The sequence below is a fragment of the Temnothorax nylanderi genome, unplaced genomic scaffold (assembly GCF_030848795.1).
Source record: "Temnothorax nylanderi isolate EJ_2023f unplaced genomic scaffold, tnyl_v1.0 TNYL_tig0505_pilon, whole genome shotgun sequence".
NCBI lineage: Eukaryota > Metazoa > Arthropoda > Insecta > Hymenoptera > Formicidae > Temnothorax > Temnothorax nylanderi.
This window is the reverse complement of record NW_027249567.1, coordinates 54,447-126,535: the sequence shown is the minus strand read 5'-3', so window position 1 is coordinate 126,535 and position 72,089 is coordinate 54,447. Positions and strand designations below refer to the sequence as shown.

The window sequence follows — 72,089 nt, the reverse complement described above, 5'->3', positions numbered from 1 at the left end:
ACCTACATGCTCCCATTCACACTTTTCGTGTAACCCGCCCGTCGGCGCCTTGGCTGACCGATGCTCTCACTTGCAGAATTCGGCATCGCAACCGTCTTTATAGCATCGCGCGAAGGTCTTGCAACATCCTCGATTTTCAGATTTATAGGCTATTCAGGAGTGAACTCACGCTCGACTTGAGAAGAGCCAGAGAGCACTTCAATACGGAAAGATTGAGTTCGGTTTCTGATCCTTTCAAAATTTGGCGCGAGCTTGCCAATCTTGGTTTAATTGACTCTCCTCTCTCTTCACCACTCAACATCTTCTCTCGCGACCTTCTGAACGCCCATTATGCCTCTATTTCTAATCGTTATCCTTCTTGTTCGGAATCGCAATTATCTGATATCATTTTGTCTTTGGAGCCTAATGAACCACTTTTTAGTTTCTCTCAAATAACACACGAAGATCTATGCTCCTTAATGGCTTCCTCTTCCGTTTCTCTCGCCTCAGGTTGTGATCAAATACCACTGCATACCGTTGCCTTGGCGTTGCCCCATATTGGCAATCTCCTAACATCATTTTTTAATTGTTGTCTCAAACTTGCCTATTTTCCAACGCTGTGGAAACGTGCCATTTTGTGCCCACTGTCTAAGGTAAAAACACCTACCTCCCCTTCGGACACCAGGCCTATAGCCAATCTGTGCGAACTCTCGAAGTTATACGAGAAAATTTTACACAGCCAAATCGTAGAATTTATCAATGCTCATCGTATTCTTGATGAACGACAATCCGGATACCGTAAGGGTTATTCTACCCAGTCCGCACTTTTAAGAATAACTCATGACATCTTGAGTGGCCTTGACGTAGGCGAGGTTTTAATTCTCGTCCTTTTTGATTTTAGTAAAGCCTTCGACACGGTCTCTCATCTTTTGTTGCTAACCAAACTTAGGAGACTGGGGTTTTCCGACTTGGCCTTAAAATTAATTTTTTCGTACCTTACGGGTCGCTCTCAAGCGGTTGTTGATCTTGAAGGCATCTTCTCGGATTAGCTGTTTGTCACTTCTGGTGTTCCGCAGGGATCCGTTTTAGGTCCCCTTCTTTTCTCTCTTTTTATTAATGACATTGGCGCTTTTCTCAGATTCACTGAGCACATGATTTTTGCCGATGATACACAGATATATTGTAGGTACATCTTTAGCCAATTGAATACCGCCTTGCAGCTAGTGGCATATGATGTTGGTGTCATTCTTGAATTTGCTGCAGCTAACGGGTTGTCTCTTAATCTTAGCAAATCTAAGGTTTTGATTCTAGGCAGCAGGCGTTACGTACGGCAGTTAAATCTCAGGGATCTACCCCTCATTTCCGTCAATGGCACCCCCATTCCGTTCGTCGATGAAGCGCGAAACTTGGGTGTTATCATGAGCTCCGACCTTTCCTGGGATAGCCATGTCTCTCATATATCCAGGAGGGTTCACTTCGTGCTCTACAAGCTTAAATTTCATAAAAATTCTCTATCGCTTCGACTGCGGGTAAGACTGGTGACCGCTTTGATTTGGCCTCTATTGGATTACTGTTGTCTCGTTTACAACGACGTTACTGATGAGCTCAACACCAAACTGCAACGACTTATTAATTGCACAATTCGGTTTATTTTTAACCTGAGACGTGATGAGCATATTACACCATACAGACATCGACTTGGGTGGTTGTCTGTAAAAAATAGACGCCTGTATTTTCTTGGTATTGAAATGTTCAAAATATTCCATAATATTTCTCCTAGTTATCTCTCCGAAATATTTACCAAACCAGATCCCTCTATTAGACAGTCGTCACGGTTAGCTCAGCCGCACCTTTTTCACCTTCCTAACCATAGAACAGAGTCATATCACAGGTCCTTCCATCTCGCAGGAGTTTACTTGTGGAACTCGCTCCCTAATGAAGTAGTGTCGTCATCGTCGATCACCGCATTTAAGAGCAAGCTCCACAACCATTTTTTCTCGCTCGAGCTGTCCATTCATCGCACGGTTCAAGCATAATTGTCTTAGGGGTGTCATGTTACTGCATTAATGATTAATATTTATAATAGTTATGTTACGGCACATATATAGTTGTTGTCTCCAGAAGTTAAGAGAGTCTCTCTCTCTCTCTCTCTCTCTCTCTCTCTCTCTCTCTCTCTCTCTCTCTCTCTCTCTCTCTCTCTCTCTCTCTCTCTCTCTCTCTCTCTCGACTTGAGAAAAGCCAGAGAGCACTTTAATATGGAAATATTGAGTACAATTTCTGATCCTTCCAAAATATGGCGTGAGCTTGCAAATCTTCGTTTAATTGAATCACCTTTTTCTTCATCACTTAACTTCTTTTCTTATGACCGTCTGAACGCCCATTATGCCTCTATCTCCAATCGTTATCCTTCTTGTTCTCAATCACAATTTTCCGATATCATTTTGTCTATAGAGCCTAATGAACCACTTTTCAGTTTCTCTCAAATAACACATGAAAATTTACGCTCCTTAATGGTTTCCTCTTCCGTTTCTCTTGCCTCGGGTTGTGATCAAATACCACTGCATGCCATCGCCTTGGCCTTGCCCCATATTGGCAATCTCCTAACATCATTTTTTAACTGTTGTCTCAAACTAGCTTACTTTCCAACGCTGTGGAAACGTGCCATATTGCGCCCACTGTCTAAAGTGAAAACACCTACCTCTCCTTCGGACACTAGGCCTATAGCCAATCTGTGTGAACTCTCCAAGTTATTTGAAAAAATTTTACACAGCTAAATCGTGGAATTTATTAATACCCATCATATTCTCGATAATCGACAATCTGGATACCGTAAGGGTTATTCCACCCAGTCTGCCCTTCTTCGATTATTTCATAATATCAAGAGTGGCGTTGACGTAGGTGAGGTATTGATTCTTGTCCTATTTGATTTCAGCAAAGCTTTTGACACTGTCTGTCATCTTCTACTGCTGACTAAATTAAGGAAATTGGGGTTTTTTGATCTGGCCCTCAGATTAATTTATTCGTACCTCACGGGTCGCTCTCAAGCTGTTGTTGATCTGGACGGAGAGTTCTCCGATTGGCTGCATGTCACTTCGGGTGTTCCGCAGGGATCCGTTTTGGGACCGCTCCTTTTCTCCCTATTCATTAATGATATTGGTGCCTTCCTCAGGTTTACCGAGCGTATGATATTTGCCGACGATACGCAGATTTATCGCAGATGTCTCCTTAGTCAACTGAATACTGCCTTGCAGCTGGTGGCGTATGATGTGGGAGTTATTTCTGAATTTGCTGCAACCAATGGATTGTCTCTCAATCTCAGCAAATCTAAGGTTTTGATACTTGGTAGCAGGCGTAACGTTCGGCAAATAAATCTTAATGACCTACCTCTCATTTCCGTCAATGGCACTTCCATTCCATTTGTTACTGAAACGCGAAACCTAGGAGTTATCATGAGCTCCGATTTATCTTGGCAAAGCCATGTCTCACATATTTCCAAGAGGGTACACTTCACGCTGCACAAACTAAAATTTCATAAGAACTCCTTATCATTTAATCTACGTGTAAAACTTGTGACCTCTCTGATTTGGCCCTTGTTGGACTACTGTTCCCTTGTTTACAACGACGTCACGGGCGAGCTTAATACCAAACTTCAGAGACTTATCAATTGTGCGATTCGTTTCATTTTCAATTTACGGCGTGATGAACACATCACGCCCTACCGACATCGACTGGGGTGGCTGTCGGTTGAAAATAGACGCTCATACTTTCTCGGGATAGAGATGTTCAAGATTTTTTATGATATGTCTCCTAGCTATCTCTCCGAAATTTTCATCTCTCCCGATCCCTCAATCAGAAGGTCGTCACGTCTAGCACAACCACACACTTTTCATGTTCCTATCCACAGAACCGAGACGTGCCGCAGGTCCTTCCACCTCGCAGGCATTTACTTGTGGAACTCGCTTCCTATCGACGTGGTGTCGTCATCGTCCGTTATTGAATTTAAGAGTAAGCTCCACAACCATCTTTTCTCGCTTGAGCTGAGTTTTGTTCAGCGTTTTACAGTGGGCCCTACTGTTCAAGCATAGTTTGGTTGAAGGGTGTCATGTCAATGTATACATAGTTGTTGACTTTAAAAAGTTTAAACTAGTCTTAAGTTCTTATGTTATAATTTTTGCGATTTGTTTCTGTTTGCGAATTTACTAATTGGTTATATCTATGGCTTCTTCGTGGCATCCCTCGTGGAGGAGGAGTAGCATGCTCTAATCTTGTATATTTTACTCTTTCCTTTCTACATATCTGCTTCGTCCTTCGCCGGGGGTGTATCACCAGCTTTCATTATTATTATTACTAGTTTGATCTATTGTTTGCCGTGTAGCATCCTTTGCGGAGATGTGGGCTGTATCCGTTATCCTTTCTCTGCATTTTCAATCTTATGCTTATGCCGCGTCCTCCGCCAGGGGTGTGTCACTTGCTCGCCTTATTTTATTTTATTTTATTTTATTATATTTTATTTTTATTTACTGCCGCGACGGCTGCCACATAGTTTTCCTTATTTTTGTCTGTATTTCGTTTATATATTTACACATATCTGTTAATTCATGATTTGTCTAAAATCTGTGATTATGGCATAATAAATATCAATCAATCAATAAATCAATCTCTCCCCCCCTGATAATCATAATTATAAAGATGTTTAAGAAATATAAGTGAAATGGAAGAATAAGAAAAAGTAAAATATAGTAGAATTATGTAGTATCTTACATTCTCTTACCCTTAACTTCTGCAAGCTTTTGCCTTTTCAAACGTTTTGCTTTATATTGGCTAGTTTGGGGTTTTGTCGGATGGGAAGATGGAGATGAAAAAGACAGCACGGTTTCATTTTCCTTTGTGTTAGATAAATGTGAGAGATGGCTGATCGAATCAAAAGCACCAGTTGCAGAGGTACATGATACATTTGCAGAGGATTTAGCATTGAGTACGATGGTTTTCTGGCCAGAAGAATGATTGGATGCATGTGTATTAAATGATGCAGAGGTACGTGGTATATTTATAGAGGGTTGAGTATTGAGTGGGATAGTTTTCTGGCCAGAGGAATGATTGGATGCATGTGTGTTAAGTGATGCAGAGGTACGTAGTATATTTGTAAAGGATTGAGTATTGAGTGGGATAGTTTTCTGGCCAGAGGAATGATTGGATGCATGTGTGTTAAGTGATGCAGAGGTACGTAGTATATTTGTAGAGAATTGAGTATTGAGCGGAATAGTTTTCTGGCCAGAGGAATAATTGGATGCATGTGTGTTAAGTGATGCAGAGGTACGTAGTATATTTGTAGAGGATTGAGTATTGAGTGGGATAGTTTTTTGGCCAGAGGAATGATTGGATACATGTGTGTTAAGTGATGCAGAGGTACACGGTACAGCAATAGAAGATTGAGCAGTTAGCAGGATATCCCTGGATTGAGTAGTTAGCACATCACTGGATGAATGTGAGTCAGCTAATGTAGATGGGAACGTGGTCAATTCATCCGGAGGCAAGGACTCATTATTTAGTGTTATTGCAGGTTCAGTGGAATTAGTCCAATTTTGTGACTACATGCAAAATAGAAGCAATAATGAAAAATTAAAATAAAGGAAAAATAAAATTAAAAGTAGAAATAATAGACAATTAGAATAAAAAACCAAAAAAAAATTAAAAATATAAGAATTACGTATTTTTAAAATTTATTAATAAATACTACAAATAGTCATATATACTATTAACCTCTGCAGGATCTATAACATTTGGATGACCATCTATTGCTTCTATACCCATCAAAGATATCAATCTTTCCTCTATTTCATTTAAAAGAGTTGGAAATGGGCCACCTCCTCCTGGGGATTGTCCCGATTGCGCACATTACAAATCGGACACGACAATATTTCCCGATCGGACACATTCCCGATCGGACACGGTAACGATCGGACACGGTGTCGATCGGACACGGTGCCGATCGGACACGGTGTCGATCGGACACGGTGCCGATCGGACACGGTGTCGATCGGACACGGTGCCGATCGGACACGGTGCCGATCGGACACGGTGCCGATCGGACACATTTAGTTGCATTCGGACACGGTGTCGATTGCACACGGTGCCGATCGGACACGGTAACGATTGCACACGGTGCCGATTGCACACGGTAACGATTGCACACGGTAACGATTGCACACGGTAACGATTGCACACGGTAACGATTGCACACGGTGTCGATTGCACACGGTAACGATTGCACACGGTAACGATTGCACACGGTGTCGATCGGAACACGGTAACGATTGCACACGGTAACGATTGCACACGGTAACGATTGCACACGGTAACGATCGGACACGGTACGATTGCACACGGTAACGATTGCACACGGTAACGTTTGCACACGGTAACGATTGCACACGGTAACGATTGCACACGGTGTCGATCGGACACGGTAACGATTGCACACGGTAACGATTGCACACGGTAACGATTGCACACGGTAACGATTGCACACGGTAACGATTGCACACGGTAACGATCGGACACGGTAACGATCGGACACGGTAACGATTGCACACGGTAACGATTGCACACGGTAACGATTGCACACGGTGTCGATCGGACACGTTAACGATTGCACACGGTAACGATTGCACACGGTGTCGATCGGACACGGTAACGATTGCACACGGTAACGATTGCACACGGTGTCGATCGGACACGGTAACGATTGCACACGGTAACGATTGCACACGGTGTCGATCGGACACGGTGTCGATTGCACACGGTAACGATTGCACACGGTGTCGATCGGACACGGTAACGATCGGACACGGTCCCGTTTGGAAATAAAATACGAAAGTTTATATATATATATGTTTGAGATTGTAAAACAATATAAACTAAAAAACTGTAGCGAGGTTAAAAAATCTGTGATCGTATTATGTATTTATATTAATTATTTACAGATAGCACATTAAGCGGTAGGCAGGTTAAAAATCTATATAAGGATACGTATTATACTCTAATGTCGTATACTTCAAGTATGAAGTCGATTGACATATTTCCTAACCTCAAGCCGTCCTCTCATTAGAGTGCTTCATTATATTGCTTTTACAGTCTCGAACAGTACATAAAATTTCGAAATATTTGTGGGCACGCGCTCCGCCTAACCGAGTAAGTAAGGAAACGATGAAAGTAGTGGTATTTCACCGGCGATGTTGCCATCTCCCACTTATGCTACACCTCTCATGTCTCCTTACAGTGCCAGACTAGAGTCAAGCTCAACAGGGTCTTCTTTCCCCGCTAATTTTTCCAAGCCCGTTCCCTTGGCAGTGGTTTCGCTAGATAGTAGATAGGGACAGTGGGAATCTCGTTAATCCATTCATGCGCGTCACTAATTCGTGGGAAATATTGTCGTGTCCGATTTGTAATGTGCGCAATCGAGACTCACTCCATGTACACATATATACATGCCTTTGCATGGATATATCAGCGAGAAGAATCCAAACATTGGAAAATATTTATAGTGTTGATATAAACAACTTCTGTTGTTGCTGCATTATGTTACCGTATAAAAATTTTTATATATAAATTGTATCATTATACAATGAGATGTACACGTCGTACGATTATGTGATCCGATATAAAAATTTTTATAAAAATATAATGCGAAATATATATAGTTGTTGCGGATATGGTCGTTACATTGGAAGAATCGATAAAAATAATACCGTGTGTAGTTCATTTTTTAGCCGATACGTGTTACAATTATGATTACGACTACGGATGAAAATGACGAATATGATTAACCCGAGCGATTACATTAATTATAAAATAATAACGCTGAATGAAAAGAATTACTCTTTTTACATCGAGAAAACATCTTGAGAAACTATATTTTGAGAAAGCAACGTATTAACGTAAATATTAGAAATGTAATATATGAATTAATATTGTTTCTATGCTTCTAATCTCTTTCCTTTTTCTCTATATATATATATATATATATATATATATATATATATATATATAAGCTGTCTTGTCGGTTCGTTATCTATTCTTCGTCTTTAAATTTTGGGTAATGACAGGATAATGATTCTACAGATTAGTATGACGTTATACAAAAACATAATATGAGTTGTATATATAAAATTGATAATTCGTTTGACTGCAGCAAAACATATGATATCGATAGAATGTATACGCGATTTTGTAATCGATTAAGTTGATGTGGAAACGGAAAACCGGTTTTGACAGTATTTTTACAGGAATTCTTATACTTTCTCAAGACCGGACGCTGCAATTCGCACAATGAACAATTTGTAATCCGTCGCGTTAAACTACTTAATATCCTGTAGTCACCAAGGAGTTTTGAGAATCCTGCGAGTGTTCTCTGGTTACTTGAACGAATGTGTTCGTGATCGCGATAATTTGCGCACTCCGATAATCAATAATTTCTCATGGGCATGGACGTAGTGTACGCCTCGAACCGTTCGTACGATTGTGCTGTTCCGGGTGCGGTTAGTCCCATAGATTGCATCGGTCCGCTCTGATATGTCGGCGGGATCGGATGCCGCAATGTATTTCCCATGCTACTCGAGTTGCTCCATCTGCAACAAGAGCCGGTTTAGTGTTGCCAGTGGATGAATATCTAATGATGTTTTGTCGAGCAATTTGGCGATCGTATCGTGAACAAAGGACAAAGTGTAAGAAAGTCAACACGAGCTGAAAGTTACCGCTTGTGAATTAAATAGCGTACCTGTTAACATACCATCGGACGATCTAGAACTCCAGCTGGAAGGTTCGTTACGGGGGTCGCGAGAGACCCGCTGCTCGTCACGGAGTTGAAAGATTTTGAGGATGTAGGTCCCGAATGTCAACTCCGCTGGGTGTACGATTGCTTTCCACATAACGACTTTCATCTGCATATAACAATAGCATGCAAGAATGAATGAAGACGGTACTTTTATTAATTTATCAGAATTGCAACATGTATATTTCTCTCTCCTTTGTACAGGATATATAAAAATTATTAAAACGTTTGCCAGCGAGAATAAAGTTCATATTCAAATGTAATTCAGAATTTCATTATATTAAACTGTGCATTTGTATTGTGCTTGGTATGCTTTATAATAAAAAGAGTATATTAATCATGTTTGCACCGATATGGCCGACACACAACTGGCGTGTTCGCATTGAGTGTATTCGCGCAATATTTATTAGACAAATCAGACAAGTTTTTGTATAATACTGCTTTCCGTACCTTATTATTCCATTGTCTAAATCAGTTACGATGACGTTGACAGAAACACCCTCCGGCGCGTTGCTGTAACGAAGTGTCGTTACGCGTCTTTTGGATAAAATGGTATCCAAACGGCCCTCGCCGTTTACAGTGTGCACCGTTAATTGGGATTGATTGTTGGTCGCGTTGTCCTCTGATCCAGGAATGTCATAAATAACGGCTACATCTCCGAGTGTCTCGCTAATACACCGGAGACGTACAGCGTATCCTTGGTCACGGACTATTGATCTCACATACGTTAAGCTGTTTCAAAATAAAAATATACAGATGTGAGACTCATATAAATTGCAAATATAATTCTTTATCTCTCCACACATGCTTAAATATGTAAGGTTCATTTATGTACCTGTTCAAGTCTCAAATAGCAATGATACCGCTGCCATCGCCGGAACACAGGTAACGCCAAATGTACGTGATATACATATCACTGTCACCCGACTTTTGTGAGCCAGGAGTACCGTCGCAGATGTTTTGAACTGAATTCGATTTTACCCGTAGTTCCTACGGTATATGCATGTACTGTGATTCGGTCTGATGAATGCCCATTTCTAAAGTTGCTCACAATCACAACGAGTAGATGTAAACGTCGTGATCTAAAAACAAAACATAAAAAAATCAATTGAGCATTATATATATATATAATATTTCATCTGAAAAGAAATATTTTTAATAATTCTATAAGTGCGAGAAATTGTTTTCTTTTTTTATTATTATTTAATTTTTGGTGGCGTATTATTTATTGCGATATCTGTGTTGAGATACAGTCTGACACTTACCAATACATTTTCATCGACAGTGGTGGTTGTTGCTGCTGCTGTTGCTGCTGCTGCTGCTGCTGCTGTTGCTGCGATACTCTGTGTTCTGGGATTGAAAACAAATAAACATAAAATAAAATTCAAATAAAATTCAAATAAAATTCAAATAAAATCGAAAATTATCTTTTAAATTTATCCTTTTCGTGACGTCTATTTATTAAAAAAATTAAAAATTACGTACCGTAAGACCATATCCGCAACACGTTCGGGTTTTGCTCGCTGAGAAAAAATAATTATTCTGATCTTATTCGCGCGTTTCGCCGCAATGTCTCTTGCTGGCGATACTTTCTTCGATATCCGTGGTGCGTTTTTTATTATATAGTGGGCCGTTGAAATTGTGTATTTGTATTCGAGCTTCGATAGCCTCTTTCGTGCAATCCAATATGTCTTTTGGCCAAAATAAATCCATTGAGTTAATGCACACGATCTTTGGGAGGCCGGCCGGCACTCGCACCGATGAATACTTGACGTTTTGCGTGTATGCAGTTTCTCTTTCCATCATATGGATTATCTTTTCTGGACGCCATCCTCCGAAGCCTATGTCGTCCAATACTACACCGTCTGTGTGATTCTGCTTGAATCGCTTCCAATCTTCTCTTCCCCTTATTAAAAGAGGGTTCTGAAAATGTGCTAATGCAAATTGTGTCTTGCCGATGCGAGTCTGTAACAAAAAAAAAGACAACATTATATACACGTGTATATATACATATATACATATACATATATATATGTATATGTATATGTAGATTTATTTGAAATTTTCAGTAATGCAAAATAATAAAAAAATAAAAAAATCAACGACTTACGGGTCCGACGAAAATTAGTGTTTTGTTCGACGAAAATTCTATTAATGGAATTCTGAATTCCTCTGGTCTGTACAATGCACTGTCGCTATCGGCGAAATAATTGCTGTAATATGCGCTAAGCTTTTTATCGTTGAACACGTATAACGACAGGTTTTCCGATTCGATCAGGTCCATCGCCGCTTGGTAGGTATTGCACGACTGTGCTTTGTGTAACAGTTCGTTGATATCGTCCATCTTTTTACGATAAAACGCCGGCATCTCTCCGAATTGATGCAACGTGCCGTCTCTTTTGGCGGGGTCGGTGCAGTATTTTACCATCGTCCTGGCATCCTTCGTAATTTCTATCATGTTGCCGTCGGGTAATTTTTTTTGTAACGACGTGAGGTATCTCTGATTTTTGAATCCAAACACGAGTTGTATGCGTTTCGTTCCATCGGCTTCGGGTTCGTCTTGGCCAATTAGCCACGTGGCGTTTTCTCGGTATACGGCCAATTTTATCATTCGCTCCTCCTCACTGGAGCCTCTAAGGCATGTGTTAAATACACGAGCGCGCAACATTTTTACGATCACCACAGCACCGGTAGCACGTTTGGAATTGCACGTTTGGCAATGCACGTTTGGAATTGTAGCGTGAGATAGTTGTTCGGAGTTCTCTCGGCAATTGCGTCGCAATAAATTCGCTGAGTGGTGAGCGACCGGCACACGTAATTTCGTGGGCGCAGATGCGAGGATCGAGTGGGCGTGGTGGGCGCGCGCGCGCGCGCTCGCGAGAAGCACCGCGCGATTCGTTTTTCGGCGGGTTGAGGGCCTGGAGGGGGTCCACAAAATCTAGATAATTAAAAATATCGTCCTGAATTTTTGTCAGGGTGTTCCGCGTTACATTTTGTGTAGTTTCGAGAAGGGGGTTAATACATTCTCCCCCAAATTCATCGTGCTATTTGTCCTGCGAGACAAATTAATGGGAATTGGGAAAAAGTGTTGAAAACATAACTGGTGTTTTGATACCAAAATGTGTTAAAAATACGGAGATTTTGACGAAACGTTCGCGAACGAGTAAAATTTAACATACCGACGTAGCTGCGGGTGATTTATTCTCACAGCTCGCTTTTCGTTATCAAATGGATCGAAAAGGATATCTTGCTATATCGCTTATTACGTTAGTATTTCTCGAACGCGGTAAAAGCATCTGCCGCAAAACCATTTAATGGGATGTTATTTTTAATTTAGCGATCATGCGTTTAAAGAATGAAAGATTAAAATATCGCTCATAAATCGTTACGTTGTTATAGAGTTAAACACCGCGGTCTGGCATTTTCTATACTTTCCGCTTATTCTCGAGTCATTTTTGTTCTCGCGCTCTCTTCTTTCGCTACTTTGTTTGATTTACGTGACTGCGTAACCACGTTTTCAATCTTTTTTGTAAGTTAGTTTGTCCATTTTACACATGGTCATGCGTAGATATACGCGTACGCAAAATAATGAAAGACTAGAGCGAGAGAAAATGTCGTAAGAAGCAGGAGGTGGAGAAGAGCATAGTACGTGGACATGGCCGTGAAAAGAACTTACGTTGGATCGTTGCGTGGGAAATGCGTTTCCGAGAACGGATTCGACCTCGTTGCGCTAAATGCTTCTTTGGCTTTATTCGATGCGGATCTCTTGGGTCTTCAAATCCCTTTTAAAGCGAAGGTCCCGATTGCATCTGCTTTTATTTCATTCGTCTCACTTAGTATTCTTAGTTGTCGTTTCGTATCTATTTTTTTTTTACAACACATATATACAAAAATGTCATTATATATAATTCCGATAAGAAAATTCGTTTCAAATAAAGTATACGCAATATATACGCACTCTATATCTTCGATCTCGGCTATAAATTGTAGACTAGTATCAGGTACAAGATTGACGTCTCTCGTAGCAAGTGCAGAGTCATAAAGCGCAATGTCATCGCTCATCTGACGCTGTTTTTCCCCCGGTAAATGAGTGATCTTTGCCTTTGCTTGAAAAAATTCCTAACTGAGTATCTTGCAATTTTTTCGTTAGCTCATTTTATTGGTACCTGTTTTTATTATGTTGCTGCTTTAATATTGCTGTTCCTCTTGCCGTACACAGTCCTTCGCGAGCTCTTGCCTCTCTTGAAGTTTAGCTCTTCTTCTTGACCCTTCTCAGCATAGAATTTTTTTCTTCAGCTTTTTGTTGACGGAGTTTTTCGACCCCCTGAGAAGTGATAAAATTGATTTATAAAGATTTGTATATTTGCTTATCTCCCTCCGGTTTTTTTTTTTACGTAAATTTAAAGTAACAATAATATTATCCGGTACATTATTATCCGGTATGATTGTATAAGGTTGCTATTATTTTTTGTATAATTGATAAAGTCAAAATATTTAGAGATAGACGATTTGATTTTATATATTTGATATTACATTATTTGATTTTGCTACAGTTATGTAATACATCACGGAAAAGAGTGTAATAGAAAAAGTATATAATTCATGTTAGAAAAGCATCAATAATGTATTAGTGTAGTAAATCTTATATTTGTCAAAAATTTGGAAAAAGCTTTGCAAAGATATTCGTTTAGTTACGAGTAAATTCAGTACCTTTTCTCTTCTTTGCGATCCCTGGTTTTTTGATCGCAAATGCTATTTCTAGCGTACTGTACGCAAGATTAAAATTTTATACATTTATATAAAAATAATTGGTCGATGTGAATTGCGATATATATATATATATATATATATATATATATATATTATACAAATATTATCAATACTTGTTTCTCACGGCACACCATATAATACGCTTACCGAGTAAAGATATGATCTTTCTGGTCCTTTCTCGCGTACAAAAGCAATTTTTGTTTGAAACTTCTCTTGGGTCTAATCAATTACACTTGTTGTTAAATCTTTCGTATAATCCACGTTTCTCGTGGCATTCAGAGAAAACGGGGGCGGGTCGCTTCCGATCGTGATATACTTTTCAGAGTTTTATCGATGGTATTAACAACGATAGGAGAGAGAGAGAGAGAGAGTCTTGTGCGAAATGAGAATGAGCCACCTGTGAGTAAAAATGTATTGTCAGGTTTGTAAATACAATGCGTGATATCTATCGGTGGATATATCGCATATTTAGTTTACATAACTATACGTACTTTGTCATCTTATCCGAACGAGACAAACCGCGCTCGTGGGAATTCCTCTTTCTGGTTTGGTTAGGCAAAGGATCTCTGCGATATGATAATCTCCACCAGGCAAATGAGGATCCTGTACTTGTTCTTCTTTCACACATTTCGCTCCTGTCCTATATATATTTTTACGATATGATTCTACGATTACATGTTGATTGGTATCTTCATCGACCCGGACGATACGTCTGATCTTGGATGGAGTTGGGCCATCGTTATTCGTGGTTTCTGGTTTAGGGAAAATGGAACATAACCACTCCGCACGGTGTTTGACTATGACAAAAGTGACATGATACCTTACTGTTTAATTTCATGATATTTTTTGGATTTCTCTAGAGGCCGCGCGCAAGAATATAAGTTAAATGTTTCTGTGGAGAGTGACTTTTCTGGAAAATTCTCAATAATAGCGCACCTCGTGATACTCGGTTGTCCACCGTTGTCTCGTTGATTCTTGAAAGGCGGCAGGGGTTGTTCGTTTCGTCGATGTTCGCTACGATATCCAATTTTGATCGCCTAACAAAAGTACAGTCCGTCGTTATCGTCGTCGTCGTCGTCGTCGTCGTCGTCGTCGTCGTCGTCGTCGTCGTCGTCGTCGTCGTCGTCGTCGTCGTCGTCGTCGTCGTCGTCGTCGTCGTCGTCGTCGTCGTCGTCGTCGTCGTCGTCGTCGTCGTCGTCGTCGTCGTCGTCGTCGTCGTCGTCGTCGTCGTCGTCGTCGTCGTCGTCGTCGTCGTCGTCGTCGTCGTCGTCGTCGTCGTCGTCGTCGTCGTCGTCGTCGTCGTCGTCGTCGTCGTCGTCGTCGTCGTCGTCGTCGTCGTCGTCGTCGTCGTCGTCGTCGTCGTCGTCGTCGTCGTCGTCGTCGTCGTCGTCGTCGTCGTCGTCGTCGTCGTCGTCGTCGTCGTCGTCGTCGTCGTCGTCGTCGTCGTCGTCGTCGTCGTCGTCGTCGTCGTCGTCGTCGTCGTCGTCGTCGTCGTCGTCGTCGTCGTCGTCGTCGTCGTCGTCGTCGTCGTCGTCGCGTCGTCGTCGTCGTCGTCGTCGTCGTCGTCGTCGTCGTCGTCGTCGTCGTCGTCGTCGTCGTCGTCGTCGTCGTCGTCGTCGTCGTCGTCGTCGTCGTCGTCGTCGTCGTCGTCGTCGTCGTCGTCGTCGTCGTCGTCGTCGTCGTCGTCGTCGTCGTCGTCGTCGTCGTCGTCGTCGTCGTCGTCGTCGTCGTCGTCGTCGTCGTCGTCGTCGTCGTCGTCGTCGTCGTCGTCGTCGTCGTCGTCGTCGTCGTCGTCGTCGGTCGTCGTCGTCGTCGTCGTCGTCGTCGTCGTCGTCGTCGTCGTCGTCGTCGTCGTCGTCGTCGTCGTCGTCGTCGTCGTCGTCGTCGTCGTCGTCGTCGTCGTCGTCGTCGTCGTCGTCGTCGTCGTCGTCGTCGTCGTCGTCGTCGTCGTCGTCGTCGTCGTCGTCGTCGTCGTCGTCGTCGTCGTCGTCGTCGTCGTCGTCGTCGTCGTCTCGTCGTCGTCGTCGTCGTCGTCGTCGTCGTCGTCGTCGTCGTCGTCGTCGTCGTCGTCGTCGTCGTCGTCGTCGTCGTCGTCGTCGTCGTCGTCGTCGTCCGTCGTCGTCGTCGTCGTCGTCGTCGTCGTCGTCGTCGTCGTCGTCGTCGTCGTCGTCGTCGTCGTCGTCGTCGTCGTCGTCGTCGTCGTCGTCGTCGTCGTCGTCGTCGTCGTCGTCGTCGTCGGTCGTCGTCGTCGTCGTCGTCGTCGTCGTCGTCGTCGTCGTCGTCGTCGTCGTCGTCCGTCGTCGTCGTCGTCGTCGTCGTCGTCGTCGTCGTCGTCGTCGTCGTCGTCGTCGTCGTCGTCGTCGTCGTCGTCGTCGTCGTCGTCGTCGTCGTCGTCGTCGTCGTCGTCGTCGTCGTCGTCGTCGTCGTCGTCGTCGTCGTCGTCGTCGTCGTCGTCGTCGTCGTCGTCGTCGTCGTCGTCGTCGTCGTCGTCGTGTCGTCGTCGTCGTCGTCGTCGTCGTCGTCGTCGTCGTCGTCGTCGTCGTCGTCGTCGTCGTCGTCGTCGTCGTCGTCGTCGTCGTCGTCGTCGTCGTCGTCGTCGTCGTCCGTCGTCGTCGTCGTCGTCGTCGTCGTCGTCGTCGTCGTCGTCGTCGTCGTCGTCGTCGTCGTCGTCGTCGTCGTCGTCGTCGTCGTCGTCGTCGTCGTCGTCGTCGTCGTCGTCGTCGTCGTCGTCGTCGTCGTCGTCGTCGTCGTCGTCGTCGTCGTCGTCGTCGTCGTCGTCGTCGTCGTCGTCGTCGTCGTCGTCGTCGTCGTCGTCGTCGTCGTCGTCGTCGTCGTCGTCGTCGTCGTCGTCGTCGTCGTCGTCGTCGTCGTCGTCGTCGTCGTCGTCGTCGTCGTCGTCGTCGTCGTCGTCGTCGTCGTCGTCGTCGTCGTCGTCGTCGTCGTCGTCGTCGTCGTCGTCGTCGTCGTCGCGTCGTCGTCGTCGTCGTCGTCGTCGTCGTCGTCGTCGTCGTCGTCGTCGTCGTCGTCGTCGTCGTCGTCGTCGTCGTCGTCGTCGTCGTCGTCCGTCGTCGTCGTCGTCGTCGTCGTCGTCGTCGTCGTCGTCGTCGTCGTCGTCGTCGTCGTCGTCGTCGTCGTCGTCGTCGTCGTCGTCGTCGTCGTCGTCGTCGTCGTCGTCGTCGTCGTCGTCGTCGTCGTCGTCGTCGTCGTCGTCGTCGTCGTCGTCGTCGTCGTCGTCGTCGTCGTCGTCGTCGTCGTCGTCGTCGTCGTCGTCGTCGTCGTCGTCGTCGTCGTCGTCGTCGTCGTCGTCGTCGTCGTCGTCGTCGTCGTCGTCGTCGTCGTCGTCGTCGTCGTCGTCGTCGTCGTCGTCGTCGTCGTCGTCGTCGTCGTCGTCGTCGTCGTCGTCGGTCGTCGTCGTCGTCGTCGTCGTCGTCGTCGTCGTCGTCGTCGTCGTCTCGTCGTCGTCGTCGTCGTCGTCGTCGTCGTCGTCGTCGTCGTCGTCGTCGTCGTCGTCGTCGTCGTCGTCGTCGTCGTCGTCGTCGTCGTCGTCGTCGTCGGTCGTCGTCGTCGTCGTCGTCGTCGTCGTCGTCGTCGTCGTCGTCGTCGTCGTCGTCGTCGTCGTCGTCGTCGTCGTCGTCGTCGTCGTCGTCGTCGTCGTCGTCGTCGTCGTCGTCGTCGTCGTCGTCGTCGTCGTCGTCGTCGTCGTCGTCGTCGTCGTCGTCGTCGTCGTCGTCGTCGTCGTCGTCGTCGTCGTCGTCGTCGTCGTCGTCGTCGTCGTCGTCGTCGTCGTCGTCGTCGTCGGTCGTCGTCGTCGTCGTCGTCGTCGTCGTCGTCGTCGTCGTCGTCGTCGTCGTCGTCGTCGTCGTCGTCGTCGTCGTCGTCGTCGTCGTCGTCGTCGTCGTCGTCGTCGTCGTCGTCGTCGTCGTCGTCGCGTCGTCGTCGTCGTCGTCGTCGTCGTCGTCGTCGTCGTCGTCGTCGTCGTCGTCGTCGTCGTCGTCGTCGTCGTCGTCGTCGTCGTCGTCGTCGTCGTCGTCGTCGTCGTCGTCGTCGTCGTCGTCGTCGTCGTCGTCGTCGTCGTCGTCGTCGTCGTCGTCGTCGTCGTCGTCGTCGTCGTCGTCGTCGTCGTCGTCGTCGTCGTCGTCGTCGTCGTCGTCGTCGTCGTCGTCGTCGTCGTCGTCGTCGTCGTCGTCGTCGTCGTCGTCGTCGTCGTCGTCGTCGTCGTCGTCGTCGTCGTCGTCGTCGTCGTCGTCGTCGTCGTCCGTCGTCGTCCGTCGTCGTCGTCGTCGTCGTCGTCGTCGTCGTCGTCGTCGTCGTCGTCGTCGTCGTCGTCGTCGTCGTCGTCGTCGTCGTCGTCGTCGTCGTCGTCGTCGGTCGTCGTCGTCGTCGTCGTCGTCGTCGTCGCGTCGTCGTCGTCGTCGTCGTCGTCGTCGTCGTCGTCGTCGTCGTCGTCGTCGTCGTCGTCGTCGTCGTCGTCGTCGTCGTCGTCGTCGTCGTCGTCGTCGTCGTCGTCGTCGTCGTCGTCGTCGTCGTCGTCGTCGTCGTCGTCGTCGTCGTCGTCGTCGTCGTCGTCGTCGTCGTCGTCGTCGTCGTCGTCGTCGTCGTCGTCGTCGTCGTCGTCGTCGTCGTCGTCGTCGTCGTCGTCGTCGTCGTCGTCGTCGTCGTCGTCGTCGTCGTCGTCGTCGTCGTCGTCGTCTCGTCGTCGTCGTCGTCGTCGTCGTCGTCGTCCGTCGTCGTCGTCGTCGTCGTCGTCGTCGTCGTCGTCGTCGTCGTCGTCGTCGTCGTCGTCGTCGTCGTCGTCGTCGTCGTCGTCGTCGTCGTCGTCGTCGTCGTCGTCGTCGTCGTCGTCGTCGTCGTCGTCGTCGTCGTCGTCGGTCGTCGTCGTCGTCGTCGTCGTCGTCGTCGTCGTCGTCGTCGTCGTCGTCGTCGTCGTCGTCGTCGTCGTCGCGTCGTCGTCGTCGTCGTCGTCGCGTCGTCGTCGTCGTCGTCGTCGTCGTCGTCGTCGTCGTCGTCGTCGTCGTCGTCGTCGTCGTCGTCGTCGTCGTCGTCGTCGTCGTCGTCGTCGTCGTCGTCGTCGTCGTCGTCGTCGTCGTCGTCGTCGTCGTCGTCGTCGTCGTCGTCGTCGTCGTCGTCGTCGTCGTCGTCGTCGTCGTCGTCGTCGTCGTCGTCGTCGTCGTCGTCGTCGTCGTCGTCGTCGTCGTCGTCGTCGTCGTCGTCGTCGTCGTCGTCGTCGTCGTCGTCGTCGATATTGCTGTCTTATTGTCGCTTACCCCTCATCTTTTACGTCGATTCGTCCGATGTGAATGAGTTCTCGTTCCGTTCGGTTTGGATAATAATGGTTAACGTGAGCGTTAATTTTTTCCCGAGCAACCAGCGTGCGTGATACATTTAACTGTGTAATCTAGTCCATCAGTTGCTCGGTGATAAACGGGCAATCCCAATTGATTTCCGTGAATTATTCCGAGCTGGAAATGAACAAAAAATGTGTCGCGCGCTGGTTGCTCGGGAACCAAGTAATGTTCGCGTTAACTCGGACGACGTTCGCTTGGCCGATGAGCAACGATCACTGACGAGGCGAGAGATTACTATAGTGACGAAGACTGTTGCGCGATAATTCTTGGTAGGCGTGCGTGTGCGCGTGCGCCGACAGCGTAGGTGCAGGCATAGGCCGCGACGAGGCGCGTCTCAAGTACGGACGATTGATCGTCGGCGACGCTGGGGTTGTCGTCCGTCTAGCGACGAATGGCGCATCGAGGCATGGCTTAACGATAATGGCGGGTAAATGCGCGTGAGTGTGGAGGTTACGGGGTGGGGCGCGAGGGCTTAGCGACACCAGTTTTCATTAAATAATCGTTGACTATACTCGTTGAAGACGGTGAATTTCAGTTTTAAAACATACTCGATAATTGTAATGGGATGAAATCGTTTTAATGCGAGCTACGTCGGAGCAGTCTGATTCCGTTTCACGCGATACCACGTTTTTTTCTTTTACCGACGTTTATAATCGCGCGATGACAATTTCTACACGGGTCGTATGACGAGCTTAAAAGCGATGTTTTACCGTTTTTGCGCGTCAACGTTCGCTCCAAAATTGGTTTGATCGGATCTGTGCGCGTTTTAACATCAAAATTAGGTGAGATTAATCGCGTCGATTTTGTTACCGGTTTTTTCTCGTTTGTAATAAGGGAAAATTTCTTTTATGACGTGTACATTGTGGACGAGGTGAATATGTTCTTGGGAATTAGTGTTTCTTTTATATATTGCTTCCCCGGAGCGACATTTAGCTGATGAGTAATTTGATGTATAAACATTATTTATCAATCTAATTAGGTTTGTTCGCGTCGCATGCCCCACTATGCTTCTCTCTCTCTCTCTCTCTCTCTCTCTCTCTCTCTCGCTCTCTCTATTCATTTAAACTTACTTCAATAACTCATCTGTTCCATTCGTCAATTTTTATCTGTGTGATCTAAGTGTTTCTGGTGTGTATTGGAGTATGCGACGCGAACAAACTTTTGACTTTGATAGGATAGGGCTGATTTGACGCGGTATCGTGCGGTGGTCACGAATATATTGTTGTTAAAACGTTTGGTGGTCAACCGTTTTTTCCAGAATCCAGAGAAGAGCGATCAAGTCGCTATGTTTAGGTAGTAATCATTCGAGAAACTTATGCTATCGAAAGCATAAGTCAATTCACCGCGGACGCTCCGACGGTACTACGGTCGTCGGGTACGGGTTGTTTTATTTGGTATAATCGAAAAATTCCCAAAATTTTGAAAATATTTCAAAAGGGACAATTGAAATATTCTATTGTTCGTGTGTTCAAAATGTAACTCAATAATAATTATATCGTCGATTACAAATTAGAAAATTATCTTACAACAATTCGCGTCGAACACGAACGCTCGCTCCGGCGATTCGATTAGAGAGAATTCGAAAGAGAAAAACCGGATTTGATTTCAATTGACCGGACATAAAACAACTTTGATTCGCGCGTCTCTAATGTTATTATTGTGCAGCCTATTTTAGTTAATTCAATAAATTTTGGAAATTAACCGTCGATCATTGTGTGCGGCCATAGTTTAACGTTGCGGTACGTGGTTTCTTCATTTTTCTCGGATCAATTGTCGCGAGGAGGATAAACGTTTGAAAGAAACGAATAAGGATCTAAATACGATTCTTTTTTTAAATGTATAAAATATAAATGCGTGCTTTCTAGAATTCATTATCGAATCCTAGCGATTTTGTCAATCTCTTCTCGTTGATCTCTTTTTGTGTTATTTGTCATTCGTTATTGCAGGTGCTGTGCAACGAGACACGATGGCTATTCTCCGGAATAAATGGATGACAAAGTATACTTGAGCGCGGTAAGCGCGCACGAAATACTGGCGAGGAACCGTCGAACAAATTTCTCCGATAACATCCGCAAGGTCGTACACAGATGTACTACGCGCCGAACAAATATCTGGCGGCCGAATCTGGCGATTCTTTTGCAACAACGACAATCCGGATCCAGGCACGCGATATTCGGACGACGTTATCGTTACAAGCTTCTATCAAGTATAGGATTTCTTCATCGTGTCTCTCGCGCGGAAGGTGCGACGGGGGGCGTTACGCGGTAACGTTTACCGCGTGTCTAACGTTTTTTTACGACACCCTCGGTTTAGAATTTCCTGACGAGATACAACGTACGACGTACGTACCATCTGTGATCAATATGTATTACGATTGTTTAGACACCGTTAGAATACCGGTCACCCTGTCGACACTATGCTCGCGAGCCGGTCTTCCCGGCGGTAAGCTCGTTCATCGGGCGTCTAATTCGCCGTAACTCTACGCACGATGTTCTACTTTTGGGAAATCTCGCAGTTGGTAGTGGTAGTATTATTTCATTCCTTGTGGTTTTTCCATCGAATTTTTGTTGCGAATTATCTCTTGACTTTTCTTTTCGTACATTTAATGGCCGATTATTCGGAGAGCGCTAGTCAGGTTTAATTTTCACGATAATTGAGATGTTGCGAGGGGGGGGGGGCGGGTCTAAAAGAAACAAATCAAGCGTAACGGTACTCTTTGTTACTCTAGAAATAATATAACGCTGCTATGAAACGATACTTTACGACGTAAAATTTATGTTTTTTTTACATTAATATTAATATGAAACGTTATTTAGAGAAAATAAGTCGAACAAACGCGAAACTGGAACTTTGAACGGTATCTATCGACAGCTATTTCAGTGTACTGACTTCTCGGACATCAGTGGCGGCGGCGGCGAGTTTCTGTGTTGCACAATATCTGAACGAATCGTTGTACAATAATCATTTAGTTTTCATACAATATCACGATTGAATATGATATTCGATACGACTGCGGTAAATTGAGATTACAAATTGAGATTACAGAGGGTTTTGTCGTATCGTTGTCGAATTATCGATAATAAATTTTGCGCGATTCGACGTGATATCGGTACTCGTTCCTGAGAGAGAGCGAGAAAGAGAGAGAGAGAGAGAGAGAGAGGAGAGAGAGAGAGAGAGAGAGAGAGAGAGAGAGACATTCCACGTTGTCTCTGTACGTTGTTGCAATCATTGATTTTAAAATGTCCGCTCCGGTCGCGGGGAGGCCCCTCTCCGAATGGGTGTAGCGGCCCCGGGCCCGACCTGGTAGACCCATACCGCCGTAGTCGCGACTTACCAATACAGTTTCAGTGACAGTGGTGATTGTTGCTGCTGCTTTTGCTACTGCTGCTTTTGCTACTGCTGCTGCGATACTCTGTGCTCTGGAATTGAAAACAAATAAACATAAAATAAAATTAAATATCTTGCTTTATCGCTTATTACGTTAGTATTTCTCGAACGCGGTAAAAGCATCTGCCGCAAAACCATTTAATGGGATGTTATTTTTTAATTTAGCGATCATGCGCTTAAACAATGAAAGATTAAATTATCGCTCATAAATCGTTACGTCGTTATAGAGTTAAACACCGCTGTCTGGCATTTTCTATTTTTCGCTTATCTTTTTTTTTAGTCATTTTGGTTCTCGCGCTCTTCTTTCGCTACTTTGTTTATAATTTATGTGACTGTGTAACCACGTTTTCAATCTTTTTTGTAAGTTAGTTTGTCCATTTTACACATGGTCATGCGTAGATATACGCGTACGCAAAATAATGAAAGACTAGAGCGAGAGAAAATGTCGTAAGAAGCAGGAGGTGGAGAAGAGCATAGTACGTGGACATGGCCGTGAAAAGAACTTACGTTGGATCGTTGCGTGGGAAATGCGTTTCCGAGAACGGATTCGACCTCGTTGCGCTAAATGTTTCTTTGGCTTTCGTCGATGCGAAAGGAAGGACCCTGTTCTCTTCAAATGCGTTTAAAGCGTTGATTATTACTAAAGCTCGGTGCCGACTCAATCGTCTCCAGCCACACGTTGTAACCAAGCGGTTCTCGTCTGCGTACAGTATGCAACTCGGGCCTATACTTCGGAATTTCTCTCGGCAGTGCTGAAAGAATGAAATGGAAGGATCATATACATAGGAATATTTATTTCTTAGATTTATAAAGCAGATAAGAAATGAAAATGTTGATTGATATTTAGCAATTACAGCTATCTAAAGGTATCTAAAGATGTTACAAATATTAAGCTACGTTAAAAATTATAATTTTCTCAGAGTAACGCTATGTAATCGCAAACGTGTATAAAATTTAAAAACGCTTACGTTGTACATTAAGGAAAACGACCTCCTCACGGTAGCCATAATGATTCTACGTGCGTATAATATATTCTCCTCTGTCTTCCAACTTGACTCTGTTAAAAATGAAGGTGTAATCGTTGCCGTGGTATCGCTTAATGAATTTGACGGATTGCCGTAGCTCCTGATTGTTATACGATCAAGACAGGGTCAGTGCTGCAATCGCGATCACGCGACAAGTGAATTTCACGCTCTGTTCTTCGTAGGCGAACTCGCTTTGCGGCTTGATGACAAATTTGGGCGCTGCTTGTCGGCGATCTGCAAAAGTATAATTAATTTAAGCGTTGCACATTAGCGTATTTTTAATTATTTTCTGTATTCATCAAGTACTCAGCTCAGGCATTTGGGATTAGTGTTATCAATATTTAGTTAAAATACACATACATATCTATTTTAAAGATGGTTAAAAATTAAACAATAATTAAAACTCCTTTGTTGTTTAAATGTTCTCAATTCAATAATATTTTTATCGTATTATAATTGGCAATCTATTTGTAGGTATTTAAGTTCGAGATAAACGGTGCCTACTCTTCTCTCATAAAATTAATTATGTATTAATATTTTATTTACCGAAGCAAGAATAGTAAATCCTGTATTTCTCGATTAAAAGTTTCCTGGGCGACGAATATTCGGCTAGGTGGCCGATGGGAATAACATACCTATCTCAATTCTCGTACTTGGCACGCAATTTGTCTCTGATGTTGAGGTAACGACTGTTGGCGATTGGATTGGTCCACTTGCTATGGTCACTGGTCAACCATGGATGAACGAGACACTCGTGCGCAGTCATGCGCTTCCTGTAAGGCAAGAACACCGCAATGTGAACGAAATAATAACAGGATAGCAGATAGAACAGAAGACAGATCTGCGAAGGAAACAGTAAAACGTACTCTTTGTTTTTGACGAGTAGTCGCCTGATAAAACCTTTGCCTTTCTCGGAAACATCGCGGAATGCCTCCTCGTCGAAGTCCCAGTCGCATGCCTTCACGTTTTTTAGGGTCTCGATGTCGTTATCATCGGCAAACGGCGAAAGTTCGCTCAATCTGCACAAATTTTGCATGCTATTCGATAGAATTTTTTTTTTTTTTTTTTTTTTTTTTCAATATTCTTCTGTTTTTCACAAATACATGCAAATTATATATTTCATCATTGTAGTTATGCATTATTTGTTTTTGCAGTTATTGCATTTATATCATAAGAATACCGAAATAAATTGAATATTTCTCAAGAAATGTGAAAAATAGAAATTCTAAATGTTTATACGTAAAATATTTAGAGTTTACTTTAAACAAACTTAGTTCATTATTTTTATAAATGGAAACAAGCAGGATTGATGATTCCTGCATTTTTTATAATATAGATATCTTTTTTTTTTTTTTGAATATCCGGCCCTTACATAGTACAAACTATATAGCCATAGTATTAACATATAATCGTTTAAAATTTGTGTTGTTTAAAATTGAAATGTTGCGCAATTCAATTGTCTCTGAAATATTAAATTGCAACGCGATATATTCAGAAATCAGTTTAATACGCTGCATTTGTTATAATTATGAAGTGGCAAAACATCTACTTACAGAACATAAGCTAGTACACCGCAGGCCCACATATCGGTATAAAAGCCTACCGGCTCGCGTTCGACAATCTCGAGGGTGGCAAACCCGGCGGTGCCTGTGTATTGATTTTCATTACTTAGTTCGGATCGAGTTTGGTAGCCAGACCGAAATCAATCAGTTTCACATTTGTACTGTTGCGAGTTTGGCACATGATGTTCTCAGGTTTGATGTCTGGAAATAATTGCAAATTACACGATTAAAATAATACGTTCAATTCTGTATTTGATTTAGCTGTGCTCATAATACTTATACATAAACTTATACATAAACGGCATCCAAAATTAAAAATATAATTTAAGTATAAAAATTGAAAGCGAGTATAAATTTAAAATAGTTAAAACTTTTCGCAGTTGCAAATCTAAATTCATAACCAACAATCAGATTAACGGAGTTTTATTTATTTAATATAATAATAATAATAAATTATTAAATGCAAATTTTTGAAGAAGCATTTGAATTTTCGAAATTTTATAAGAACATCGCTTTGAAGAATATCATGATAAATTGTCCTGTATTTTATTGGTATTGAACGATGATAAACTAATAGATAATTTTTTTTTAACTAAGAATGTATTGTTAACTTTTTAAAAGAGTCTTTTTCTAAATGTATAATAGGCTTAAATTTCTCTAAATTTGATTAAAGTTTAGATTGACGAATAATTAAAATCTGTACTTCCATAATATGTGTCGCAAGAAAGTCGTTAAAATATGAATCTTACCGAGGTGAATGATATTGTTCTCATGCACATGCTTGACACCCTCGCAGATCTGCCTCATGTAATTGATGATTTTCGCCTCGGACGTGGTGTAATCCTCAGTCGTGATCCTCTCGAACAGTTCGCCGCCGGGCAGGCTAACGAGACAAATGATCGAGATCAAGGATAATGCAAACTCGTCACAATCCGCCGTCGAATTTAACAGCAAATGATTTTTCTGCTCAAAATGGACACTTACAACTCAAAGATCAGCACCATTTCGTCGTCGTCTTCAAAGGCGTCGTGCAGGTTGATCAGTTTGGGATGATGCAGGTGATTCATGATGTCGATCTCTTTCCTGATCAGCTCCTTCTTCATCACGTGCGACATCGGGATGAATTTGGCGGCGAAGATGTTACCGGTGGTCCTCTCGCGGCAGCGATGTATCAAACCGAACGCGCCAGTGCTGATCTTCTCCAGGATGTCGTACTTGTCGTAAACCGACGTGTGCTTAATCTCGACCGGCTGCGGGACATACTTGCTGTACACGTCGAACACGAACTGGTTGTAATCGCGCGGCTTTTCGTCCTCGCCAGCCGTGTATCTTCTTGCCGCTCGCGTCTACCTCGTACTTTTTCTTCTTGAACTCGCGCTTGATCATGCCTTTCGTGGTGATCAGCAGCGTCACCTCGTTCTCGGATCGGAACGGCTGTAGATGTTCTCCGTGCACACCCGGAAGTCGTACTGCTGCCCAGGACTGAGACCGATCACCGCGCGAGCGTGTGGAAACGGGTGTTGCCGGTGCGGATCCAGGTCCTCATCGAGTGCTCGCGTTTCTTCAATACGTAGTTGGTGATGTTGCTGCCACCGTCCAAAATCGGCGGTTTACAGCTGACGGCCAGCGAATTTCGACGTGCCGATGATCTTGCATTGGAAATGAGCGTTGTGATTTTGGACGCAATTCACTTGATCGAAAAAATGAGAAGATAATTATTCTTGCATTCTTGCATTATTATATATATATATATATATTATATATATTATATATAATAATCATTGCCTAGCGGCTTTGGGTGGACTTTTCCGTACATTATTTTACATTTTTCTTTTTCACACATTTACATTGCATTATATTTTATTATTTGATTATTTATTATACCTTATTTAAATATATATATTTTTTAGATAAACAAATCTCAAAAAATTAAGTTTGGCATTTTAAATATTAAACTAAAAGTTAAATAACAAACTAACGTCAAAATTTAGAATTTAAAAAATTAAACTTAAAAAAACAAAAACTTAAAATTCAAACTTTAAATAATCTTATTTTATATTAGATATATAATATTATATTATTCTTTAAATCTTTGCTATATCATATATGCATTATTTTAAATCTCAGTTATAATAATTACTTATAATCAAAGTAAAATTAAAGAAATACAAACCATCTGGAGAGGTTGGATAATCTCCGGAAGTTTCGCCGCTTATGGATCGACGATTTTCACGGAGGTCGAGGCCTTTGATTTAGGACTAAGTCCTGCAATGTTTTGGGCAAATACCCGGAATTCGTATTGCCTTCCTTCGATCAATTTGTTGATATTGATTTGTGTCTCGGCAGGCAGATACTGACGTTCACGTGTTGCCATGCTTGACTATCGATCTCTCTCTCTTATTGATTCAGTATCTCTGGATCTTAGCACCGTCATCCGTTTCTGGTTTTTTTCCATGAGAGATTAACGAAGTCGCCACTCACCTCGATGACCTTGGGCGTACCAGGCGGTCCCGGTGGATTGAACGGCGTCTTGGCTTTGATCGGGTTGGGGTTCCCTCCAACGACGGATCTATACCGTTGTCGTTGGCTGCTATCACCCGGAATAGAGGTATACTTGACTCTCGGTGAGATCCTGCACGACGAAGGTGTCTGTCTTTGCAGGAGAATGACACAATAATCCAGTGCGTGTGGCTGACGTCGAGACGCTTCACCACGTAGTGAGTGACTTGAAGACCGCCGTCGTACTTGGGCGGGTGCCAAGACAGGGTGCACGTGTGATTGTCGATATGAAAAACGTCAAGCGGTCCGGTCGGCGGTCCAGCAGGTAGTTCGGTGATGTACACGTTGAAGGATGCGCTGACGCTGCCGCTGTCGTTTGAAATAGATAGATCGTACGTGCCGGCATCATCCTTCTGGATATCCTTGATGAAGATAATGAGGTATTCGTCGAATACGGTGTATTTGATGTACGTGGTCTTCATGATCTGGCGATCATCCTTTTTCAGAGTCACGTCCATCGGCTGATCGCCGCTGTAATAGATCTTGATCTTTGTGTTGTCGCCCTCCGGCAGATAGAGATCGCTCGGCATGCGTTCGATGCATGGTGGCGTGTCGATCTTCTATTTGTACGTGGTTGCGGCGATGCCGAGCGGATTCGAGATCTGACAGCTGTAGTCGACGTCGTCCGCGTTCCACACCTCGGATATCACCAGCCTGTAGATGCCATTTATCGACTCGGCGCGGAAGCGACCGCCTAAGGTGATCTCGCGGTCGTTCTTTAGCCACCTGAACAAGTTAAAATTGTAATATCAGCTCAAAGTAAATAATATAATTAATATATTATTTATTTATAAAAATATAATATAATAGTCATTAAAATATTTTTATTTTCTAATAAATAAGATAGAATTGTCATAAAATAGTCTACAAAAGAAATAAATTTTAGTTAATCAATTTAATTGTTATGACATTCAGTCCTGATTTTATTTTTGGAATAAGTCTTATCTAATAATAAGTAATGAAATTAGCAAATACTAAATAAATGTTATTTTTGCTAACCTGGCGGTCGGCAATGATTTACCCGTGGCCTCGTATTCGAGGACGAGAGTCTTGTTAAGCGGTATGATCTGACTGATAGGTAAGTTTTTGATGAATTCCGGTTTTTTGGCACCCTCGACTTCACATATTTTCACCGGGGTGGTTCACGAGCTTGGCTCTGATCTGCCAGTGGCGTTCACTGCGAAGATTCTGAACTCATAGTCACTCTGCTCGATCAGGTGCATGACCGTGTACTCGGTATCGACGACATTGTACTCGTTGCATTTGGACTACATCGCGCTGTCCACCTCGCGTCTCTCAATTACGTAGCTAGTAATTCTATTACCGCCGTCGGACACGGGCGGCTTCTATTGCAGATCAACATAGTTTTTGCCGACCTTGGTGACCTGCGGCGTGCCAGGTGGCGACGGCACGTTGAACTTGCTCTTAAGCCTGAATGGCGCGGACGGCGGATTCGGCTTGCTGAAGCCGGCTGCGTTCTTCGCGCAGATCTTAAACTCGTACTCGTGGCCGCTCATCAGGCCATAACACACGTACGTAATGTCTTTGAAAAGGTAGTCGTTTCCCACGCGCCATTGCACGTCCTTAGCTGAGTCGCGAAATTCGATCTTGTAGCCCTGTAATTAATATTTTATATTAATGTAGTGTAGATATATATATATATATATATATATATATATATATATATATATAGAGAGAGAGAGAGAGAGAGAGAGAGAGAGAGAGAGAGAGAGAGAGAGAGAGAGAGAATACACTCTTAAATTCGTAGTGTCAAATTATACTCAATTTAAGTAATTTTTAACTATTTCTATAGGTCGCAATTACCCCTCAATACGTCGTTAATTTAAATACAACAACGTTAATTTAACTAAAGTAATGGAATTAAAATACTGTTTTATATTAAAAAATTAATTTTTACACACACACACACACACACACACACACACACACACACACACACATATACGCACGCACGCACGCACGCACGCACGCACGCACGCACGCACGCACGCACGCACGCACGCACGCACGTACACACGCACGTACGCATGCACGCACGCACGCACGCATGCACGCACGCACGCACACACACGTATACTCCGGTATATACGTGGGGCGCTCAACTGAGTTTCGTTCGAGTACAAAATTTAGCTGATAATAGTTGCTTTCCATTTATATCAAAACTCAGATAAATCTCACTTCTGTCTTTCGTTCAACATGGGTCATTCGGTGGTACAGTCGGTGCACTGATCCACCTTGGTTAAATGACGCGCTTTACAAGTTTTCAAGTGTATAAAGCGCCCCACTGATCCACCTTGGTTAAATGACGCGCTTTAAAAGTTTTCAAGTGTATAAAGCGCCCCACTGATCCACGTGGGTTAGATGATGCGCTTTACAAGTTTTCAAGTGTATAAAGCGCCCCACTGATCCACGTGGGTTAGATGACGTGCTTTACAAGTTTTCAAGTGTATAAAGCGCTCCACTGATCCACGTGGATTAGATGACGCGCTTTACAAGTTTTCAAGTGTATAAAGCGCCCCACTGATCCACCTGGGTTAGATGACGCGCTTTACAAGTTTTCAAGTGTATAAAGCACCCCACTGATCCACCTGAGTTAGATGACGCGCTTTACAAGTTTTCAAGTGTATAAAGCACCCCACTGATCCACCTGAGTTAGATGACGCGCTTTACAAGTTTTCAAGTTTTCAACAGCATCCTCCTGTACCACGAGTATAATTCTTCAATTTTGATGCTTTGGACTTTGTCTCCGTACCTCAATCTCTCTATGACTGCAAAATATACAAAGAACACCACATTTTTCTATATATCTGTAACGATGCGCCCCTTTCAATAAGACATCGTTCCCGGCCACCACCCGCCGGATGCCGTCCGACCGACCCTCCGTCGGGCGAGAACAGGGCGCGGTGCGCCCACCGTTTTAAACCTTTGAAACGCAACGTGTGCGCGGGAAACCCGCCGCACCGGTGCCGTCCCGCACGACGCCGACGAGCGCCGACGGGAGCCGATCCCCGCCGAAGACGAACGCGCGGGACCGCGCCGCTCCCACCACCACGCGGCACGCCTGACGATCGGCCTCCCTCCTGCCGAACTCGCCGCGCCGAGCGGTATATAAGCCGGCACGCGCGGCGAGACGGCACTTCGTCTATACCACGGAATTCCGCCTGTTCCTGACGAAGCCTACCCGCCAGCTCCTAGGGCGACACGCCAAACGAGGTCCAGAGTGTGGGCCTCGAATGAGAGTTCTCAAGTGTCCCCGAGCTCCAGCCCACTTGCGCCCGACGGCCACGGCCCAACGAGGTCGAGCGTGCTCAGCCTCGTAGCGAGGGTTTTCACTGCCGCGACCCCGGGACTCCGCACTCCTCCGCTAACCATATCGCGCTCCGTATCATTTCGCCGAACCGAGTGCATATGCACGACCGCCCGTTGTGACATATCGCGTTTGCTAGTGTGTAAAGCCGCGTCCAGTCTTATGCCGCATAGCGTACCGAGTGCACATGCACTACCGACCGTTGTAATATACCGCGTTCCGCGATTATCTGTGAAGCTGCGTCCCGTCTTCCGCATAGCGTGCCGAGTGCACATGCACTACCGACCGTTGTAATAAACCGCGTTCCGCGATTATCTGTGAAGCCGCGTCCCGTCTTCCGCATAGCGTGCCGAGTGCACATGCGCTACCGACCGTTATAATATACCGCGCCCCGCGATTATCTGTGAAGCCGCGTCCCGTCTTATTCCACCTAGCGCCCGAGTGCACAGGCACTACCGACCGTTGTAACATACCGCGTCCCGCTAGTATCCGTAAAGCCGCGTCCAGTCCCGTTCCGCATAGCGTACCGAGTGCACATGCACTACCGACCGTGTAATGTACCGCGTTCCGCGATTGTAAAGCCGCGTCCCGTCGTATTCCGCCTAGCGCCCGAGTGCACATGCACTACCGACCGTTGTAATATACCGCGTTCCGCCAATCCTTGTCTGTAATCTCGACCCCGAGTCAACTAAAATAAATAACCCGTGCGAAATACCAACTGATTATTGTCTCTGGGCCTTTCATCGAACTCCCGATCCGACGAACCAGTCCGCGTTCGGTATTCAAGTTAGGCCGTTACATGGCGCCCGAACAGGGACCGTTTTGATCCGTTCCGAGAGACAGTAATCAGGGTACATCATGCCGAAAGCGTGGATATACGCGTTATTAAAGAGACAGCTCATCGTAGAGCTCGAACGGCTCGAACTAAACCCCGACGGTTCGATCGACGAGCTACGCCGACGCTTAAGCGCCTACGTAACCGAGCACCCGGAGACGGTGCAGTCCACCGCCACGGGGGGGCAGCCAGACGCAGGCTGCACCCACAATCACCGTGGATCTATCGGGAGACCTCCGCGTACCGGCAATCGACACGCGCCCGCCGCCATCACCGAATTTGCCGTTTCACACGCCGCCGCTAACGATGACACCATTCGAACTCTTGCGCCTGGTCGCGAGTGACCGCCCCCACGACAACCCCGCCCAGGTCATGGACCAGATACGGAAATGGGGGTGCCATTTTGACGGGAGAGACCCCGTGGCCTTCCTCGAGCGGCTCGAAGAGCTAAAAGACGCGTACCAATATTCCGGCGCGCAGTTATTAATGGGGCTACCGGAAATGTTCAAAGGCGACGCCCTTCTGTGGTGCCGGAATAACCGAACCAACTGGCGTGGGTGGGAAGATTTCTGCGCCGACTTCCGCGAATACTACCTGCCGCGCCGGTATCGCACCAAGCTGGTCCGCGAAATACAAACGCGCCTGCAAAAACCGGACGAGCCGTACCGAAAGTTCGCGACGGATATGCTGACAATGATGCGACGGGCCACCGGATTCACGGAGGAGGAGCAGGTCGACGCGCTCTATGATAATATGCATCCGCGTTATCAGATGTACATCCGCCGCGACACCGTGACGCGCACGCGAGACATACTGCGCCTAGCGGAGGAATTCGAGCATATCGAAGAACAGACGCGCGCCCGACAAACCGCCGCCCCGAGTCCCGCGGTCGCCGCCGCAGCATACGACCGCCGAGAGTGCTGCTGGCGGTGCAAGCAGAGGGGGCACACCCGGTTCGACTGCCGACGCCCACCGCGCCGGTTCTGCTCCCAATGCGGAAGGGATGGCGTCCTCACGAAGGATTGTCACCCGCCGCCGGGAAATGCCGCTCGGGCCGGGGACGAAGCGGCTGCCCCCCGGTCCTCCGAATAGCATACACACCCCGTCTGCACCTGACCGTGATAGCAGCAAAGCAGCCATTCGAGGCACTCCTGGATACCGGATCCGAAGCGTCGTTCATCAACGCACGAACTGCCGACAAAATATCCCGCGATTTCCCGATACAGCCGGTTAACGGACAGGTGCACCTCGCCGACGGGTCGAGCACGTCCATCCCGGGGCTAATCACCTTCCCCATTACCGTGTAGGGACGGCTATTCTGGCACCGATTCCAGATTATGCCGATGTTAGACTGCAACGTCCTGATAGGCGTGGATCTGTGGGCGAAAATGGATTTCGCCATACCGCCGCCGGGCCCGCCCGACGCCGACCCGCGGACCGCCGCCGTCGAACACACGTCCGAGGAGGGCACGACAACAGAGGCGGAACGCCTCCGTCGCTTCCTGGCCATCGAACTCGCGAAGTTCGAGACCGTGCAGGGCCCGACCGACCGCGGGCAGCACGTAATACGCGTCAAGACCGACAGACCGATTAAGCAACGCTACCGGCCGCGAAACCCCGCCATGCAGGCGATCATCGACGCGGAGGTCGACCGAATGCTCCACGACGGTATTATCGAACCGTCACATAGCGCGTGGAGCTCGCCAGTCGTTATCGTGCGGAAAAAGGACGGTAAACCCCGCTTCTGCATCGACTTCCGTCTGGTCAACGAGGTCACCGAAAAGGACGCGTATCCATTGCCTCACATCACCGCGACATTGGACAAACTACGAGGGGCTCGCTACCTGTCCACGCTCGATCTAAAAAACGGCTATTGGCAAGTGCCACTCACGCCAGAAAGCCGACCCGTGACCGCCTTCACTGTCCCCGGCAAGGGGCTAATGCATTTTAAGGTAATGCCGTTCGGGCTGCATTCGGCACCGGCCACGTTCCAACGCCTGCTCGATACAATTTTGGGCCCGGACCTAGAACCGCACGTGTTCGTTTACCTAGACGACATCGTCATTATCACCGAAACGTTTGACGAACACCTCCGCATTATGCACGAAGTTTTCCGCCGGCTCCGCGAGGCCAAACTCCGCATTAATCCCGAAAAGTGCCGATTCTGCGCCGACTAAATTAAGTACCTCGGCCACATTGTAGACCGCGACGGTATCCGAACCGACCCGGACAAAGTCGGCGCCATCGCGAACTGGCCCGCGCCGCAAAACGTCCGCCAGATCCGACAGTTCCTAGGGATCGCATCGTGGTACCGCCGCTTCATCAAGGATTTCGCGACTCTCGCCGCGCCGCTCACCGCCTTGACCCGGAAGCAGGCCCGGTGGAAGTGGGGGGAAGCCGAGCAAGACGCGTTCGCAGCCCTCAAAACCGTCCTGACCACCGCGCCCGTTCTTGCGTGCCCGGATTTCTCGCGACAGTTCCACCTTCAAACCGACGCCAGCACCACCGGCCTAGGGGCCGTGCTGACGCAATACTTCCCCGAGGGCGAGCGCGTTATCGCTTACGCCAGCCGCACGTTAAATAACGCCGAGCGGAACTATAGGGCGACCAAGCTGGAGTGCCTGGCGGTAGTCTGGGGAATCCGACGGATGCGCGGCTACATCAAGGGGTACCACTTCACGGTGATCACCGACCACCAGTCACTGAAGTGGCTACGGAAGCTAGAATCCCCGTCCGGACGGCTGGGACGCTGGTCGTTTGAGTTGCAACAATACGACTTCGAGATCAAATACCGAAAAGGGGCGCTCAACAAGGTAGCCGACGCGTTGTCCCGACAACCAGAAATCCTCGGCGTCACGAGCGCAAAGCGCCCGTGGTATACGCGCATGTGGCACGCGGCCGAAGCCACGCCCCACGAGGTGCCGGATTTCAGGATTAACCAAGGCCGGCTGTGGAAGCACGTGCTCCACAGCCTTGATTTCAAAGAGACCCCAGCAGCCGAACAGTGGAAAGAATGCGTACCAAAAGCGCAACGAGGACCGCTCCTCGAACAATACCACGACGCACCGACCGCCGGCCACCTCGGAATAGCAAAAACCATCGCGAGAATCGCGCACCGATATTATTGGCCCAGGATGTTCCGCGACATCGCGCGCTACGTCCGCGAGTGCCCGACGTGCCTCGCTCATAAGGTCGCGCAAGAAAAACCCGCCGGGCAATTACACCCGACCGCACTCGGCCACCCGTGGCAACAGGTCAACCTCGACCTCGTCGGCCCGCTCCCGCGATCCGCCGCCGGCCATATCTGGCTCCTCAACATCCAGGACCGCTTTACGAAGTGGGTCGAGCTCCGGCCATTACGACGGGCCACCGCACCGGCCATCGTAAAACACGTAACCGAAGCCATTATCCTCCGACACGGATGCCCGGACGAAATCCTGTCGGACAATGGCACACAATTAAAATCCCGGCAGCTCGCGAAACTCCTCGCCGATTGTGGGGTCCGCCACCGCTTCACGCCGGCATACGCGCCGCATTGCAACCCCGTGGAACGCACCAACCGCGTAATCAAGACCATGATCGCGCAATACGCGAAAAAACACAAAACCTGGGACGAACACCTGCCGGAACTCCAGTTCGCCTATAATACCGCGACTCACGACGCGACGGGCTACACACCCGCGTTTTTAAATCACGGCCGCGAATTACGCCGCCCCGGGGAGGACGCGCCGAGCGACGAACCAACGCCGCCGACCCACATGCACCGCCGGTTAGCCGACGCTTACGAACTGGTGAAGTTCCAGCTGGCCCGCGCATTCCAGCACCAAGAGAAACACTATAATCTCCGCCGGCTGGAATGGCGACCGCGCATCGGGGAGTGGGTATGGAAGCGGGACCGCCCGCTTTCCAACAAAGAAGCGGCGTTTAACGCCAAGCTCGCGCCAAAATTCATTGGCCCGCTAGAGATCCGCCGCATCATCTCGCCCGTCATAGTGGACCTCCGCAGCCGCGCGGGAAAATGGTACCGGCACATCCACGTGCAAGACCTCAAGCGCGCCCCGGCCGACACACCACCCGACGTACCTGGCCCGGACCTCGGTGGGGGGGACGCGCTCGCACCGACCGTCACCGCCGTGCAAACATACACGGCCGGAAAGCGCGCGCCAAGATCAAAACGCCGACAAACGAACCGCTGTTACGCGACCTACCGCGACCCAAACATTGTTAACCGCCGAAAAATGATAACAAGCGCTAGGGCACCCGGCGTCCCGAGGCAGGAGCAAGCCGATCGTCATAACGACCGCAACCATGCCGGACGAAACAGCAACGCAGGAGCGAGACATACTCGCGGAGATCGCCAAGATCCTCGGCGAGGACGACGAGGAGTACGATCGGGCCAACCCCGGGATCGGACAAGGGTGGGCCACCCTGTACCGGGGCGAGCCCGACACCGCACCGCCGCCGCCGCCGCCGACCAGACCGGCCCCGCCGAGGACCGTGCCGCGGGTCGGCACGATCGTGCAACGATCCGATGCGGCAAACCGGGCGAAGCAGGCCTGGCTTCTGGCCCCGCCACCGCCGCCACCACGGCGCCCACGACCACTGGCCGAGGCCCCCCGACGACCGCGGCCGACGCTCCAGCCAGCGAGAGTAATGGGACCGATACCGGCACCCCCGATCCCGGTCCAGGTCGCACCCGGGGTGATCGTGGAGGTCCCCCATTTTTCGTGCCATGTCGCCCGGCAATATAAGCACACGATCGGGAATCGGCGCTGGCACATCCGATTCAACGGGGACGGCTCCGTCCGTTGGGTGAAGGATAAGTCCCGGAAGCCGCCAGCCTAAGAGGCCACACGACCGACCGGCACCACCAACCAGCCGGACACTGTGCCCCTCGATTCAGGCACATCTAAGGGGAGGGGTGGTGTAACGATGCGCCCCTTTCAATAAGACATCGTTCCCGGCCACCACCCGCCGGATGCCGTCCGACCGACCCTCCCTCGGGCGAGGACAGGGCGCGGTGCGCCCACAGTTTTAAACCTTTGAAACGCACCGTGTGCGCGGGAAACCCGCCGCACCGGTGCCGTCCCGCACGACGCCGACGAGCGCCGACGGGAGCCGATCCCCGCCGAAGACGAACGCGCGAAACCGCGCCGCTCCCACCACCACGCGGCACGCCTGACGATCGGCCTCCCTCCTGCCGAACTCGCCGCGACGAGCGGTATATAAGCCGGCACGCGCGGCGAGACGGCACTTCGTCTATACCACGGCATTCCGCCTGTTCCTGACGAAGCCTACCCGCCAGCTCCTAGGGCGACACGCCAAACGAGGTCCAGAGTGTGGGCTTCGAATGAGAGTTCTCAAGTGTCCCCGAGCTCCAGCCCACTTGCGCCCGACGGCCACGGCCCAACGAGGTCGAGAGTGCTCAGCCTCGTAGCGAGGGTTCTCACTGCCGCGACCCCGGGACTCCGCATTCCTCCGCTATCCATATCGCGCTCCGTATCATTTCGCCGAACCGAGTGCATATGCACGACCGCCCGTTGTGACATACCGCGTTCGCTAGTGTGTAAAGCCGCGTCCAGTCTTATGCCGCATAGCGTACCGAGTGCACATGCACTACCGATCGTTGTAATATACCGCGTTCCGCCAATCCTTGTCTGTAATCTCGATCCCGAGTCAACTAAAATAAATAACCCGTGCGAAATACCAACTGATTATTGTCTCTGGGCCTTTCATCGAACTCCCGATCCGACGAACCAGTCCGCGTTCGGTATTCAAGTTAGGCCGTTACATATCTTTTGTAAGATTGTTCAGAACTTCATGTATTTTTTTTAAATCTTATTGGAAATAGAGGGGCTGTTTCATTGGTATAAGTATAATTATAATCCATACCTTAATCCATTTATCTGTAGATTTCGTCGCTTCATTGCCACAACTATTTACTCGAGCAACTAGCTCTTCCCATAAACTAGCTGCTTCTTTTTTGGCATTTAGACCTTGTACTCGATTTGCAGCAAGGTCTGAATGCTCTTCTGTAAAGGAAATCATTATTAATCGTTGCTCCATTGTAATCTTCTATCGTTTCTGTTATTAACAAAGAAATATATATATATATATATACATAAGTAATGTTCTGTTTGGAGAAAAGCTAGAAACAGCTTAGGAGTGAAGATAGACGAAGATAAGTCGGTGGAAAGGAGAGACAGGGAGAGAGAGGAGAGAGAGGAGAAAATGGAAGGCAGGCTAAGGAAGAGATCGGGGAGATCAGAGGAAGACGAAATTTCCAAGGATTTGGAAAAGAAATTGCTGATGGAGCCGGACGAGGATAAGGGGGAGGAAGGGAAGAGGGATTGGAGTAAATGAGGATGGGACGTACGGGAGGAAGGCCAGGGAGGGGTACCGACGCAAGAGAGGAAGAGAAAGAAGACAAAGAAGAACATGAGAAAGAATGATTTAGTTTTGCGATTTGAGTATTTTGATGTGACTTTAAGTTTTCGATTTTGCTTGTAGAGGTTTGGGTACGTTCCTCGTAAAAACAAAACGCCTTGTAAACCCCATGGGGATATGCAATAAATATACATACAAGTAATGTTCTGTCTAATATCCATCCGAATATCTATATTAATGAAGAATTTCAAATACGATATTTCATCGTGTTATTCCTATTACGATATTTCCTTTTACGACATTGCATAAAATTATTACGTATACGCACAATATTTTTAGCGTAAAATATGTTTTACTTACGTTATCTGTCATTTTGCCCATATAACCTAGCTTCTTGTAAATAGCTGTCAATATAATACTCTTTCATTTGTCAATTTGGCGCGATTTATTTGTATATATATATTTTTAGAAAGTATTTTGCACTGTGATTAGTCAAAATCACCGATTCCACCCGTTCCTCTTGTCTCACTTAATTCCGACTACAACGAGTGGAAAGCCGATTCCGCCTGGCATCCGTAATAGCATAAATGTATAAACGAAATCCAACGGAATCGCAGTCAAATACTCGCCAATCGGAATCTGGCGATTCCGAACGAAATCGTGAAAAGTTCCATAATAGGTCCCCTGGCCGTTCTCCCTCGTCCTCAGCCTCCATTGGCTGGCTCTGCTCCGGTCCAGCGAGCTGTTCTTTGCTCGCCGCTATTATCTCCTCTACTTCTGCTTCGGGAACCTCTTCGAATAATTCCTCTTGGGAAAGTCCCTCGCTCTCGAATACGTCGTCGACGTCAGCCGTTGATTGGCTGGCCGTCTTTGCACTCCGGATCTCCGGATCTGTCACCTCTGAATCTCGCTCTGGTTCCTGGCTCGTCATCTTTGACTGGCACGCACCTCCACTGCACTCTTGGCTGGCGCTTGGTTCGGAAACCTTGGGCGTCGATCGTGCTGGAACCTGGGATTTAACCTGCGATTCCAAGGTCAGGTTATGACCGGACGGAGGTTCAATCATGCATACGACTCGGAATGACTTTAATTCAGATTCAATTTAAATCGGTCGCCACTCGGTTTTAATCTTCGTCTACCGAGAAAGATAGGAAATTTATGATCACTGACCCTTTCGATGACTTCGCTAATCCCCCTTTTTTCTTCTGTTTCAGGTTCCCCTCCAGAGGATTGGATCACCGCTGGACTTCGCCGCTGTTTGGACCGTCTTGGGACTGCCGCTGTGCACCGCTGGACTGCCTCGGGACCTTCACTGGACCGCCGCTGGATCACCGTTTTTCAGGAACGCCGACAGGTAAGTAGGTACAGGTAAGTCATGAGAGTATGGATCACCACTCGAGAGAAGTTAATGATTATGACTCGTTTTTATTTCAGATAAAATGAATTTATTTTCCCGTTTCTACGAATTACAATAATCGTTCTCCCGCACTCGGATTGTCTCACGATGTGCTTTTCGTTGCGAATACCGTAAGTATGTGAATGTTAAATAATTATTCGGCCAAATGGTAATACGTTCGTAAAAGTATAAGTACTTTCGCGTTGTTGTAATGTATCTGCGGATAACGCGCCGCTCGCGGGTACGCCCCCGGTTGTATAGAGTATCTCGTCGACCGTTCCGTGTGAGAACTCCCGGGCAACTCCTCGATGGCTCGGCCTGACTGCGCCTCCCGGCCTCGGTGCTGAGTTCCCCCTCTCGTTCATGTCCACGTGCCCCGCACGTGTGTTCACCGTACTCGCTGGTACCGCCGCTCGTGCTCACGCGCGCACCGTATGACTTGCTCATTGTTCGTACATAGCCGTACGCTCTCGAACAATAGCCCTCTTTCGCATTCCTGCCTGTTTACGCCGCAGGCTTTCGAACACTCTATTATCCTCGCATTCTTTCACGTACTCGCACATTCTTCCTTACAGTTTTTGCATGTTTTCGCACTCTCGGTATGTCGCTCGGAAGCACGTACGCTCGGAATATTAACTTTGACATAATATATTATCGCCGAATATCGCTGAACTTATTAATAAACGCTTTTACTAGATGATGGAATTAATTACCGTGATGCTTCGTCTTGAGGGCATTCGTTATGTGTTATTCGTTAATTATAATAAACAATTTATTATGAAATAATCGCGTTTGATTTCAAGGCGAAACTCCACGTTTACATATCCTATCCTCTTCCTATTCTATAGGATCGTTTATTACGCACATTGTTCGTACACCTGGGTCGCTTATGCCTTTATAGGACTTCCGGTTCCGGTTTTCATGTTCCGGATATCGGATCACGACGTAACTCAATAGTGGGCCTCTCCAGGCACGACTTAACGGGTTTCCGTTCTAAACTCTCGAAGATGCTTCCCGGTTCTCGTTTACGCGACCCGGTGAACGGATGACGTCGAGACCGACCTGGGTACGTTCGCTAGTCTCGATATAGTTCGCTTCTATCGAAAATCCTCGAAGAAGTTACGCGGTTCACGTTTAGTTGATCCGGTGCACCGATTGCGCCGGGACCTGCATGGAGATGCTCCCTGGGCTCGGTACATTACGTTTATGTCGAAACTATTCGAGAATAATTCGCGGTTCTCGTTACTGCGATCCGCGTGATGGAGCTCGCTATATGCCTTATCGCACGTTTTCTCGTGTTCGGCTGATCACGTTTATAAACTTATTTCCTTAGGAAAGTCAATCGTTCACGAACTTATTAACGAAAGGATTTCTTAATATTTCGCGATCACCCTGTATATCTCTGTTTGAGATTGCGCTACCCTTGCTGAAAATCGCATTCATCGCATGTTAAGTAGCCTCTTCCAGAATTTGTCGACGTTAATGTTCAATATGGCATGGATCTTTCATCGCATCGAAAAGTTCGCTAATTGCTAGTAACAACACAGCCACGGCCGACCGGACGCACAAATAAAGTCAAGCAACAGCGCTTTCACCAAGGAAAGATCCATGCTATAAACAAAGCAGTCGAAAACAAGTAACGATCGCTTCGGATCGACACTTGAAAACCGTGACGTAAGCACGGTGACGTAGGCCGCCGGTGGCCAATCACCCTCCCGAAATTATTCGTAACGAGCCTGGAGGGAGTTTCGCCTCGGAGGTGATAAAAGGATCGCCGCTGCGCCGCGGAATCGATTTCGTTCGAGAATCACCGCCAGTACACCGCTTCATACTATTCGCACTCGCTTGCGTGAGTTCACCCGCTTAGAATCACCGCTCGTGCAAATCGCTTGAACGCTACTTGCAAACCGCTTAAACGCTACTTGCAATCCGCCCTCGACACCGAATTAGCTTGTGCAGCTAAATTCTCTGCTTTTCGTTGTGATAGATTCAGTGCGCGCTATCACTCACGGCTCTGAACTCTGTAAATAATTGTACACATTAGACTTTGAATATACTTTGTTTTATTTTTGTGTATTTGTGGACTTGCTGTTTTTTGTGGTCGTCTCGTTGCCTCGCGCTACATCGCGCTACCGTGTGCTCTCGAACATTCTGGTCCTTCGAGCCGGATCCGACCGGCAACCGCTAATTCGGGAGTGCTTCCTCAACGGACGACTGCAACCATGAGCCTGGATCAGAGCGCCATGCTGAGCAGTCAGCACGAAATCCACAGGCGCATCGCCCACGCAATGACCAACCTACGGAAGCAGGGTGCAGAGAACATTACCCTCGACGCTGTGAGCACTCGCATCCGCATTCTCGACGACCTGTGGGCCAAATTTGAGTCGAACCACGATCTCATTCGGGCATGCTACGGAGATCGCTACACCGAGAGTGAGTACAATAAAACCGACTTTTTTGACACCGTCGAGAATGCGTACGTGCATCAGCACAGCTCGCTCACCTCCGTCGCAAACTCCTTGAAATCCGCGTCGCCCAGAGTGCCAACCGGGCCGGAGCAAAGTGGCGAACACGCTCCCAAGACTTCGCTGCCGCGCATTCAATTACCGCGTTTTTCGGGAACGTACGAGGAATGGCCGCCGTTTCGGGATCTCTTCCTGTCGGTCATCGGCGAGAATTCGTCGATCTCAAATATAGAGCGGTTCCACTATCTCCGATCTTGTCTGCAAGGGCCCGCTGAAAAGTTAGTGCGTTCATTAACGGTGACCGGAGACAATTACGCCCGCGCATGGGCAATGTTAAGCACGCATTACGAAAATAAAAAGGAGCTGATACGCTCCAACTTCGCCACGTTTACCGCCGTGGCGAAGATGAAAGCCGCTACCGCCGATGAGCTCAGCCGCGTCCATAACGCCGTCACGTCTGCCGTTAATGCTCAAGAGAGCATCGGGAGGCCCATCGACTCACACGGTATGGACCTTTTCAATCACCTCGTCGTCGATCTGTTCGACTCGCGAACACGTCTGGAATGGGAATCCTCCTCGGGAGACTCCTGCGAACCACCGTCTCACGACACGTTAATGAACTTTATCACTAGACGCATTCTCACGCTGAACGCCGCTTATCCGAAAACCACAGTTAACACCGCGAGTGAACCATCACGGTCCGCGAAAACGCACAACGCGAAGCGCACGGAGCCTTCGCAGTGTCCGCTCTGCAACGGGGAGCACTCGCTCATGGGGTGCCCCGACTTCAAGGCCAAGCCGGCCAGTGAGCGAAAGACAGTGGCCGAGACTAACAAGCTATGCTTTAACTGTCTCGGCAACCACACGGTGGCAAAGTGTCTGTCCACCAGGAACTGTATGACGTGTAACTCGCGTCACCACACGATGCTTCACGACGCGTACGTTTCCGAGCCGAAACCCGCCGCTGAGGCCAGCACACTTTCCGCCGTCGGAAGGACCGACGACCGCAAGGCGATCCTCCTCGCGACCGCGCGCGTGATCGTCACCGACCGTCAAGGTGCTCCATACGAAGTTCGGGCTCTCATCGACCAAGGCTCCGAAGTGTCGATAGTGTCGGAGTCCCTGGTGCGACGGCTGCGCCTGCCGCGATCGCGCACCCGAATGTCGATCTTCGGTATCGGCGGCTCACAATCCGGATCCACTCGGGGCAAAGTGTCGTTGAGTCTCACGTCTTCGACCACCGGAGCCGCGCTCACCGCCGTCGCGTTCGTGCTTCCGCGTCTCTCCCTGTACCAGGGCTCCGCGATCAAGTGCAGCACCACGTGGCCTTATCTTCAGGGGCTCCCACTCGCCGATCCCCGTTTCGCCGCCAACGACCCAGTCGAGCTGCTTCTGGGCGCTGAGGTGTGCTCGGCCATCCTGGAGGATGGTCTCCGCCGAGGAAAACCGCAAACGCCGATCGCGTAGAAAACCACCCTGGGATGGATTCTGTCAGGAGACTGCGGTGCGACCTCTCTTCTTGGTCACCGCAGCTCACTCCACGCTCACTCCTCTGTCGTCAGGCGCACCCCCGAGGAAAGGGAGTGCGAGAGACACTCCGTGCGCACCTACGAGCGCACATCCGCTGGCCAGTACGTCGTCCGACTGCCGGTCTCATCGCCGCTCAAGGATAACAAGCAACACTCCGTGCGCACCCACGAGCGCACATCCGCTGGCCGGTACGTCGTCCGACGGCCGGTCTCATCACCGCCGAAGAACCTCGCCATAACCCGCAAGCCCGTCGACGACGCGACCTCCGTGCACACCGAACCGCGCGAACCCTGCACGGCGGGCGGGATCCCGTTGCGTAAACGGGCCGCGAACTCTGAGGACATTCCCGTCGGGATCTCTCAGAAACACCGTCGTTATCGCGCACTTACGATCCACGGCCTCGCCGACGCATCCGAGCGAGGCTACGCCGCTGCCGTCGACCTCCGCGTCACGAGGCACGGCTCCACCACACTTCACAATGCTCACCAAGTTCACGCGACACGCTCGCGACACTTTAAGTTTGTCCGCAGCTCCAATCTTCCGCTAGTCCGACGCCCGCGTGACACTTCACAGGGTCAAAGATACCGCATCCAGATGGAAGCCGTTCGTGGCCAACCGGGTGTCTCTTCTCCCACTGACTCCTCCCGAGACTCAGTGGCGGCTCGTTCCCGGAGACAACCCGATCAACTGCGCTTCCCAGGGGATAGCTCCCAGCGAGCTGACCGGCCATCTCCTGAGATGGACGGGCTCAGCGTGGCCGCAGGAGAACCGAACCTGGTGGCCGGACGAAAGCGACGAGATTCCTGACGCCGAGCTGCCTGAGCGGAAGATCGTCGTGCAATCCGCCGTCGGGAGGATCGAAACGGAGCCTTACACCCTCCGTCGATTCTCCTCACTGCACCGTTGTATTTCTGTCCGGCTTCTCGCGTACATTTCTGTTCGTCTTCTCGCGTTTATTTCTGTCCGTCGTTTCGCGGTATGACTTGTCACGTATCGCGTGCCACTTCATGTCAATTCGCACTTGTCGATGTTCGCTGTCGAATTTACCGTTCACATTACCGGTCACTCATTGTCGTTTGCGCAGTTGACCATTAATTGTTCATGGCCTTCTGCCACCAATTTCATCGAACACGGTGCACTGCTCACTTCCCCTCTCACTGTACTCACGTTAACGCGAAAATTCACTCGCGTACTCACTCGCATTTTCGCGACTTTTGCATACTCTCGAATTCACGCTCGCAACGATACACGTGATCACCACGTGCTTCGCGCGTCGTCGCTCACCGCCGTCGCGCCGTCGCTCGCGCGAGCCTCGATCCGCCACGATACCAGCCGCCGCCGAGGGATGCGTGAGACCACCGATACTCACTGTCACTTAATTGTTTTTGTAGACCTTCCGCCAATATTTTATGTTCTCTTCACTTAATTGCCGTTATCGGCCTTCTGCCTATGTTCAAAGGTCACCGTGCGTAATCGCGCATTTCGGCCTTCCGCCTCAATTCACCGTAATTTTGCGTCACTTTCACGGATCACTTCACCTTTCACGACACCAGGTACATATTGTGCGAAATATGTTTCTCGCTCGAGATCAACGCGTGTTGTGACTCTGCGCAGCCGCGTACCACCCACCATAGCTCAATAGCACTCGCGCCGGAATCGCAATCATGGCGAATCGATCGAAAAATCGATATCCTGCCGCGACTTCATCGCACCGTCGAGCGCACCATGTTTCGTCAACACTTGCCGAGGCGGGCGGGATGTTTGAGATTGCGCTACCCTTGCTGAAAATCGCATTCATCGCATGTTAAGTAGCCTCTTCCAGAATTTGTCGACGTTAATGTTCAATATGGCATGGATCTTTCATCGCATCGAAAAGTTCGCTAATTGCTAGTAACAACACAGCCACGGCCGACCGGGCGCACAAATAAAGTCAAGCAACAGCGCTTTCACCAAGGAAAGATCCATGCTATAAACAAAGCAGTCGAAAACAAGTAACGATCGCTTCGGATCGACACTTGAAAACCGTGACGTAAGCACGGTGACGTAGGCCGCCGGTGGCCAATCACCCTCCCGAAATTATTCGTAACGAGCCTGGAGGGAGTTTCGCCTCGGAGGTGATAAAAGGATCGCCGCTGCGCCGCGGAATCGATTTCGTTCGAGAATCACCGCCAGTACACCGCTTCATACTATTCGCACTTGCTTGCGTGAGTTCACCCGCTTAGAATCACCGCTCGTGCAAATCGCTTGAACGCTACTTGCAAACCGCTTAAACGCTACTCGCAATCCGCCCTCGACACCGAATTAGCTTGTGCAGCTAAATTCTCTGCTTTTCGCTGTGATAGATTCAGTGCGCGCTATCACTCACGGCTCTGAACTCTGTAAATAATTGTACACATTAGACTTTGAATATACTTTGTTTTATTTTTGTGTATTTGTGGACTTGCTGTTTTTTGTGGTCGTCTCGTTGCCTCGCTCTCGAACAATCTCTCTATCGCGTGTCTCTATCGTCTCGATGTGACTCTAATATTCCTGCAACATTACTTCTTGGTCACCCGTTATGTTTACCTATTGGGTGTCAGTCGCGTCATTACTTTGCTTGATTTATCTCTGTAATATCTTTGCCCATTGACTTTATCTCATATTTAAATCCCCCTTAGAAGTGTAAGGTATAGAATAAAGGATTAATTTTCTGGCTGTTGGGTTCGTCAACACAATGCGCTTATATTTGTGTCGGAATCGCTCGTATATTTTTTGAAGAAAAACAATAAACTGAGTAAATTAATCGCTACGCAAAATCAAATCAACGGTGGTCGCATAATACTTATTTCTTTTAGTTGTACACTTGTACAGCGACTATTGTCGTACGCTCCGCACGCTTATATTAAAGTCGCCGTTAAACTCAAAATATGATTACTTATTCGCAAACTTTATCTTGGCACATTATTACGGTGTACGTCATAAATCTCAATCACCTCGCATTTTGTATATATCAACATTTTGAAACTTAAAAGAAATTCATTACGTCCTTCGACTTTATTACGGCGTACGAGTTCGGGAAGATACTTAATCTAATAAACGCAATTTATTATTCTTAATCGCTATTTTAAGACAATGAAACTCTTTCACAGTAACTTTTACACAATACATCTGGCTTGCGCCTTTAAATGAAAAATCGAAAATGAAAAGTTGTGTTACCACAAAATTAATGTTACATAAAAAACAACGCTTGAATTTAGTCCGCCTCTTCAGCGGGCTCGGGTGTCGGTCGAATCCGCCTCTTTGGTGTCCACTCGGTATTTTCCGGCATCAATACAGAAAGCCTGTTTAACTGCGTTGCCCCGTCCTTCCTTCTCAGCAAGATGGCTGCCGTTTTCTACGTCGCGGACGTGTTCAAGGCCAACGGCCACGCCCTTGTTAAGCGAAACGTAACGCACGGATTATTGGATAGGATGTTCACTGGGGTCGCGAATCAATATTTGCTTGTTTATTATAAACAAATAACAATTTATTAATACTGGTCGTACAGCAATCTCTATACGCGGACGCGTTCGCTCGATCGCGTGGAACTACGTCGAGTATTCTCGAACCGCCGCTGTCTTCGTATGAGCGCAATAGGATTTCCCGTATCACACGTTTGATGTCTCGATACATAGATAAATCACGCTACTGACGCTAGTGGATAACGGGATAAGACCGCCTCTTTCAATTATTACGACGCCACAGGATTCAACGTGTTGACGCCTTGAAAGTTCGCGACGGACTGTCCGGGAGGAACGGGTCGAGCTCTCCCACCTTAGACTCACGCATGCGCTGAGTCCCCGTTTTTGGCGCGCAGCCATCGGCCTGGCTGTTCGTACCTTGAGGTGTAGATGGTACGACTCCATCTGCACTTTATACGCCGAGTCAATGTTGGGACTCGGCACCTGTTACAGAGATGCTACACTAAGTGCAACGACGTGAACTGGCTTTCGCGCTCGCGTGAACCAATCACGTCGCTGCACGGCGAACTTCGCGCAAGCGAACGATAAGTCACTCGATTTACACCGAGTGACTTATCAAAGTCTCAAAGTCTCAAAGTCTCAAAGTCTCAAAGTCATCATAGACGAATCCCGATGCTAGGTAAGTGCGTACAGGTAATTTATACCCGTTTCTAATTTATTTTCTTTCTTTCAGGTACCCAGGATCGTTATGGAGTCGTCCCAGCTAAAGGTAAGTATTATAGGTAAGTATAGTCGCGACTTAAAACTGTCGAACGCATAATTCGTAATTGTTAATATTAATATCGACAGGGAATATCATAAAAGTGTCAAAATCATAATAGCATAGTTAAATAGGCTGAAAGCCGTCGAAAGTGTAACAAAGTTCTGTAAAGTGTAATAAGGTGTAAGTAAAAATCCTCAAAATTAATATAAAACGAAACGTAATGTGAATTCTTGCCTGGAATTACTCCATTTGGCAATTCTCGTTAATGAAAACGATGATAAGCTGAAATCTAGTGAATTCAATAAACTCCGCACCTAAAAGTGCTAAAAGGTGTATCAAAAGTGTAAAGCCGTCGCTGGCTCGTCTCGCACGCTTGTTATAAGACGTCGAGTGCAGAAAGTGTAAAAGGTGTCATGAAAGTGTAGAGCCGTCGTTGGCTCGTCTCGCACGCTTATTTTACGTCGTCGAGTGTAGAGAGTGTAACAGGGTGTAAGGTAAGTGTAGACGCTCGAAGCGTGTCAATTTATGCAAAACTTAATAAAATAATCGGGAGTTCGTCCCGCCCGTTGTCGATGTAAGTAATGTAATTAGATTAGATACATTATATAAGAAATGTGTCGAATTATTGACGCTGGCTTGAATCTCATGCGATTATATAAACTTAAGTGTTAAAAAATGTTATTGTACGATCGTCATTCTCGGATCAGTCGTGGATCTACTCCTGTGCCTAATATCATTATGTATAGTGTGAATAAAATGTAAAGTGTAATAATGTTGATTAGCGCTTTGGGTACGGATAGCGGGCGTGAACTTAATACACGACGTGTTCTATTAGGACTAGTGATCACACGTGTTTCCTTCTCGACGCTTTGCATTGGACTGACTGGCAACGTATAGAAAAAGAAAAGGAAGGAATGTAAGGTTGCCAACTTAAAAGGAAATTGCTAAAGGCTGAATCAGTATGCTTAAGGCTAAATTGCACATCTCAACAAATAATCATATCCGTGTTAGGGAAACTGGTAATCAGTGGAAAAAATATTATTATTGAAATTATTATGAACTCTTTGAATATCATGTTAAATAATATGGTTCTGAACTGTCTCTAGCTGCATAAACTAATAAAATCATGTAAATGATAAAAATTGTGAATAATATCAGAATGAACGTTATAACTGTTATGTAAAATCTATCTGACTGCATGTTTTTTAATGACCTTTGTATGAATATATCAGTAATAGTATGCAAATTATTGCAATTGCGAATAAAATGAATATGAACGTTAAACTTGCTGTTCTGCACCTTTCCGAAGGCATTTGATCGTTCCGACTGGTTCTTATAGGAAAGGATATAGTGAATGAGGTAATTATTTTGTTTTATATTTGTTTTCTTAGTGTAAAAGAATGTATGTATTTCGCTTACAAGGGAACGGTCGGAAGTGTCTCTACCCGATTTAGATGCGCTTTGGATATGTTGTTGAGCATAAAAAAAAACAGACTCGTATTTTTTTTTGCGGCGTATCTCGACGTTTAGGGGTTGAAAAAACCCCTAAAAAATAACGACCGATTTGGATGCGCTTTGGATATGTTGTCGAGCATCAAAAAACATTAGACACGGGTTTTTTTTGCTGCTTATCTCGACGTTTAGGGGTTGAAACAACCCCTAAAAAATAACGGATTTTATAGTTTTTAGCGAATATCTTCGAAAATATAAGGCGTATGAAAAAAAGTTTGGTACAAAAGGTTTATGGCTTTTTGTGCTCTTTACAATGGCGTAATCAGATTTTTCAAATTTGTCACATTTTTTAATTTAACCCCACTCCCACCTATTATTTTTGCCAAATATAACAATTTTTCCAACGCAAATTTAAGAGCGTCAAATGCCAAATACATCCATGTGTATTTTTATTATGATACCATTATTAGATTTTTGGCAAGACGAGATAATATGTGGTATAGGCGTCGCCCTGTAGGTAGGAGTTGCGTTATTTCTGTTCAGTTGCGCCGTACGCTTAAAAATTTCCATTACTATATACTACGACATAATATGCGATGAAAGTCTAAGCAGAGGAAAAGATATCATTTCATCCGAAGTTTAAATGGCGCGTGCGCAAAACAGTGTTATAAATACGCGTCGAAGTAAATTGTTGTGAGCGCACAACGGTATAATTATTCATTAATGTAATACGACCCTAGCGATTAAAGTCATTTCTGAATTCCGCCAAAAGACCTGACGATTGCATCGGACGATCGATCAAACTGGGCGGAGAGGTTAACGCTATCTCCGCCCAGTTTGATCGATCGTCCGATGCAATCGTCAGGTCTTTTGGCGGAATTCAGAAATGACTTTAATCGCTAGGGTCGTATTACATTAATGAATAATTATACCGTTGTGCGCTCACAACAATTTACTTCGACGCGTATTTATAACACTGTTTTGCGCACGCGCCATTTGAACTTCGGATGACGTGATATCTTTTCCTCTGCTTGGACTTTCATCGCATATTATGTCGTAGTATATAGTAATGGAAATTTTTAAGCGTACGGCGCAACTGAACAGAAATAACGCAACTCCTACCTACAGGGCGACGCCTATACCACATATCATCTCGTCTTGCCAAAAATCTAATAATGGTATCATAATAAAAATACACATGGATGTATTTGGCATTTGACGCTCTTAAATTTGCGTTGGAAAAATTGTTATATTTGGCAAAAATAATAGGTGGGAGTGGGGTTAAATTAAAAAATGTGACAAATTTGAAAAATCTGATTACGCCATTGTAAAGAGCACAAAAAGCCATAAACCTTTTGTACCAAACTTTTTTTCATACGCCTTATATTTTCGAAGATATTCGCTAAAAACTATAAAATCCGTTATTTTTTAGGGGTTGTTCAACCCCTAAACGTCGAGATAACCAGCAAAAAAACCCGTGTCTAATGTTTTTTTATGCTCGACAACATATCCAAAGCGCATCCAAATCGGTCGTTATTTTTTAGGGGTTTTTTTAACCCCTAAACGTCGAGATACGCCGCAAAAAAAATACGAGTCTGTTTTTTTTTATGCTCAACAACATATCCAAAGCGCATCCAAATCGGGTAGGGACACTTCCGACCGTTCCCTTGTTAGTGTAACAAGGTGTATGGTGAGTATTTTTTACCCGTGTAATTGTTCTTTGTCGTGTCTTGGGATTGTACTTTTCCCTTTTCATAAAATCTATCGCTTTTGCACGATCAACGTCTCTATCCTTACTGGTAAACGTATAAATAATGTAAAAAATAAAATATCGTAAATAAAATAATAAAGTTAAAGTTATACAAGTCTCTCGCCCTACAGGCTTTCGTACTCCATCTGTGAGTCGGTTGCACCCGGCTGCTGCACCATCTCCACCTCGGCTGCTATGGGCTGGATTCTGCCCTGCTCGACCGATCCAGCGAGCTGTACGCCCGCCTGCAACAGTCTCTGCACCTCCTCGTCGGGCACGACCTCGAATATGTCGAACTCGGCAATCCCCTGGTCCTGCGATGGGGCTCCCTGAGTCACGCTTTGTTGCCGCTCTGGCTCCTGGCTTGCCGCACTCTGCTGCACCTGCTGCACCTCGTCCCTTTGCTGCACCTCGCTCGCCTCGCTGCGTTCTCAGGACATGTCACACGACTCTCCGGCGCAGTCCCGGCTCTTTAGAGAAATCACAGGCTTAACCTGCGATTTCAAGGTTAGGTTGTAACCGGACATGGGTGTGTGCGTCAAATAATTCTTGAATAATGTACTCACTCGTACGTAAAAACGGTCGCCACTTCGTTTTATATGCGATTACGAAGTACGCTGATAGGCCCGGGTGACTTCCGGTTGCCGTATTATACTTCCTTTCGATCCTCAGCTTCGATAAACTTCCGTTGCGATAATGCGTTTTAGTCGACCACGCCTTTTACGAAGTCGCGCACTAGTATGTCGGATTCGATAAGCGCTCACTGGGATTCGGATAATCGAGGGTAAATAACTTGCAATTGCTTTTTTATAAACAAATAACAAGAATATATATTTGTACACTAGGTACAGGATGATCAAGGGTGACGCCCCGATTGCATCATCTATCGCAACACGCGATTTTCGTATGAAAAACAATGTATGTCCTTCTATAATCAACACTTCCGGTTGTTAACACTTTTACAAGCTTATTATTAAGCCTACGGATCACGGTCGCGGCCGGGTACTATCTCCTCCTCGCCTTACGATCAATGATAATTCGCGTATATCGAGCACACGATGTTGTCGCGTTGATGGTTCCCGAGGAAAAGATCTCGCTTCCCTCCAAAACATCTCCCACCTCGAGCTCGCGCCTGCGCTGCGCGCGGTCGGGTAAATTACGCCCGCGCCCGTTAGTTGTAAACACGCTCTATCTCTCTTCCACTCGCGCGCGCCTGTTGATGCCGCCACGCGACGTTTATTTGTCATATCTCTGTCTCTCTCTTATCATGCAGTCTCTTTCTCTTTATCTTTATTGCGTAACAATGGTATTATTATCAACGGGACTTTAAAATTATTATATTTATAACTCGAACAATTTATTATTTTCCATTCTGTTCTAATCTATTGAAATCTAATGTTTTACTTGAATTTACGTGTTATCTTTAATCTGAGCCTGAAACTGCGTAACAACGTCACATAAATCGCTTTTCATTATTATTAATTAAAATTAGTCGCATAACATAAAGTTACTATCCCAGATGACCCAAAAATATAATTAACGCATTCGTACCATTATTTACCTCATTACGCATTTGGGGAACAATATACGCATTGACATATTAATCTTCGCTTTTAACTGCGCAATATCCCAATTTTTATAAAACTACGCCATATTGCCTCAGGTAAGTATTATCATGTTCTTATCATTAATTTTTCTCTTTTATTTTCAGGTATGGGCTTCCTAGGTGCTGGATCAACGTGGGATTACAGGTAAGTGTAAATAAACATAGTTAAGTATCGAATGAATACAAATCAACTTGAGTAATTATTAAATTCAACCCGGTTAGTATAATATTACTATTAATACTTATATTTGATAATACAGTAATTAACTGGGTAAAACATACAAAAATAATCAAATTAGGTAAGAAAACATAAAATATCATAAAACAATATTCATCCTTTGCTCCTTTGCAAAATTGCGTCTCTATTATATTTCTCATTCATTTCGTCATGCTACGGCGTACATCATTTATTATCCTTTTATTTTATATTCAGTCTTTGTTTCGCCTGACAAAACAAATAGATTTTCACCATAATTAAAATAAACAAAAATTTAACTACAAACATAAATCTTTGCGCCACATCTATTCCATATATCCTTTTCATACTTATGCGCAATATTTGATAAATTAAAATACATTTCAAAATAAACATTGACTTACGCTATTTGCGCGTAACATATATCTTTCAATATAAAAAATAATATAAAAATCATATTTCACGCAACCCTTCTTGTTATCTTATATTAAAATTATTAAAAACGCCATTTATCTTATTTTTTGCGTAATTTTTAGTTTTTCATGTATTTACCTTTTAACACGCAAAATATGTCATATTTCTTTTACACAATACTAAACTCTATCTTTCTATCTTCGCTACTTTAATATATAGAAATCAAAACATTTGAAACTCAAGATATAAAATAATACTTAATAATACAGAACAAACATAAAAACTGCGCTCTTTGTATTACTCGCGCTCCACTTCCCCCTCTATCTCCGTAGTTTCTGCTACAGGTGGGATTTCGCTCTCTAGCACAAACTGCTCCAGCGAGACATCATTGATGCCTCCACCGGAAATTCGTCACCTCCGATCGGTTGACTGCGCTGTTCCTCTGCCTCAGACCCCTTTACTGTGACGCCTTCTCCGTCAGCTGGTTTCTCCGCCGGCTGCCGCGTTTCTCTTTGGCCCGCTGGGATCTCCAACGTGTCGTAGCCCGACCAGCCTTCGGGAATAAGAACATGCTTAATAATCAATACGTGATCAAAATAGAAAATATTAATATAAGATGAGACAATTAAAATTATTAAATTATTAAAGAGGAACGTGACGAGAAGAAAGCGAGTCGCAGTTCTGTTTTCAGAATGCTGAGACAACGACGGAATCGAACGGAGCAGCGTACGTGCTCTGATCGGGCTCACCCTGCAGCCGCACCCTTCTAAGCAGCCACGGGAGCCGACCACACACCCGAGCCCGAGCGGCGAGAGCGAGCCAGACGACGGAACCGCCAAATAAATGACCGGAGGTAACAACCGGCCGGCGGAAGTAACGACCGCGAGGGAAAATTTGTATAGTAAAACTGCCGAAACGAACAACGTTGTCATGTAAATGGAGGCGCCGCGCTGAGCCGCAATATGAAGCATGCATGTGATGAATAAAGTTACCACAACAGATAGTAATTAAGGAAAATAAACCGCGCGTCACACTCATTTGATATTAGTTTCGTACCAAGACAACTAAGTTGAATTCGTTTACAACGGGAGGAGCGGCGGGATGGGCGGTGTCCACATCCCGCTACATAAGTGCTTATCTACAATAGGGGCTTTAAGCCCTAGTCTTTGTTTTAAGCTTTCACGTTGTTTTAAAGCCTGAGTGCCCGTCTACAATAAATGTTTTAAGCCTTATGCTTTATGCTTTATGCTCTAAGCTGTGACATATTTCCGGCCTTGAGCGTTCCTCGCGCTGCTCTAAGCTCTAAGTTCTAAGCCCGAAGCAAGTTGGCCAACTCCCATCTTTTTAGGACATGAGGCTTAGAACCTAGGTAATTTCTCTCAACCAATGAGAATATTGGGCGAACATTTGAATTTACTTCGCCAACATGATCTGTAGCTATAGTTTATAACAAACGCAGCCACGATGTCAGACGTTGAGGAAGAACAATTTGTTGAAGTTGTCGAAATTGACGACGAAGTTTTAATTTCTATTGTGCAAGCAAATCCATGTTTGTACGCAAAAAGTGATAAAAATTTCAAGGATAATAAATTAAAAGATATGAAGTGGGAAACAATAGCTGAAACTTTAAATTGTACAGGTAGGTTATAATTTTTATATTATCATATAAATAAAACTGTAGTACATCTGTACCAATATTTTTATATTCTAGCCAGTGAAGCGAGAAAACGCTGGGAATCATTGAGAGGTCAGTTCTGTCGAAAACGTCGTCAGCAAAAAAAACCAACCATCAGGTTCTGGAACATTAGCAGAATGGCCCTTGATGTCCCTTTTGTCATTTCTTACACCTCATATTCAAAATAGGAAGTAAATATTCAGATTCTTTTTTCTTAAACAATATATAATATGAGTAATTAAGTAGTAAACTATAGACTTATATAGATAAACCGGCCTCTGCCGTAAGAAGCAGCGTGACAACATATACGATGCAGATGTAGCCTTTCTAGATGCTTTCTGATAGATCTGTATCTTTCTTCTAGCGTTCAGAAAGAGGCAGATCTACCAGAAAACAGCTAGAAAGGCTATGTCTACACCATATATGTAGCAGGGGCCAGTCTATCTACATAAGTCTGTGTAGTAAACACTCTAGTTGATACAGAGCATAAGTTACATTACATCTATATTATAATTTCGCACTCAATAATATAAATATATAACATCATGTGTACAACATCATGTATAGAGTGTATAGACATAATGTAACTAATGGTCTGTGTCGATTGGGAAAAATCTCTTTTTAGCTACAATAAATATTAGCTGCAATAAATATAAACTGAAGCTGTATAAAAAGTCAATTCCAATGACGTATATACTTAGACCAAACATTCGTGTACTTCTGCTGTAGCGAATAAAGCCAGAAGTTGCAAATAAGATAGTTTATTCACCCCTAGTGCTTTCTCACTTTTTATTGACAGTTTTAGAAAGGCTATATTTTTTCTGTACGATAGAGTAAGAAAGTATAAAGGGGTAAATCAATTATCACACTTGCAACTTCCGGCTTCAATCAACGAACGGAATGCTTGGACCATATATATGCGTTATTGGTCAATGCGAAATATAAAGATAAGAAGTTTCATGATTTACCAAAATTATATTTCTTGTCTTACCTGTTTACATTTAGTTCAATGTATTAATAAGTTAATAAGTTAAATATAAAAAATAGATACGTAATAGGATTTATGATAAATTTCTTTACATATGCAGAGCAAGAAGTTCCTCGGTTCTGCAGAGGTCAACCTTCAGTAATGAAACCTCTAGTAGCTGCTCACCTGCCATAAACTCACCTGTCCGGCCTGTCTCATCATCTAGCGCAAACCGTGTGATACAGTCACAAAATACTACTTCAAGTTCCTCGCTTCTGCAGAGGTCAACCTTCAAATGTAATGAAACCTCTAGTAGCTGCTCACCTGCCATAAACTCACCTGACCGGCCTGTCTCATCATCTAGCGCAAACCGTGTGATACAGTCACAAAATACTGCTTCAAGTTCCTCCCTTCTGCAGAGGTCAACCTTCAGATGTAATGAAACCTCTAGTAGCTGCTCATCTGCCATAAACTCACCTGTCCGGCCTGTCTTATCATCTAGCGCAAACCGTGTGATACAGTCACAAAATACTACTTAAAGTTCCGATTCCGAATATTTTGCATAAAATGATCATGAATCACAGGGCATTGGTATAGTACTATTTTATCTTTTTTTCTTAATGTTAGCTTTGCATATGTACATCGATCCTTTGATATAATAATATATACTTTTTTTTGCAGAAAATATAGAAAACAAAAAAAAACAGAAAATGCAGAAAACATTCCTACAGAGTATGTATTATGTGAAGTTCCTACCAAAGAAACAGGGAATGTTGCAAGTATTCCACAGACTACAAAAACACCAAAAAAGCGAAATTTGGTACCTCCTCTTCATAAATTTGCGCAAAATAAAAAAGCCTGTAATGAACGCCTCAAAGCACTTCTTACAAAATCGTCAAAAGCTGTTAGTGATTTAGCAGTAGCATGCAATAGTGGAACAGTCGAGGAGAAAAAACCAGTTGTTGATCCAAATGCAAGTGTAATTGCGCAAGCTTTAAAATCAGTGGCGCCTGAGAACCAATTATCTTGCTTGATAGCTGTATTACAACTAATTAACTCATTTAACCAATAAATGTCCAATGTTTTTTTTTAATGATAAACATATTTTTTTATGAAAAGAGAATATAGGTTATATTTTTTTTACAAATAAGATGTGATTTAGTGAAGTAAGATGATGTGATAGTACAAACTTCTTTATATAAAAAACATGTATAATTTAAATTTTAAAAAATTATAATGTGTTACTGGTAATTTTTTAAGATTATTATATAGATTACGCATAACTAATACTATATTACTGTGTTACTGATAGTATGAAGAATAACATGTTACTACAGTTAAGTTATTAAAGAAAAGTAATGTTACATTACAGCGGCATATTTCTTTTTCTGTGAAATATTGTTTATATAAAGTTCATATGTAGTAATGTTTTCTAAATATATAAAATAAAAGCAAATTTGAATTAAGATACTTGTTTTATCTGTTTATTATTAAAGTGATTCTTACAACTGCACTGGTTTGGAAAGACATTTTTATTATTCAATAAAAGATCATAAAATATGTATGTGTGTATGTATATATATTACTAATCGTAAGGAGAAAAGTGAACATTATAACCACGAAGAATCATTTGAAATTGCCAGGGTACTTGTCCTTCATCTGTAAGCATCCACTCAGCCAATGTTGTTCTTTGAGTCATAGCCATTCTTGTAGCATTATTGCTGCCTAAGCGGCCAAAATCGCACAAATTCGAACATGCTGGAGCATCCCGCCATGTTCGTGGCGTTACTATTCCATCTGAGTCGCTTTCATTATCAATATAAGTTGTGGGACAATACATCCTCCTTTCAACCTCGCGATCCTCTCTCATTATCATAAAATTGTGGAGACATATTGTAGCTAAGACTATTTTTTCTACATTTTCTATTTTCATTCTGATGCATGTATGAAGAACTCTCCATCCGTTAATTACATATGTTTACAGTAATTCATTACTTTATTAATAATATTTCGCTGTTAAATGGACATGGCACTTACCTCGAGGAAAGAATGCCAAAAGCATTTTCGATTATCCTTCGAGCACGAGATAGTCTGTAGTTAAATATTCTCTCTGTATCACTTTTAATGCCTTTCTTTGAATAAGGACGCATTAAATCTGGTCTCAAAGGAAATGCCTCATCTCCCACAAAGAAATGAGGTATCTTATCATTTGTACCTGATAATTCCTTAGGTGAAGGGAGATTTAAAGATTTTGTTTCCAACGCTGTCCTTAGCCCTGAATTTCCAAAAATACTGCTGTCTGGGAGCGAGCCTGAAATAAATACAAGTTTTATAAAAAATAAATACAACTTATTCAAAACAATGCCATAAATTTTCAGATCTATAGTCTTACCATAGTCCCCAACTTCCACCCACGTGAAGCAATAATTGGCATCACAACATGCCATCAACACCAAACTGAAATATTTCTTGTAGTTGAAATATTCTGAACCACTGTGAGGAGGACATTGCACACGGATATGTTTTCCATCCAGGGCACCGACACAATTAGGCAAATTCCAACGATTGTAGAAATGCTCAGCTATTTCACTCCACTTTTTTACGGTAGGTGCTTTGAGGAACAACGGGGACAGAGCTTGCCAAATATTTTCGCAGGTTTCCGGAATGACTTTATATATGGTAGAAGCACCAATCCTATAGTACTTAGATAAATACTTGAGGCTGTCACCAGACGCTAGGTAACTGTCGAGACAAGAGATGATATGTAATTATATTTCATACAAAGATATAAAAAGGATAATAAACAATGATGCTATTGATACTAACCTCAAAGTGACAACTAGGCGAAGTCTTGGAGACAAGGGCTCTCTCATGCTTTTCTTTTGAAGCAAAGGGCCAATCAAAGAAAACAGATAATCGAACTGTCTTATATTCATTCTTGTATATTCGAAAAACTGTTCTTCATCCGTAAAATATAACTCTCTGAACAAATTATTATATACTCCTTGCTGTACTCTTCGTTGATTAATTTTCCTCACCCACCATCTCCTCCACCTTCTTCTTTTTAAATACGTGTACAAAAGTTTATTGCTCATGTGAGTTAAACCGATAACAGCTAATATTTTTTTTCTATTCATATTTTTACAGAATGTCGAACACACACAAACGATTCTATTTCGCACGGTAAAAGATGGAAGTTGGCCAACTCGCTTCGGGCTTAGAGCCGGAAATACGTCACAGTTTAGAGCATAAAGCATAAGGCTTAGGGCTTAAAACACCTATTGTAGATGGGCACTAATCAGATTTAATTATTAGGGCCCTGTCCATAGGAGGAAGCCTATCGGGCTTGGCGTCGGGGGGCGTTCCGGAAGAAATGATAACCAGTTCCCGGGCGCCCTCCATAGACGCAGAGATAGACACCCGTGTGGTTTTAGCCGGTAAAAATCCGGCACTCCCCTCATTCCTCTCCCCGGAGGGGGAGGGGGTCTTCTCCCCTGTACGGGGGGCTACTGGGTAAACCGGGCCATGTCCCGGGATCCCAGTAGTAGAAAATTTCCACACTTAAAAAAAAAAGTTGCATTCGTTTACAAGTAGAAGCATTACGATCGAGTCATCTCCGACAGATAGTAGAATCGTATCGACAGTGAGACAATTTCTTTAGGTCCGGTGAAATCGCAAGCACGATAGCGGTCCGCGAATGCGCGAACCGAGGTATAGCGCCGGCAATTAACAAGTCGAACAGACATAAAAGTTGCGTAAGAATCGTTCCGAGAGGTCCGCGGAGTATTCCGACCACCGGGTCGAATTAACGCGAACCCGACGACTTCCGCGGGAAGTTGAAACGTTAATGGGTCGAGGACACCCTAATCAGCGTAGCGCACAGGTCGGCGTCGAAGCCCGCACCGGGGTCCGCGAAAACGCGAGCCGACAACTTCCACGGGGAGAGACCTCACGGGAGGATCAAGGGGGGTCCCCTGAACGACTCTAGTGGATCGGCGTCAAAGTCCGAACTTAAGTTCGCGAAAACGCGATCCCGACAACTTCTCCAGGAAGTGACGACGGAATTGTGTTCGGGGGAGTCCGACGAACACACCGGGCTATTCCCGTAGACGGCCGACACCGGGATCGGAAAATACGGAGCCGGGGGTCAGACGCAAACAGTACGAACGGAAATCGACTTAAGACGCCCTGGGGAACCGACGTGCAAAAGCGCATCGATCGCGCATTAACTTTGAGATCCGGAGGTAACGACCGTAAGTTCAGGAATAGCGAACACCGAGATTATTGTAAATCGATTTAGGTAGTGCAATGTAAACGCGATACAGCAAGGTGTAAAGCGGCAAAGGCGATCGGTTAGCGTAATCTAATTATGCGAAACATCGGGATTCGAAACTTGTAATATATTAGGAACATGCGATCGGCAGCGAGTGGAAAGTTCCACAAGTTAACACAGCCGAAGTTAATGTATATAGGAATGCGTATAAAAACGAGCGGCCGAGAGTGATAAACACTCGGAAATGCGAATCCAATAAAGGATTACGTGTACGAGCGCTGCGAGGCACGACGTCATCCCGTGAGAGTAGCGAGAGTGGGGGAAGAAAACGTCGAGAGGCAGCCAAGGGGAGCGAACGGGAAGTCGCTCGACGGAGGTACGCACGTACGCACGTATCCGAGATAGCCTCCGAAGACAATCGGGCACTTAGCCGCGGATACCAATAGCGCATTACATCTTAGCGTTCGAAACGAGTCTCGTGAAAATCACTCAACAGTATTGGTCATCGAATTTGTAAGGCCACTCTGAAAGCCGAAGGTGTTTGTAAATTGATCCAAGAATAAATGGTCATTAATTTACCTTAAACAAAAGTGTTACAAATTAGTGTGTACTTACCTGATACTTACCTGATCTTTTGATATCGGCGAACCGTAGTCCAACGTTGATCCGGTATGCGATGAGGCGATGATCCGGGGAGGTTGATCCAGCTGCAGCGACGATCCATCGAAGACGGGAACCTGAAACATAAAGATGGTTAATACTGGAATTGCATTCTAACGAGAGACATATTCCTTACCTTTTCGGTAGATTTAAGGTGAAACCGAGTGGCGACCGGGCAGTAGATTAACATATTTCGCGAATCTGAGCCGTCACTTAGCCACGTCCGGTTACAACCTCTCCTTCCGCCTTAATGAAATTAATATATATGATCAGTAGCGACAGTATCAGACAGATCGCTTCTGAGAGTAACCGCGCATCCTACTAACGCGTGTTGACTTAAGTTACTATTTAAACCTCTTGTAATAAAGTGAGAGCAAATACATCTTCTTTTACTGTAAAGTACGGAGTGTCGTTTATTAGTGCGTGGATCCTAATCCTTTGGGCGCCTACATCCCGACAAAGTCCCTCCTTCACGGCTACGGGCACAACATTAATTGGTGGCAGCGGTGAGATGCGTCAGCACTAGTGAGGCAAAAGAGTGAAAAACGCTAATCACTACTGCTACGGAAAGGGGCGATGTTATCGACGCCGATAACGCGGTCGATTGAGCGACTCGATATATCGACGGAGAGATTTCGAGAAGTCAGACGTTGAAGTCGCGGGGAGCGAGCGTGCACGGACTCTCTCGCGTGTGTGTGTTGAGGTAGGGCGTGTCGTGGTACGACATTGTGACGGTCTCTTGAGAGTGTGGTGTACGATTACGAGGGCATTTTCACGGTCATCCAGCGGATGACCATCAGGATTTGACCCTTGCCGTTGCCAATACGTGGCGTACGAGATTTAAGGGCAGCTTCGAAATTCACGAGAAAGTGGCCGAGGGTCACGCGGAGGGCGGCAGTAATCCAGTCCACCATTACGGCAGTGCGCGAGTTGCGGCATCCTTCCACGTGCCATTGCGAATATCTTTTCTGTGCCTAGATAACCTTCCGAAAGGTAAGCCGAAGCGGAACCATAACCATACCTCGGTGTTATTCCGAACAGATGTAATTGCTTGAGGAAAACCTGACTGTATGTATACGCACTAACGAATCCTTTGTGCAGCTTCAGTTGCAAACTTTCATCTTTATTACAGATTCTATTGCTATTTCAGCTGTATAAATACTGTATTTCATTACAATAATCACATCTTCGAAACAGAAGTAACTATATTACCATATTGATTATTACAACATAACAATACTATGTATGTATGTACTCGAAAACATTTAGATTGCGTGTTATAACACCTCTATAATAATTATGTTGCAAATTTATATCACGGATCGTGTGTGTGTGTGTGTGATTTACGCAACCGAATAATAAACAGTTGAAACAAACAGGCGAAAAGACTACATTTTTTATCGCGACGTACGACAGTGTTCAGTTCTACTAGAAATATAATTCCAAACAACTACACAAGAGAAAACCGGGGAAAGAAAAACCACGACGAAAAATAAAGAAAAGCGGCAGATGACTAAACTGTCAGCAAACTAAATCGCAACCAAGGGGAAAGGACGTCGACGCAAGGACCGACGAGACATTTGGTACAGCGAGACGCAAGGACCGATGAGACATTAGGTACAACAAGACGGCAACAATAGTGCAACCCGAGAAGACATCAACCTACCTCAACGCACGAGACAACAGCAACGTCAGCAGCCGACACCAACACCGACATCGACATCACATTGCAAAGCGAACAGCGAAACGCGATGCAGATTCTCATTGTAATGTAAGTCGCTAAAAAAATATTGTAAAACCGCGTGAATGTCGTTAGGCCGAAGTGCGAGTGCACAAAACGTGCGCAAATGCGTCCTGGCTACTTAGCGATTCAGCAGATCGAGCCATACGCAACAGCCGTTTAAACCCCGCGATAATAGTAACCGAAGCGATCTCCGACATACGCGAAAACGTACGTCGTAACTTAGAAAATTACTATTCGAGCGAAAGTTCGCCCGAACCTAGCGAGCATGAATTAATAATTCTCGGCAAGACAACCGATGAGTTAACCGAGAGTAACGAGGAACAAATCCCCGACGCGGAATCTGACATAAGCACGAGTATCACACCGCTGTGAATATTCCTTGACATCTTACGATTCGAGCATTTTTGAGCCCCAAGAATATTTTACGAGCATGAGTCACTTAAGAGTAAACGAACCGCAAAACGTTCCCGTTGAAGAAGTCGACAGGGAAATCGACCGCTTACGCGACGAATCAAGCCGGATAAACGCGAGCGCGCAAATACGAGGAAATGCGGTAAGCTCTACAGCCCAACAACCTGACGATGTTAGAGCAATGATACACAACATGATGAATATAATGCACGGTTTGAGATTAGAAATAGATAGCTTGCGCGAAAGGAGGCAACCGTCGAGCCCGCTCGCCGACGAGCAAAACCGACGTGATTACGGGTACGATAGACACAATATTGCGCACTTCAAATGATATCCGAAACCAAGCCGAACATGCGATAGGGTACTTGAGATTAAAAGAAGCTCGAGACATGATCCCCGAATTTGACGGAAATTCAAGCAAACTCCAAGAATTCTTAAGCGCACTATCATACGCGATAAAGAATATTAACCCTCTAGAAGAAGGAACATTATTAGAATCGGTTTTATGCACGAAACTTAAAGGAAGAGCTATGACAGACTTCCAAACGCGAGAAATTCAGGATTTCCAGCAATTAAAGAACGAATTAGAAATTTCTTATCTGAGTAGAAAAAGTACCACGCATTTCCAGTTAGAATTTAACACGTTGAAACAAAAACAAGGGAAAAGCGCGCGATCGTTTGGACTCAGAACAGATAAGTTAGTCATGGAATTGTACGAATCAATGATAGAAGGAAGAAACCATGCTCCCGAAGGAAAACGGATTATACTAGAAACCATACAGCAACAAGCATTGCAAAACTTTCAATTAGGACTACGAGAAGATATCAAGATACTCGTACGATCTCAACATTACGCTACGCTGCAAGAGGCAATTACAGGGGCAAACGCAGAAGAAAAAGTTAACGGACCGAGCGGAAATTTCCCGCGTCCAAAAAATAATTACACGCATTCCCCACAGGCACGAGATAATAAACCGATGGTACAGTGCCAAAAGTGCGGAAAGAACGGACATTACGGTCGCGATTGCAGGACAAGCCGATACGCGAACCGATTTTCGTTACCTAAACCAGACAGATACTCCCGCGTAAATACAATTGAAAAATATTGTAAACATTGCAAAAAGGCAGGACACGTACGCGAGGAATGCTGGTTATTACATGGGCGACCTGGCAAGGAACAGGTAAATCAAGCCAAGCAATACAGAGGACCACAAAAAGACAATTATAAAGCCATGGATCCAAAGAAGAAAAATTCTAACTTCACGCAAAATAGCGATGAAGAAGACGAAGCAAAACAGCGACGACTAGCGATCGAATACCAAGTTTCACACTTGAACGATACACAGCGAGCGCATGCAGGGTTAGATCTCGTTACCCTACCAATGAAAGAAGCTAAACAAGGTAAGGTGAATCTATTGTTTGATACCGGAGCTGCTATATCACTAGTTAAGGTTAAAACAACCTGGCTTCGAAACGCGGATCTAGCTCGCGGCTGGGCTGGGTTCGAAGGAGGCGCGGAGAAACGGACGCGAGGCGAGGTTGGCAAAATGAAGCGTATCGGTTTTACTATTAACGTAACAAAGTTTATTCTATAATGAACGGTCGCAATATTTACAACGGGTTGAGAATACAGTTTAACAGTCGCGGTATGTACAACGGTGTGATGAGCGCAGAACACAGAGTCGGGGCGCACGCGGTGCGCGCGGGGAGAACAGAGTGACAATGCTCGCGGGGTGGCACTAGCGGCCGGATACACGTGTGTTGCGATCGTGACGGACGATCGGCTTGTCGCGGGCGGCGCGAGGTAAAGCGCGGTACGTGCGGGGCGGAGTCGGCACTTTCGGCGGTCTCGCGGGCCGAGTCGCGTGACAGTAGATATCGGCGCGGGCGGGGCCGGTTTTCCGGGCGGCGCGGATCGGAGCGCGGGAAAAATGGCGCGAAGCGCGGAAGCGGCGATGATAGCGCGAGGAGCAGGATCGCTCTAGCGCGAGTCCGACCACCGAGAAGCGCTCGGTGGAGGCAGAGTACGGGGCTCTACCCCCGAGGACGGCTGCAAGCGGCTAGATCGAAGAAACGGCGCGAGGCCAACCACCGAGGAGCGCTCGGTGGAGGTAGAGTACGGCGGCTCTACCCCCGATGGAAGGCTGCTAGCGTCTGGAGACGGAGCGGTATCCGGCGAGAAGCGCTCGGTGGAGGCAGAGTAGTGCTCTACCCCCGTTCAGATAGCCTTGAGTGGTAGCTGGTCGTTTATCGAGAATCGCTCGGCGAAGACAGAGTATGCCGGAGGCGTTCTACCCTCGTTCTGACTTGCTAGAGAGATGCGGGAATTCAGGATCGTTGCGGTCGGTCGGAACGTTGATCAGGAAATCGCAAGTTGCGTTAAAAACGCTTGTCTTTTATACCCGTCGCGGCGGCGTTACGGAGTGGCGGGGGTAGCGACGGCAATCGCGAGCGCCGGGACGGTGCGGCGGAACGGTCGGAAATTACGGCGTCCCGACGCCGCGATTGCGTTCGCCGATTTTCGGTCGCTGTCGGCACCGCTCGGCGCGTCGAGGCGGTTGCCGCGGTAAGTCCGTTTGCGGACTTCCTAACGTTACAATGAAAGCGTTTAAAATAAGGTGGGCACACCGTGCCCGTTCCTCGCCCGGCGGATGGTCGGCCGGGCGGCATCGGCAAGGTGTTAGGCCGGAACGATGCATTTTAGGGGTGCATCGTTACAAGGTGAAGCACCTAAAGGGAGAAACGCCAATCGACACAGAAGAAATAACGCTCACCGGAGTGACCGGACACCAGGTACAGACTATTGGAAAGGTCGAGGCAACCATTAAACTCAAGAATCACCAAATCCGACACGTTATGTACGTAGTTTACGACAATTTCCCGATAGAATATGACGGAATCTTGGAAGTAGACTTCTTGAAGAAGCAACAAGCCACTTGCAATTAGAAAAATAAGCAGTTGCAGATTGTGCAGAATATACTAAAACTGTACCCTTACAGAAAATTAATACTAAAACCTCGTAGCGAAACAATCATACAGGTTGTTACTGATAAAAATAAGAGAGGTATAATACAAGCGGAAGAAATCATTCCTGGAGTCATAATAGGAAATGGCTTGGTGGAGCCTGAAAATTTCTTATGCAAGGCAAGTATTTTAAACACGACCGACGTCCCGGTCGAGATAGCGACACCGCATGTAACCATAGAGAAAATCGAACAGTGCGAACCAGAAGAGATATATACTACGCAATTAAATAGCACGGGAGAGAAAATCCCGCGGAGTGAAAAGGTACTGCGTCTATTACGTATCGAACATTTAAACACAGAAGAAAGAAAGGCTATCATGGAAATCTGTAAAGACTTTAGTGATGTATTACATTTAAAAGGAGAACCACTGACGTGTACGGACACCATCTCACACGAAATTGCTACGCAAGCAGATAGCGCACCGGTCAACGTACGACCGTATCGCTTGCCAGAGAAGCACAAGGCCGAGGTAAACCGACAAGTCGAAGAAATGTTAAAAAACGGAATTATTAGACCCAGCACTAGCCAGTGGAATGCACCATTATTAGTAGTTCCTAAAAAGACCGATGCATCCGGAAAACCAAAATTTCGGGTAGTCGTAGATTTTAGAAAACTAAACGATTTAACTATAGGCGATTCTTTCCCCCTACCAAATATAACAGACATATGTACTTGATCAACTGGGAAATGCTAAATATTTCACTACACTGGATTTAGCCTCTGGATACCACCAGATTCTAATGAAAGAAAGTGATAAATGCAAGACTGCGTTTTCAACACCGTATGGGCACTACAAATACAATAGAATGCCCTTCGGATTGAAAAATGCACCTGCCACATTTCAACGCCTAATGAATTCAATATTCTTACTGGATTGCAAGGACTCAAATGCCTAGTGTATTTAGACGATATTGTAATATACGGAGCGAGCCTGCAAGAACATAATCGGAGACTCATAGAAATCTTACGGAGGTTACGAAAAAATAATCTCAAGTTACAACCAGATAAGTGTGGATTTCTGCGGAAAGAGGTAACATATCTTGGTCATATAATTACGGAGAATGGAATTTCGACAGACCCAGCTAAGCTAGAAGCTGTAAAAAATTTTCCGACGCCTACAAAAGTAAAGGACGTACAGGCATTTATAGGATTGGCCGGATACTATAGACGATTTATCGAAGGATTCTCGAAAATCGCCAAATCACTGACTAAGCTAACAAAGAAAGAGAATAAATTTGAATGGACACAAGAGCAACAGCATGCTTTTAATGTTCTAAAAGAAAAATTAACTACCGCTCCTGTACTAAAGTACCCCGATTTTACACAAGACTAGAACAATACAGGCGCGCGCTACGCGCACGCCATTTATCAATTACACATATATGCATATATATATATATATAAAGTTATGTGTATGTACAAAGTATAGCATTTAAATTAAATTGCCTAAAAAATTTCAAAATCCCAAATTTTTCATAACATTTATTTAAAAATTTATAATAAGGAAAAACAAGGGATTTGAACGATATAATACAAGTATATCTCTGGTACAATTTTCTGCTCTTCAAAAAGGCATATAAGGGTATATCCAGACAAATTTATATAGTGCATAAATATAAGCATAAAAAAATTGATTAGTTTATATACATGTATATGGACTATTCTATTTCCTTAATGTAGGTATATGCTTATGCACCTATGCAAGTTTGTCTGAATATGTCCTAAGAGATTTAAGTGTTGCCACTTTTCCACGATATCGATTGGTTTTCTCGCTTGGCTCATTTCTACTGTAAGAGTAACTGTCAGCGTAGGAATTGTATTTTGACAACTTGCAAATGAAAGGTTAAATAGTAATTGATTTTGCTTATTTTAAAGAGGTTGGTTAGCGTCCCGCTGCGGGGCAGGCGGCGCGGCAGGGGGAAAGCATGTAGGTTAGATTTTCGTCGCGTGAAATAAACGAATTTTAGCAAATAAATATGTGGAATGCATTCAATTGTTGTTTCTTAAGGTCTAAAAAGAGTTGTTTGTACAATTGAAACCCAAATACGTTATTATCCACGTTGAAATGTGAAAATAATAAATGTGGTCTTGTTTTATTTTTACAATTTCTTGATAACTATAAAGACGAATCATTTCAGTCTTCGAGAAAGTTCTTCCTAAATATGTAAAGAATTATTTGCATCTATTTTCATTAAATTTTTATCATATTTAATATGCTTTCGAGAGTTATGTTACAGGTTAGGTAACATTTTTGCTGTGTCGCCCGTGTATAAGAGAGAGACAAGAATATAACTTCAATAATTACTTACTCGACAACCATGCAGACAATTATCTTCAACTTTGGCATGGACGACAGATTTCCATAGACGAATATCTTCCATAAATTTGAACCAATTCTTATCAAATTGATTTGACTAACCACCCTCCTTAACAGCATCTGTTGTGCGTTTCAAATATGTCAGGAATCGCATCTTTGCATTGAAAAGACTGCCTCCTCTCTGTTCTCATGCTGACAAGGAGACCAGGTTTTTAGCTTAGTTTTACAGAGTGGGTGCTAAAATTGTCCACTCTAACCCTCCTCCTTTCTCAGGCCGGGCTTGGGACCGTCTAAGGCGGAATTAAAAAAAAACCACACACATAAGAAACAAAAAAATATAAATATAGGGGAGACCGGGGCCTAACCGTCGCCGGGGTTGAACCGTCAAATCAAATATCTCGGAACCTGTATATTGTGCAAACTCGCTATTAACATTGTAAACGCTGCTTATGGTACCCATGTGACCAACGGAGTTTCGGCAGGTTACCTGCCGTGTTATAATTTTTACGAGGGCAAACGTGTTTTCGGAAGGTAAAAGTTACATTTTCTGCGTGTGGAAATTTTGTAATATCTGCAATAATATTTACTCTCCAAATCTCGAGGTACGTGATTATAAAAAGTAATGCATGCTGAACACGAATCCAGTGTAGTTTTTTCATTATCGTTGATGTCTTAATATTTCGTGGGCGATCAAACCTGAAACTTGTGTTTGGGGTTAATCCGTCAGTAAGCAGTCCGGGTGCATTTCCAAGGCATTTCCGGGCATTTCCAGGCTCACTGCATATGGAATATGGATGAGACGGGAATTACAACCGTTTAGACACCGAATAGAGTCATCGGACGTCGAGGAGTGAAACAAGTCGGGCGAGTGATTTCTGCGGAAAGAGGAACCCTCGTAACTATTTTTTAATAATGTTTCGCATAAAAATTTTAAATAAATTTTTATATTTTTCTCTTAAAAAACAATTATTAAGATGTATCCTATCATTTTTCAGGATTAGATGTACGTATATGTATTGAAAATGCAGTGTGACGGTTAAACCCCGGCATTTTTGAGATTTCAATTTTTCCACGGTTGTCGTTTTTGCTCTATACCGGTTAAACAAAGCGACGTAGATAAAAATTTCCTATATAAATTTTGTAGCTAAAGGTTCACTCTTTACAGTGGTATACCATATTTAACTAAAATTATTTATTTTCTTGTTAAAAATCGGCACCGAAAAAAACTGACGGTTAGGCCCCGGTCTCCCCTAAAGTTAAAATATAAGTTTAATTAGATAATAATATTATCTTTAATAATGTTAAAATAATATACATATAACTTGTGCTATTTAAATGTAAGATTTTTATAAGTAATAATAAGTAATAAAGGCTCAAAAGATTAAAAATCAGTTGCAATAGAGCATAGAGCCGTAACAAGGTGTCAACGTTAATAATTCTATAATTGAGTTCAAATAATCTACAGACGTTTCGGTCCATTGTAGGACCATTCTCAGTATCGAAATACAAAATTAGGCAGTCGGTTAGAGATTGCATACTTACAATAATAAAAATGTAACACTTTTAATTAATAACATAACACTTTGAATAATACTTTAATATAATAATTTTATTTTTTGATAGTTAATTCTTCGACGTGACTGGCAATTTTAACTGTAAAGAAAATTATTGTGAAAAATATTATCTCAGCCAAGATTCGAACCTGGAACCTCCTTCGTTCCGTCAAGAGTGTCGTACCAATTCGATCACCGAGGCATGTGGTAATATTTATTGTAATAACTTTTTCTATTTTTTTATTTTTTATGTGTCGTAAGGATTTCATGAAATTTTTTTTTCAAAATTTCTGAAGGGAATATTGTGGAAAAAAATCGAAATATTGCGCGCGCGCGGACTAAATAAAAAAGTACTTGTTTATTATATGGGCTCTATATCTACTTCTATTTTTTTCTACTTGAAAGTACAGCTAGTATTCATTCTTAACATAAAATGGTTCCGCGTGGGTTTTCACAACTTTCGACTTTGTGAAGCTTTTTATTTATTCCATAATATTTCTATGGATTTGTAAAAAAAAACGTATTTTACGAAATTTCTGTGACATATGCAACTTATATTTAATTAAAAAGTAGAAACTTGTACATTGCTTCCTCATAGTTTTTAAATGTGCAAGTAGAAACTTGTACATTGCTTCCTCATAGTTTTTAAGTGTGCAAGTAGAAACCTGCACATTGCTTCCTCTATGAGGAAGCCTGTTTTTTATGCATAATTATTAGTAAATATTTATTAATTTGGCTTCCTCATAGAGGAAGCAATGTACAGGTTTCTACTTGCACACTTAAAAACTATAAGGAAGCAATGTGCAAGTTTCTACTTGCTCACTTAAACAAGTTTCTACTTGCACACTTAAAAACTATGAGAAAGCAATGTACAAGTTTCCACTTGCACACTTAAAAACTATGAGGAAGCAATGTACAAGTTTCTACTTGCACATTTAAAAACTATGAGAAAGCAATGTGCAAGTTTTTACTTGCACACTTACAAACTATGAGGAAGCAATGTGCAAGTTTCTACTTGCACACTTTTTTTTATGGATAGAGTAGGGGAGACCGGGGCTAAGCCGATAACGGGGCAAACTTGACACTAGGCTTTTTGCCAATTTAAATCTATCGTAGAAACTTGCCTTTCCTACTGTAAATGCGTCTTTATGTGCCAGTATTATCAACGGAATTTGGTAACATTCTGAGTTATAGTGTAATTTTTAACGCGACATAAGCGTTTTTGATAGTGAAAAGTAATTTTTCTGATCTCTCGAAAATGTCTACTCTTTCATCGAGCTTTACTCTTGCGAATCTACCGGTAAGTGATTTTGATGGGAAATTTGATGCTCTATATGAATCCGATAATCTTTTTTGCATATTTTCAAAATTTTCATGTTTTTGAAGTGACAAAAGTGAAAAACGACGTCCGGGGCAAAGTCAACACCACGCCGTTTCGTCGGCTCCCAGTAACAAACGATGCTTGTCATGCAGCCGTATGGCTCATGACAAATGTATGCGCACGTCCGATCGCGAGTTTACCTGCATTAATTGTTTTTCAGACATGAGTTTAGATGAAGATAATTGAAAGTTCAACAATTTTTGTTCTCATTATTTCAAATGATTGTTCTAGCTACTTTATTCCGAATTTTTGTACTTTTTAAATACACAATAAACAATGTATTTTTATTTTCAGACAGTAAAAAATAAGTTCCAGATCAAATTGTGTCGATCAGACAAAGTGTTGAGTTTGCCCCGGCGGGGTGTCGAGTTTGCCCCGGCATTTTTCAATTCGAAAATTTGTCTTTGCGTCACTTTTTCTTTCCTGGCGGCAAAACAAAGCGACGTACAGCAAAACTTCCTGAATCAATTTTGTACCTGAAGAAACACTCTTTAAATATGTACCATTGAATTTGCCTAAAAATTTTAATTAAATATTAAAAATTGCCTTTGAAAAAATAGTGTCGGCTTAGCCCCGGTCTCCCCTATCATTAAAGATAGATTGGTGTTGAATTTGGCAATGATTGGTGAAAGGGTTACCAATTTTTGCCTAAAAAGTGTACAAGTCATACATGTAATCTTATATATAAGGTATCATTAAAGGGAGGTTGTTTTGAATTTGACGAAGATTAGTGAAAGGGTTACCGATTTCTGCCTAAAAAATGTATAAGGTAGACCGAGGCAAATCGGATTACTAATTAGAACGATAAAATAGAGAGAGAAAGAGAGACAGAGAGAGAGAGAGAGAACGTACCTTTAATGGTACTTTTTACCAATCTTCACCAAATTCAAAAAGAGAGAGAGAGAGACAGAGAGAGAGAGAGAGAGAGAGAGAGAGAGAGAGAGAGAGAGAGAGAGAGAGAGAGAGAGAGAGACCTACCTTTAATAATACTTTTCGCCAATCTTTGCCAAAATCAAAAGTGTGTAAATTAGAAACTTGCACGTTGCTTCTTTATCATTTTTTT

General features: G+C 45.1%; 2 protein-coding genes across 2 annotated transcripts; both read left to right on the top strand.

Annotated features, from left to right (window-relative positions):
• Positions 1–14,920: 14,920 nt before the first annotated feature.
• LOC139783486 (uncharacterized) lies at positions 14,921–20,932 on the top strand (the record flags this gene model as incomplete). Its single annotated transcript, XM_071722665.1, has 2 exons — positions 14,921–15,227; positions 20,871–20,932. Coding segments are annotated over 2 exons (369 nt in total), but the record flags the coding sequence as incomplete, so codon positions are not given.
• Positions 20,933–41,625: 20,693 nt separating this feature from the next.
• LOC139783485 (uncharacterized) lies at positions 41,626–43,335 on the top strand. The gene has a single exon (XM_071722664.1). The coding sequence runs from the start codon at positions 41,626–41,628 to the stop codon at positions 43,333–43,335; it is 1,710 nt and encodes a 569-aa protein (XP_071578765.1).
• The last annotated feature ends 28,754 nt before the right edge of the window (positions 43,336–72,089 follow it).

Coding starts and splice junctions, on each gene's coding strand:
- LOC139783485 (XM_071722664.1), top strand. CDS start 41,626: ATGAGCCTGGATCAGAGCGCCATGCTGAGCAGTCAGCACGAAATCCAC.